The 72,089-nt window shown below is 38.6% G+C and overlaps 3 protein-coding genes across 3 annotated transcripts; 2 read left to right on the top strand and 1 right to left on the bottom strand.

The window, feature by feature from the left end:
* The first annotated feature begins 704 nt into the window (after window positions 1-704).
* LOC108683097 lies at window positions 705-9,617 on the top strand. Its single transcript, XM_018172379.1, has 5 exons — window positions 705-807; window positions 3,848-3,961; window positions 8,496-8,593; window positions 9,286-9,448; window positions 9,598-9,617. Exons 1-5 carry the CDS (start codon window positions 705-707, stop codon window positions 9,615-9,617), a joined length of 498 nt encoding a protein of 165 aa, XP_018027868.1.
* Window positions 9,618-38,895: 29,278 nt separating this feature from the next.
* On the top strand, window positions 38,896-58,948 carry LOC108683100 (integrin beta-PS). Its single transcript, XM_018172381.2, has 18 exons — window positions 38,896-39,105; window positions 40,550-40,661; window positions 41,220-41,297; window positions 41,694-41,922; window positions 42,417-42,501; window positions 43,070-43,240; window positions 45,301-45,399; window positions 46,546-46,707; window positions 47,862-48,032; window positions 48,494-48,619; window positions 49,442-49,572; window positions 50,051-50,150; window positions 50,886-51,066; window positions 51,613-51,719; window positions 53,232-53,361; window positions 54,154-54,306; window positions 56,954-57,093; window positions 57,677-58,948. The coding sequence occupies exons 1-18, from the start codon at window positions 38,947-38,949 to the stop codon at window positions 57,752-57,754; spliced, it is 2,412 nt and encodes an 803-aa protein (XP_018027870.1). The 5' UTR covers window positions 38,896-38,946; the 3' UTR covers window positions 57,755-58,948.
* An 8,366-nt stretch (window positions 58,949-67,314) lies between these two features.
* On the bottom strand, window positions 67,315-70,799 carry LOC108683098 (pre-rRNA-processing protein ESF2). The gene is made up of 3 exons (XM_018172380.1): window positions 70,445-70,799; window positions 69,160-69,376; window positions 67,315-67,690 (listed from the first exon to the last, which is right to left on the bottom strand). Exons 1-3 carry the CDS (start codon window positions 70,683-70,685, stop codon window positions 67,330-67,332), a joined length of 819 nt encoding a protein of 272 aa, XP_018027869.1. The 5' UTR covers window positions 70,686-70,799; the 3' UTR covers window positions 67,315-67,329.
* Between the last annotated feature and the right edge of the window lie 1,290 nt (window positions 70,800-72,089).

Below are 72,089 nucleotides of genomic sequence, written 5' to 3'. Positions count from 1 at the left end.
ACAGAACTTAAATTACTTCTACAACATGAACTCGAAGCGCACGAGAACCGATTAATGCATCTTTAAGTTATGCGTCATTAAAGTACACCTTCATATTTCATTCATTTGAAGTCTTATATACAATCTAATTGCAACACTTCCACGTATATAAGACCCCTGCCATGTTAGTCACTCGCCGACCACGTCTTAGTTTGGAGTCACGTTGATCTCCTCGACATTTATGGTTAATTTCTTATTATTGATTAATAACATATAATTTTTTTCGTTTATTTTGTCTCATGACAGTTTTCATATCATTAACGAGACTGTCTCTGTCGTAAACACTGTATGTCACTGTAAACACTGTATTAACGGGACACTCTGTCGTAAACACTCTATGTACCCTAATATCTACGCCAGACAAAGTAAACTGTCTACTTTTCAATTGGTCAGACTCATGTAGCACAGTATAAGTCAGGCCAAATTTGTAAACGTATGATACCATCAGCATGGTTGTCAGTGGTGGGAACGAGTTTTCATACTATATAGTGTCTACACTAATATTTTCTGCAGCGATTGATAAACTTGTCAATGTTATCTTTCAGATCATCAGGTAATTGAATACCATCATTCCTATGGTCAGGTTTAATTAACTAGTTGAGAAGTTCTTTAGATTGTTAGCAGCAGCAAATATTGTAGGACATCGCAGTATAAGTGCTACGGGAATGAAGCCTCGCCCATGGCTGTCAGGCGGGCTCTGCCTGGCGCTGTATCTCGCGCACTCGGCCGTCCTCGGCGACCACTCGCCGATCTCAGCGAGGTCTTTAGGTGAGTTAATTGCCTGCTTGTTGCTTCAATGTTCAGCTGCTATGCCATATCGTGTCTTACATTCAATTTTTAATGTAAACTGGGAGTATATTTTGCGCGATTTTAATTTTCTATGCATTGTTTTCCTTCATTCCAGAATGTGAAGTCCGAATTGTTAGATCACTTTTTATCACTGCTTATAAGCGTTTTTTTCTACAGCTGTAATTGCCTAGAAAATTAAGTTTATGTGAAATTAGATGATATTACAAATTAAAGTTTATGAAGGGAGATATTAAAACTTTTTATTCAAACTACCCTCATTGGAAGCTGATAGCGAACTGGATCCCTAACATGACTTGCGCGATTGTAAGCTAGTCAAAAAGAGATGAGTGAAGAGTTTATTTGTTCCACTTTATGAAACTAAAAGGGAGCATAATTAGCATTCAATTGATTAGCAATTAGGTAATTAAATCGAGACTGGGGCCGTTAAACTAGGGCAGTCGATTTCCTTCACAAAAGCCAAAGTTCTGGATAACACTCTGAATAACTTTATTATTATGAATAAGACCCTGAATTTCCTTCAGGTATAGCCAAAGTTATGAATAACACTCAAATGACCCAGTTTCTTTCCACCGTATTTTTCTTCAGTTTCTCCCCACCATAATTTGAACTTACTACTTACTTCACTTGTAATAACTGCATTTCATTTTGCAGCTTAGTGTTTTTGGCGCATCACAGCGAAGTTTTTAAAGAAATTAATTTAAAATCACAAACTCTGGTTACAATTTAAAATCTTTTCTGAACAACTAGGTTGGATATTGTGTCAAATTTCGCATTTCCAGTGTTGAAAATTGCTAAAATAAAATCGAGTTAAGTAAATAAGGTGCAGAGCTTGGATTACGACAGAGCAAGGCTATAGGTGCAGAGCTTGGATTACGACAGAGCAAGGCTATAGGTGCAGAGCTTGGATTACGACAGAGCAAGGCTATAGGTGCAGAGCTTGGATTACGACAGAGCACGACATAACTTGGCGTCTCTTGGTTGAAGTCATTTCGTTATTTCGTCCTTTCTCTGATTTGCTGGTCACGTTTGTATATAAGTGTTAAATTTTTATTGATTGATTATTTTTAATTATGTTCAGTGTAATCTCTATATTTTCAAGTCTATCTTTTTCTAAAATTATTACGAAACATTAGGGATAATCATCGGAATTACTTGCTTTTGTATTGAAATAATTTATGGCTGATGCATCTGGGAATAGGGAAATAATTTTCTTCACTATTAGGGGCCACCATGCAAGATCTGTCTCGGCTCGTTAGCAATTTTCGAATCATAGTTTAAAAAATTTGTTCTTATTTTTCGATATCGCCCAAATTTAGAGCGGTACTTTCCGTTATCAGAAAATATCGCGCAAGACGTTCATAATGAAAAATGAGCAACAAAGCCATGTTGTGTTTGAAACCAATAGTAACGCGTCTAACTCGAGTGCAGCAAGTCTTCTAACCAATCGACTGTGGTCTATGACGAAAGCTCCTGTAACTTCATTGATTAGGGTTAAGCAAATAATGAAACATTCAGCATATCACCATTAGCAGCTGCTGACATTTGCTGAAGTTTTGATGCCAGCTAATGCGAGTATAATTGAAGCCTCTGACATGTGCCATTTAAGGCGTGGTCATGAAACATGAATCGCAACGCATGCTTTTTGAGACCAAGCAAAGCTGTTCTGAATTTACATGATTAGTTTTCTAAAATTATGAATACGGGAAGTCAAGTCATTTCTAAAATCGGTAATAGAATTATTTCATTGCTTCTTTATTTTCGTTCTAAGAACTGTTGTGAACTACGTCTTTTCGGGTGTCAAATCTGTTTCCATGCCGAGGAATAACATCATAATCACGGGAATGCATCGACTTCACCAATTACGCTGGTCGTGCTCACCTCTGGCACCACTTTAATCACTTTAAAACGCTTGGGTATCAGTCAGAATGACACGCTGCTTATTTTATACATCATTCGGCTGGTTGTATCGCGCAATAAAGACTTTCATAATGGGTAATGAGCAACAAAGTCATGTTGTCTTTGAAACCAATAGTAACGCGCACAACTCGAGTGCAGCAAGTCTCTTAACCAATGGACTGTGGTCAATGATTAAAGTTTATATGGTCATCGGCCCAGCCTCCAGGGCAACAAAGCCACGTTGGGTTTGCAACCAATAGTAACGCGTCCAACATGTAGCTTTCAGGGAGTTAATGAATACCACAAATGAACTTATTTGCCGCTGAATATTGTAATCGTACGACACACAGCTGAGTGTAACTCGATGATGACTCGCGCTTCACTGAAAAGCCATTAATGTGTAACCAAATTATGTTTAAATCGACGATGTTACAGAGCGTTTCGCATAATCTTCCCTATGTTGCATCTGTCCAACGTGAGATTTTGTAAGGTTTATTCAAGGTAATAATGTTACTACAATTTGTGACGTGCATTTTCTACAATTTCTACCAGTAGTTTTCTACTTCTAGCAATTTCTCTCGTATACGCTTCAACGAATCCGCGCATATGAATAAATTATCCAGCAGCAACAATTGCTATTTTTTATTTAAATTATATTCGAACTTTCAGCAAGCGTGGACGTGTAGTATTTTTCTTATCGTGGATAACAGCCTTTCACGTAACAAATTTACGCGTTATAGTATTTCTTCACTAGACTCTTATAATAATATTGGTAGTTATAAGAAAGTATTTTATTTTGTGATAGTAAATTCCATAAAATTCTGTAATCAAAATCTCAATTTAAAATCCATCATTTGAACGTACCTTCATTGAAATAGGCTGATTGCCGCATGATGCAAACACTGGTGTGGTAAATTCAACTTAATACGTTGTAGGCTAATCATTTCACATGGGATCTGTCTCCATATTTTATCGGGCTCAGCTTAGTATGCGTTAAAATTTTTTGATTTGGGAATGCTCGTCAATCTTGATGATTAAATATATGTCTTTCAATGCTCGGCTAGGATTGCAGCCTTAATTTGTAATTTCCAAACCATTGCAGGAAAAATGGCGTTCACAGGAGGGTCTGCCCTACTGACCAAGAAGGTCCCTGGTGTGTTGGCTTGCCTGGACTTGTGCCGTAGCAACGAGCGCTGCGTCGGCTTCAGCTACAATGGTGACCTACAATGATAAACTGGCGCATGATAAGCAATCTTTTTTTTTTAATTATGTGTGAGAAATTTTAAACTTGAATTCAAACACCGGCTTTCTAACAAATTTTCAATTTATTGACAATAGCAGTGAGAAATTTTAAACTTGAATTCATAACGGTTTTTCAATCATCTTCCAATTTATTGACAATAAAAAGCCATTTTTAAAAATAATAATGACGTAATCATCACAGTTGCCAACATCCTCTATAATAGCTGCCAAAAGGTCGTTCCGAGTAATTTAGTCTCAGTAAGCATAAAAGGAAATAGGTCTCTTGGTATGAACATTCAAGTTTAACGGGTATACAGTTTAAATAGTAAATTTGCGCAGAGGTTTGATGTTAAGTGAAATTTTTGCGAAACTCCAAGTAAATTGAGAGAATAGCAGCAAGTGATAGTAAATTGTGAACGACCAAAACAATATTGTATGAGCCGTGAGTGTCATTGTAGCGTGGACTTCCCACACCACGACGTGTGTAGCAAATAGCAATTGTTCTTAGGATTGCCTTTAGTTTACAATTCAAATCTGAATTGAACGACCAAGCTGGTAGTCATTGAGTTTCCCATGAAACGGAAAATATTACTGTCTGAAAATCAATTTGCATATACATAAAAAAAATAATAATTCCAGTAGCCTTGGTTCCAGTACCATTAGAATAGTGTAAATAACTATTAAATTTTCAATTATCATCATTTTTTTCATGAAAAATAGCAAACATTATCTCCTCGTCATAATAAAATATTATATAACTAATTAGATTTTTGAGACGACATTGAAGAAAGAAGCGGAATTTATCACCGTTTGAATAATTGGTAAATTTGAGGCGTCACATGTCAGCCTAGTTCTTTATTGAAGTCCCACTATTCTATTATTAAACTATTCTAGTAGTTTAATACTAGAATAGTATTAGAGAGTTACTACAGTTTACTAGAGAGTTTAATATACTACATGTATATTATAGTACATATTACATGTAGTATATTAGTATATTAGTAATATGTACTAGAGTTTACTATGTAATATAATATTAGAGTTTAATACTAGAATAGTATTAAACCATGTAATCTATGAAATTGATAATCACACATATTAATTTAATTGCTACTAATTTAATTTCCATTAGGCTTTTATCATTCACTGGGATGCATACACTTAGGACTTAAGAATTTTTAACCTTACTACAGTAAATTTGTTACACCGCTTGGCTATGATAATTAATCAAAAGCAATGCTTGTTCGATCCAGTTGAAAATTTTCCCAACATAAATAGATCAAATTTGTTTCAAATGAAATCAAGTCAACAATTTCACATTCACAGAATTAAAAATAAATAAATTTGCGGTAGAAATTTTACTCGAAAAAAGCACTGTCGTCAGTTAATTCTTACTTCAGCATCGAACGATTATGATGTATAAACTGGTTCATAATAACGGTCTCACTCCACACTTGGAAAAGTTAGTAAGACTATTTAAATTGAAATGCAATTTTTACCCATGTGTAATCCCGGTGTCATTCCACGTGTCATCATAATCCACTTAATCCATGCAACATGGCGTATCAAAGCGGCAATCAGGGATTGCGTTTCTGTTTGGATAATAGATCCATTTGATTTTGTGAGAGCATTAATATTGTGGCCAACAGACGTATATGATTGAACATGACGAGCGTCGCCAGCCTCGCATGCGTGGCCATATTAGACTTTCCAATTGAATATTTAATCAACATTGATATAACTGTCGTTACACTCTGGGGTTTTAAATTGAACGTTCATAAACTTTAGCACTTTAATGAAAGTCCGTGAATGGTAAAAGTGTTCGAGGGCAAACGGGAACTTAATAAAGAGCGGTCAAGTACATGCTGCATTAAAATGCACTATTTCTATATACTTTACTAGTATTCATATGAACAGGAAGTAATATAAGTGCAATTTTCGTTATTTCATTAGATATTTACGAGGCCGAATGATAATTAATGTATCATTGATCAGTAAGAACCGCTGTTGGCAAAACCATAACCACATCTGCATACTGAGGACGAAGTTTTCGATAATCCATATAACAACCTTCGTTCGGTATTACTTTAGATTGAGTGCATCCAAAAAAAGGGTGTTTTTTAATTATATGTTTTTTGGGGTGTACATTAAGAATCTGAAATCCGTTTTTGGCGGTCGGCATCGGAAAACCGATTTTTTTCTTATTTTTCATATATTTTCTATAGAAAACGACAATGGGGCAGCCGTGGGGAACCGGGGGTTTTAGGGGGGGACAAACCCGAGGTTCTAATTCATAAAAAAAAAATCGGGCAAAAAACGGCAAAATCTGCGAAAAATTGGAAAAAATCGGATAATTTTTTTGACTGGAAATGATCTACAGTATATCGATCTGGGAATGCCTTAACGCGCCTAAGCTGCAACCTCCTGGGTGGTGCGGAATAGCAGTCTACATCCTAACCTAACCTAACCTAACCTAACCTAACCTAGCACGATTTTGGGGTTTTACATAGGTTTACAGTCATTCCCAGATCGATATAGATCATTTCCAGTCAAAAAAATTTCCGATTTTTTCCAATTTGTCGCCGATTTTGCCGTTTTTTGCCCGATTTTTTTTTGACGAATTAGAGCCTCGGGTGTGCCCCCCCCCCTAAAACCCCCGGTTCCCCACGGGTCCCCCATTGTCGCTTTCTATAGAAAATATATAAAAAATCGGAAAAATCGGTTTTCCGATGCCGACCGCCAAAAACGGATTTCAGATTTTTAATCTACACCCCAAAAAACATATAAGTAAAAAATCACCTTTTTTTGGATGCACTTAATCTAAAGTAATACCCAACCATCCCTTGGATAACTCATTTTGCTGCTGTTATTACGATTTTCAATCCAAGGATAGTCTGGAGACTGAAGAGGGGATAGACTATGTATCCCACATGAAGAGGGGATAGTCATGGATAGCGATCCTCTGACTATCCCCTCTTCATGTGACATCTCCACTGACAAAAATGTTGGATATTCAAAGTTCGAGGCATACGGATGCCTTTCCGGGTTAATTACACCGCAAATTTCAGAACGTCAATAAAAGAAACGCTGCTGCAGCCCCGGGACCGTACTTTCAAAACTCGCTAAGTGAACGTAAGTACTTACGCTCTATTTTCTTGTCTATGATTGGTGGATTTTACTTGAAAGGCCGTCAATGATTGGCTGATGAACTTACGATCTCTTAACTTTTTTTGAAAGTTTGGGCCCTGGCCGCTAATGATTTGTGTAGTAAATAATGAAGACTTAGGGGATCCAAACTGTATTCAGATCAACGACAAGAGACCTGATATAAAAGAAACGGACATATAACTTATATATATAATAACATCATACAGTTAAAGTTAGCATATGTCAGAAACAACATTTTAGAGATGTGAAATATAACCTCCGGTAATACTCCTAATATGAAATTTATTCATTCAGAATAACTTCTTTGATACAACTTGTTTGAGATGGCAGGGTATTACCTTCCTTTTGAAACCTCTGGACGTTCTTACACGACCCCACCACATCATTCGTAATCTTAGGCATGGCTTAAGCATGGCTAAATAATGGCTAAAGCATGGCTAAATAATGGCTGAGGCATGCTAATGAATGGCTAAAGCAAGGCTATAACACTGCTAAAACATGACTAAAGCATCACTAAAACATGGCTAAAGTATCACTACAGCATGACTAAAGTATCACTAGAGCATGGCTAAAGTATCACTAAAACATGGATAATGCATAACTAAAGCATGGCTAAAGTATCACTAATACATGGTCAAAGCTGTATTAAAACATGGCTAAGGCATAACTATAGCATGGCTAAAGTATCACTAAAGCATGGCTAGAGTGTCACTAAAGCATGGCTAAAGTGTCACTAAAGCATGGCTAAAGTAACACTAAAGCATGACTAAAGTAACACTAAAGCATGGCTAAAGTGTCANTAAAGCATGGCTGAAGTATCGTTAAAGCATGGCTAAAGTATCACTAAAGCAGGTCTAAAGTATCACTAGAGCATGGCTAAAGTATCACTAAAGCGTGGCTAAAGTGTCATTAAAGCAGGGCTAAAGTATCACTAAAGCATGACTAAAGTATTACTAAAGCATGACTAAAGTATCACTAAAGCATGGCTAGAGTGTCACTTAATTAGCATGGCTAAAGTATCACTAAAGCATGGCTAAAGTATTACTAAAGCATGACTAAAGTATCACTAAAGCATGGCTAGAGTGTCACTTAATTAGCATGGCTAAAGTATCACTAAAGCATGGCTAAAGTAACACTAAAGCATGGCTAAAGGATCACTAAAGCATAAGCTAAAGTAACACTAAAGCATGGCTAAAGTAACACTAAAGCATGGCTAAAGTATCACTAAAGCATGTCTAAAAAACTAAAGCATGGCTAAAGTATCACTAAAGCATGTCTAAAAAACTAAAACATGGCTAAAGTATCACTGAAGAATGTATCCCCTGGCCGCTTGTGTGCAGGAGTGTCGTGCCAGCTCAGAGACACGGTGTCGTTCGTCGCCGCCTCGACAGTTTGGGTCTCATACGTCATCACTCAACAGCCTGACCTCAACGTATTGGTGAGAATCCACACTCTAATGCTCTCTTTGTATTTTTGTCCAAATAAATACATCAATATGTCTGTTAAAGATCAGTTGACATAATATTAATTCTGGTATAATTTCTATAATATAATATTAATTCTGGTATCTTTGGCACTACTGATATGCCGTCGCTGTTGAAACCTAGTCGGCTTTATATAGGTTCATGAATCAACTGGTCTACCTTGTCTATCATTAACGAAATTTATGCAGGACATAAATAATCAGCTCTTTTGAAATAAGTTAATTCCAGGGTTTGGCCGTATTTGCTTCGAGTTAATTTATTACTACAAGATGAATTTATTATTATTGTAATAACAGGGCGTGAAGCGGCTAGACTTACCATGAGATAAGGGTTATGAGAAAAGAGTTACGAAGAAAGGGTAATAAAAAGGGTCAAGGAGGAATGGTCATGGGTTAAAATGGGGAAGTTTGCCGCTATGACGAATCTTCGGTGGAGGAGAACCGTCTTCCACCTTGAGTGACGCCCGGTGAAGCCTTCCTAGGACACACGTCATATATAGGATACAACCATGACCTCACAATGAGAGAAAGAGAAACCCAATGTCTCAAAAGTCTCGATAATATCTCACCTGATATAATAACCGACAAAACTATGCGTACAAGTTGTTTTGAACAATGTTTACTACGTAATCATTCATTTGCAACAGGATCCGTGTGCCAGCAACCCATGTCCTGACGCCAAAGTTTGCGTTCGTTACTCGATCCCTGCCATGCTACCTTACCACCCCGAGTATGCCCTCAACTTCTCGCTGCCTGGCTACGTCTGCACCAGTGCTGCATCCTTGCTTGCCCAGCGTGATCAAGGCAAAAGTGAGTTCGTTCATATGCTGTGTTATGTCAATTAAACATGACTTTTTATTTTCCTTACCTCTTGACAAGGCACCTTTGAGCAAAATTACAATTCGTGCCTAACCTTTTATGAGAGAATTGATCAGCTTACGACCTCATTTAATGTACAGGTGACGCGTCCTCACAGTAATTCCCTGAAAGCTTCTTCTTAGTCAGCAATAGAATAATTTGTATTAGAATCAAACAACGGAATATAGAAACCAAACTACGTCATTTCATTGTCACCGCAAAACTGAGTGAGGGGACGATTCTACACTTTCATTTCTCCAAATAATAGGTACTGCAAATCGCCACTGTCTTTCGTTTGTAGATTCAGTGTTGTAACGGTCTAAACCCAGCTCACGTTCCCTAGACAGGATGAACAATCCAACCCTATGGGCCAATTGCAACTCAACGGTAGGAAGAGCCGACATCGAAGGATCAAAAAGCGACGTCGCTAAGGACGCTTGGCCGCCACAAGCCAGTTATCCCTGTGGTAACTTTTCTGATACCTCTTGCTAGAAACTCACTTCAGCAACGAGCGTAGCCTGGAACCAACGCTCGATCGAGCGGGTCCGGGACCATTGGCTCGGTCGTGACGTTCCTCTCGTACTGGCCACGACTTCCATAGCAACACAGAGGGGTTGGGCCGTCGTTCCACAGCAAAAGGAACGATCGGCCATCCCCAGAGACCACAGGAGGGTAAAACTAACCTGTCTCGCGACGAACTGGAACAATTCAAACAACACCAGGTGCTCGTGGCATTTTTGCGTCAATGGCCGCAAAAATACGAATGGATATCTTCGTGATTTCCGTTAAGATTTTTTGTAATATGTGACCAACCTATATCATTCACATGTATTGGAAAAGAGTGCGGTTGGTATTTTTTTACTTCCACAGCATTTTACCAGTATATGTAAAAATGTTGCTAGAAATGCATATGTAAAATGCTAGAACTCGCAATGAATTAGTATTCCACCTGATTCAATCACGTCTCTATCACGATCATCACGGCGCTTGATCCAGACGTATTAGAAAAAATAGTCTAATAAATCATTGCCAGCCACTACAAATTAGAGACTCTAAAAATCTTTGAAGCAAATGCGGAGCCTTAAGAATTTTTTTGTGGTCTACGTTCGTTTAAATCGCTTGCCACATTGCTGATTGGTAAGATCATTGCTCTGCTTCGTGTTTGGTTATACATAGTGAGCCAACCACCCCATAATACAGATGCAGCTTATAGTTGTTAACCACACGCATCCTTAAAAGTTAATACAGTTAAAGATGCGTCAAAGTGCGATAGCAAATTATATTGATAGTTTAGTTGATTGGGTTGATGCGTGGAACGTGCGTTTTAATGCTGGCAAATGTAAAGTACTTCACCTCGGTATGATAAAAGAAATGAACAGTAAGATTACAGTATGAGAAGAGATGGTTGCAACGAGTGACTATTGCGAAGTCGACAATGGAAATGGATTTATTAGTTTATGTCGACAAGGAGTTTAAATTTTAGAAACATACTGACAAGCGTGGTAATTAATCGAATAAACTGCTTAGACTGATCAGACGCTCTTACGATTTCTTAGATGCATAAGCAATAAAGCTGGTTTTTTTTGTCGCTGTAGTGGAGTTGGGACATATATTGTGGTAAGGGAAACATGAAAAAAAAATTTTAGTGTTCAAATACGTGTATTAAGGATAATGAATCTTCCTAGTCTATGTTATCGACGTCTGCGTGGTGATCTCACAAGTATACCCATGGTTGATACAAGGTCCCAGAAGCATTACAAGAATATGAAACAAGAACCAACACCAGGGGCCACGGCTATATACTAAAAAACTGCGTTGCCACTCCTCCACGCAACAACACTTCTCGCTTCGAGTCACCGACATATGGAACCCTGATTACATCGTTGACGCTCCGATTGTAAACGCGTTCATGAACAGACTAGATAAGCTATGGAGAAATATAATTTTTGACTTGAAATATGCCTAACACCATACGAACCTGTAAGAAATCTATTAGCTATTTCAAACTAACGTCACTTTTGAAGTGATCTATTCAAATGACCAGTTTTTAGATCTCCTGTGAACATGCCACGAAGAGTACAAGAATTGGTGGCAGGCCACAACAAGCCTATTCTTCAGCGCCGACATCACCATGATGATGATAAGATGACAAACAAATAATGGACGGTTGCAGATTAGTGAGGAATTTCCAGCATTTAATTGAGACTTGTGATGATTGCAATGTCCTCCTTCAGTTTTGTGACGACGTGAAAATTCAACGACACAAAAATCTCATTATCGTGAGGAAATTGGGGATTGAGCGTTCATCATCATTGAGCAGTGTTTATATTTAAGTAATTCATAACATATTTGTCAAAGTTTATGGGCTATTGTGTTTGAAGCCTCGCACCGCTTGTTCCTCTCAAAACAATGTTTGCAAGGAATGCGGTTTGTTCTCTCATATTTTGGATTAAACCAGATCAACACTGTTGGGGGACTATCTCTTGTCAAACTAACGTCTCCCCGACACATAGCACGTGATCGTTCTTAAAAACTTTAATAAACTTTTCAAGGGCAAGGATTTTCTTCAATGAATAAACAGTTTCAAGTAAATATAATTAAAAATAAATAAATAGAAACAAAACACAACAAACCTAACACCCTAATCCTAACCTGACTTTAACTTGACTTTAACCGTGCGTTTCAATCACTTTCACTTTTGCCAGGCACCAAATATTGTTGCCAGGCACCAAATGGTGTTGCCAGGCACCAAATATTGTTGCCAGGCACCAAATGTTGTTGCCAGGCACCAAATGTTGTTGCCAGGTACCAAATACTATGATAAAATCCTTCATGCCTGTGAAATCCTCCTCCTTTCATAGAACTGCCGAACTCTATACTCCTAACACAGGTCTCCAACTTCGAATTTCTACGATATATCTTTTCGTAGAGAAGTAATTTATAGCCGGGCGCAATATCTCCAACTTCATATCACTGCTGTGGAGTATCTACAGTATGTTAGCCAGTGAATTAAAAATAGACTCGTTTGTATAACTTAAAGAGGTGTTTATGAAGAATTTAGAATCAGTAATTTCTTTAAACTTTTGTGTAAAATAAGACCAATTAACTTACTCAAAAATTAAAGAAGAAAAAAAAATACGCAAGTTTAGTGCCCTGTAAATCAACGTAAAATATGTAAATCTCCTTGATACTGGTACAGTGCCTTGCTAATTAATGTAAGTATTAAGTAAAATTAAATGCACAAAATATTGGCACCTAATTCACCTTCTTTATCACCAAAAAATATCCAAACTTGCTCAAAGAGCAGCAGAACCATTTGTCAATAATATTAGAGCACAAAACTAAAAAACTTTAAACTTTAAACTTTACTTTGTTAAATAAGTATTCATAAGAAAGTTAAAACGCCAAACTATAACATATATTAAAACTATAATGGGATCTTATGTAAAGGAAGAAACCTTGGTTTGAAATATATGGAGCTTTGCTCATTTTTTCATTATCTAAAGCGGATCGTCTTTTCAATTTTTGGAGTTCGGTTTTGCATTAGAGCGGAAAAGCGATGGATGTGAATAAAACTATGTGTGCAAGACCCCTAGATTTATTCTTTACTGATTTGATTGTCGTTTGAAATCATCAAATATACGAAAAAATAGTATATAGATATATATGAAATTTTCGCATATTGAAGTTATTTTATGAAATTATTTTTTCATTTCATATATTATTTACGTCTCGAAGGTGTCATCATGCTGCCAGTTGTTATTATATAGGTCAAGTAGTTCGTAATTCAATATCTAGGTTGAAACTAGTTTGGAAAGAGAGTTCTGATGCCTTATGTCTAAACAAATACTCAAGTTACAATTAAAGGAGTATTAGTCATTTGTATAATGACCTTCCAAAATACGTACATTACTGCTATAATACTACAAAGACATGAAGGTGATAATATACATACATCTCTATACATCGGAACATGCATAATAGAGATGATATAATGATGGTTTTTACCTATTGCGTCTCTCAAGTAACAAAAATTATTTCGGGCAAAATTTTAAAATATCGACATAAGCTCTACCCTCATATTTTTTAAATTTTTTTTACGCTTCTCTTATAATGAAGATTATGAGGTAAAGCTTTGAAACTTGAAACATATGTTCTAAAGACGTTTTTGTGATGAATTCTGCCCACTGTGACCTCTAAAAATCATAGCTAGATTTTTAGGATTTTTTTTCATATATATGCTATTTGTCATGTTTTTGACAATTTCAAACGGCCTTCGAATCATGAAAGAATTAACCTAGGGGTCTAATTACTTCCCCGACTCGCTAAAACAAGAGATCATAATTTTCATCTTTAAACTCAACACCTAACAACACCAAGTCCATAAATACAGGCAGATTTCATTTCCAGACATACACGGAAAGCTTTTAGACAAAATATTCTACAATAGATTATACAAACACTTCATTATTCAAAAAACTCACAGTGCAAGACAACATGGTTTTAAGAAACAATGATGGTCACGTACCGCACTAGCTCCATCCGCGAAACACTCGCCACACTCTTAGCACTATGACATGTCACTGACATATTGGCCTCGAAGTACCCACGTCCTTCGACAAAGTTTGGCTCACCGAACTACAATGCAAAATCATGCAACTCAACCTCTACCCGTCCTTTACCAAAACACTTTCAGATTACCCTATATAGACAAAACAACATCCATCAGAATAGGCAATCAAGTCCTCCATTAAAACTCCACACTAATGACCCCCAAGGGGCTTGTCTCTTCCACACTCTATACAGCTTCTCCCACCACCACTACACGACACGAAATACATAGCTTTCGCAGAAGACATAACACAAATAAACGCTGGACATAACCCACACTACCATACAACACTATAAACACAACATGTCGTACAACAGATCAACACACTCGAAAACAAATTATTTAATTAATGCATTTAAAATCATCTCCATCTTTCTGGAAAACATTTACGATATTTTCATAGACAACACCCATTATCTAAACTCAAACAAAGGAACAGTTTTAGGATTACATTTCACCACAGCTTATACATAAATACAGCTCATAAAAAAGCAATGGCCTAACAAATGTGGACAAGGTACACAGACTAATATACACGGACGCCACCTGACTAATAATATATGTTCAACCTGAAGACAGGAATTCGTCTACTAAGTGAGTGAGGAATAAGTAAAGGCACTTATCTCTATAGAACTTATCTAGATACGGACTGATTATAAGTAACATTATCAAATAAAAGTCCCAATCGAAACTTTTATTCCTGTCAGCCGCTTGCACAAGGACACCCCAAGTTTTTATTGCGGTGTAAATTAGAAGCTCTCTATATCGAGGTACGGCTACACCCCCTCAGGTCGGTGTAATTCTAACGAAGTGCTACAACGCAGCGGTCGTGCTAACTACTCGGGGGGGAGGGGGTTAGGTGCTCATCCTTTTTATACACTTACTACTTCCGCCCACAGTGCGGTCATACTCACGTGACCTTGTCTGGTACACTTTCCCGCGCATAGTGAGTATTGCGTCTGTTATACAGATGATCGAATCTTAGAATATAATTATAATTACTGGTAATAGAATGAGTCGCCTGATGGTAACCGGACACATCAGAACGACACAATATGACAGCCAGAATCCACCGAAAGTAACCCAGAGCAAAGACGAGACCGAAGACCTACCGACAATCCAGTAATACTGAACTAAACTTATGCCCTGAGCCTCGACCAACTCACCACCTACATCACCATCATCATTATTATTATCAACAGCATCATCACCCGCATCATCGCCCTCACCGTCACCATGTAATCTTTAAAAAAAATAAAATAAAAATAATGAAACACAAAACGGAAAAAACAAAACCCATTTAAATAAAGAGTTCATATCCTTTGTATTTTTCCTTAACAGTACTCATTTATGAATAATGTACTATAGTGATCCAACACCCTCCCATCACTCGGTTAAACATCCCAAAGCGCTGACACCTTCCCTTCTCCCCTATCCAACCCCAGCCATACCCCGAACACCTATAACAAATCTAATTATGCGCTATTTTCCTTTCTCTCTCTTCTACTGTCTTTTCCATTTCTCCTCCCTCTTTCTGGCCACTCTGTGTCATCTCTTGCTCTTCTCCATAATTTCCTAGTGGCACCGTGGCAATAGTTGCAAGATCGTCAGTTTGCAGGTTTGTCTTTACGAAGCCGCAACTAGTAATTAAACCCAGTTAATCGAGGTAAAGTTGTTGGTAATACGTCTGACTTCATTTTCTATTCCAGTTCCAGATACAGCGCCAAGGCTATACTTCAAGAGCACATCCCCGCTCTTGGGAACTGCGACTAGAGTGGTGTCCGACTACCTCTGTTGGTTCCCGGAGTGTGCCTGAGCCATGTAGCATCGATATTGTCTGTGGTACCTCGGAGGTACCTGAACTCTGTACCCTCGGTACTGGCTGGGTACCTCGCGTATGCCTGAGCCACGTACCCTCGTTACTGGCTGGGTACCTCGCTTATGCCTGAGCCACGTACCCTCGGTACTGGCTGCGGTACCTCGCGTGTGCCTGAATCATGTTCCCTCGTTTTTTGCCGTGGTTCCTTCAGGTGTACCTGAGCTATGTACCCTCCATTCTACTCATGGCACCCATCGCTTGTACCTGAGGCAAATACTGTCGGTGTAACTGGTGGCTCTTTACCCGCAAAGCTGTGTTCGTTCACAGCTTTTCTGTTGTTATCGTCGCTCCATGGGTAACATCTTTATCAGTTTAAACTAATAAGCAAGTCCTGAACAAGTCTCGTATATCTACAAAGGCGAAAAATTCTTTTAATAAATGTTGCCCGTTTAAAAAGTAAATTCCCAAGAGGACAAATTGAATATCAATAACGTTGCTCTGCCAGAGAAAAACGCTCTTAAGTAACATGTTTCTCGCAAAACGCAAACGGCGCTGTCTGTTAATAGGAGGCTCTTTCTGGCAACGCTACTTCCCACAAAGTTTGAACATTGCACGTGACAAAATTGGTATTAGACTAACTTGACAAGTTCAGTCTTTACTTGATTTCGTAAAGAGTTCATTCCTTCCACCAAGTCCATTCTACCGACCACTTCGCATATTCTTATCCCTTAAGGGGACCTTATCGGTCAAAAATCGATGGGTTTGGCTTTTCCGGTTTTTAGTCTCATCTTAAAGCTGACATTCTGAGCTATCTACCTTTGGTATCTAACGGTACCAAAACCATCTCTGTACGTTGATTTATGCGTTCAGGACAGATCCCGCAAGGGACGGGGGTTGAGAGAGTTGTTTCACACTTGGGGAATAATTCCCGTAGTGCACTATAAATAGCAAGTCTACAGACACACAGATCCAGTAAACCTTGCTGCAGTCGTACGGGGTGGGTTTCGCGCCATCGCTTGCACCATCCTTGACAGAACTTGAGCTCCAGTAACGTCAATTCTCGCATCCCTGCCATATTGAATGCCGATTTCCAGGCGCCCGGGACTTGGTTGCGATGTCCTGAACATTCACACTATTTGTTACGGCAAGCTTTATAACTCCTAGAGTTTTGAAGCTACAGCGATAAGACATATACCATTCGATTCGTAATAAAGAGATCTAGCGATTGTCGAGCTTTTTTTTCGATTTTGTTTTAGTTTGGATTATATAATTGGGGGAAAATTCGAACATTCTAAATTTTTCAGAAAAATCATCATAACAAGAGAACCAAGAAAAAATTGAAAAAGTGGCCCGACGATCGTTAGATATGGTCTTAACGCATCGAATGATAGGTGTCTCGATGTTGTAGCATGTGATTTGCAACAGTTAAAACTTTTTTTGAGTAGCCCCTTTTTGGCCGTTTTCTATGAATTTCACGTTTTCTTCAATTTTTTTAGAAAAACTCACACGAACAAAAAAGTCTTAGAATTCTGTTTTACATATGTGTACCAAGTTTGGAGACGATCCTTCCCTAAATACAGAAAATACGTTTTGACCGGTAATGTCCAATTAAAAGAGAACTGAATCACCGTAGTTTAATATTTCAAGTTTCACCAACTCTCTATATAATAATCTTCATATTATAACTGACAACCGTTCTGTAACCTGTTCAAGGCAAATGCCTCTTCATATTTTAACCTCGCCTATACCACTGCACAACTGTATTATTACCAATTTAAGGAAAGCGCACCATCATATAATAGTGATGCGAACCTTTTTTGAATTAATTAAAAGCATAAGCGCATAATGACTTTTTTATTTAAAGTAAAACTCTATATTTAACCACCACCGTCTTAAGAAACCGCATCACGGTTTTATTGCCTCTTGCGTGTAGAAATCGCATCACAATATTATACCATTTATTAGATAATCACATCACCGCATTATAGTATTTATTAGATAATCAAATCACCGTATTTAAACTTTTATTAGATAAATAATCTACCTCTATATTATTAGCTGTATTAGTCAACCACATCATATTATTAAGAGTCAATTAGAAAATCGCGGAACCATATTATAACCTTTAAACGGTAATTGCATCATCGCATTAACCCGCGTTTCGTCTACACGGCATAGATCACTTTAAAGCGCACCTTTAAAGTGGTCTAAAGTGGTCTATGCCGTACTTCTATGTACCAATATAAAACGCACCCTGTACCTCACCTTTGTCAAATCGTCTCTAATCTACCCACCAATCCCTCTTCACACTACATCCAAGTCATCAATATCCCAACTGCAGAAAATCCAAAACAAGGCCCTAAAATTCAGCTCCAACACGCACTGGTCCGATTACGTACCCTAAAAAACACTAAACGAGCAATTCGACATCCCCACCATGAACACAGTTATCCATCAACACGCACGCAAAACATGGTCAACCGTTAAATCCTGCGGCCCCCAGCTCTCCAACCATCTAATAATTCCTTTAGGCGCAATTGCAAGACAACACCCGTCATTTAAGAGCTCCAGAGACCACTTAGAATTGGGTTCCTCACCCCTACTCCTGTACACGTAACCACAAACCCCCGCACCCCTAACAATCTACAATAAAGACAGGCCATCTGCGCGACAGTTGTCAATGCACGTGCCCAGGAACAGCGACCCGGGCTACGGCTACAATTACGGACTGATAAAATTCACCGAGAGTGACTAACAGCAAAGACGTGACTTGTTATGACCCAACCAAAATGCCATGACTATCGAGCGACTTGCAATTTTCATCATCATCGTAACCGTCATCACCCTCCCCCCGAAGAAAGAAAAAAAACTTTATTGAAAAGGGGAGCGCCGATCATCCGCGTATATCATCCAAAAGCTCTGACGGGTTACCCCCTCCCGCAACCCTAACCAAACCCAAAGCACAAAAACTCAACCTATAAACGTCGGCAAACTAAATACCCACAATAGGAGAAATTCATTTTATAAAAAATGAATTTTATGTTATAAAAATTTTATTTTCCTGATTAACTTCTCTAAAACAAGACTTTAGAGAATGCTATTTATAATTAATGATACAAAGCTGAATTTATCCAAAGAAAAATATTTAGTCGCAAACACAGTTTACATACTTAGCGTTTCGGAACTAAATTTTAGTCATTCATACAAATATTAACGCAGCAATGATTCAGAAAAAGAAGATGAATATATATTTATTACTGCATCTAATCAATTAAAAAAGTGCAAATTAAACATCTTACACCAACATTAAATGATTGAAATTAGATGGCACACATTTTAAATATTACGCCAACATAAAGTAAAGGGAGAATACGAAATAAATGCAGTCGAAATGCATTTACACGCCAGTGCAATTTATTTTTATTTATTTTTTCATCGGCCGAAGCCAAGGGTGAATTCATTAGCGCCGTTTTTAGCTGCGACCGCTCATTTCGCCGCCACCTCGAGTTCAGCAACGATTCCTAAAAAACTATTTCGAAATTGTATTTTATCAAATATATCGAGCGAGCTTTTCGATTTGGTGACGGTTAAAAATGTCCAAAAGGACCGATTGATTTTTCTTTTGAGTCCGGAAGCGCGCGAAGGATCTAAAGTGCCAGGCTCCTTTTAGGTTCTTGGAGCGATGGCAGCGCGGGTCGCTGGAGGCACTTAATGGCCGCGGCAGTTCTGACCGACACTTCGGCCTGGAAAAGAACTGTCTTCAGGATGTCACACTCAGACGAATGAATGAGTCATATTGTCCAAATAGTGACATCTCGAGCATAGAGAGAACGTAGCAAACTTTTGTCGCGCCAAACTGGGTCAGGATGACTTGCGCTAGGGAAAAAAGTGCATCTCTTTATACAATGTATCACACTCATATGCCTCACTCATTTGTCCCACTCATGTGTCACATTCATTTTTCTGAGTGTAAACCATTGAACTATAAAATAAGAGTGTCTCTCGCGATGTACTTGCGCAACGAACTGCCGCAAGATACCAAGTCATTTAACTGTAAATTTGTCACAGAAATCTGGCATTCTTTAATTAATCCAAAATTAGAAAATTAATTCTTTGGTTACCCAGAAAAGAGTTCTTAACGAGATATTCCTAAGATTCTGATCACTCAATATCAAAACTTGACGGCAAATGAGTTGAGGGATAAAAAAAATTCATAATTTCCTGCCACAGAATTCAGTATTCCCAGAAAATAATGAATACCAATTCGAATAACCTTAGCTTAATATATCAAGCGAATTACACAGCGTAAAGCCCTCAAGTTTGCCTGTGTTATGCCTTGACGGTTTCATCAAAGTTAAGGTAAGAAAAACGATGGCACAGACAATGCTAACGCAACATCGCAGATAAACCATCGACATTCCGGGCCCACGGGGACATTATTTTTACAAGCCTTCGACGGTCTGAGACCTCCAGGGAACCTTGCGAGCTTCTCTCTGCAATTCTTCGTATTTTGGCGAAGATTTTACGACGCGAATACTTGGCAAACAAACTAAAGATATTCCATAGGACTTCATGCGGGTTGTGTATCGCAGAGTTTACTTTTCTGTAGTATCTAGTAATAGTTCCACCTCTGTAGTACGTATATAACACTGTTGCACGTCAGAGGTACGTATAACACTGTTGCACGTCAGAGGTACGTATAACACTCGTCAGAGGTACGTATAACACTAGTTGCACGTCAGAGGTACGTATAACACTGTTGCACGTCAGAGGTACGTATAACACTAGTTGCACGTCAGAGGTACGTATAACACTGTTGCACGTCAGAGGTACGTATAACACTGTTGCACGTTGTAGGTACATTCACTATAATACTGTTGCACGTCAGAGGTACGTATAACACTGTTGCACGTTGGAGGTACATTCACTATAATACTGTTACACGTCAGAGGTACATATAACACTATAGTTGTACGTCTGTGGTGCGTATAACACTAGTGGTAATAAATAAAAATTTGTAGAATTATAACCTAGTGAATAAATACTATAGCAGCGAAACTGGCATCTCGCTGCCCAGGAAATATGAGAAGTATCGGAACTATAACGATGATGGTAATGTGTATAAATTAGGATTTTCGTAATGCATAAAACACACAAAAAATTCATTAAGTTACGAAGGTATGCGCAAACAAAATTTATTTCACAACACTTCTCTTTAGCTCACTTCTTGTTCTTTATTTTTTTGTTTGTGTACTGCATATCTTATAATCGATATTTGACACACTTCTACCTGTTCAATCGATCTGAAATTCTGCACACTTGCATAAAGTCAGAGACAATGCATGAATTAATTGACAGAATAAATAATTTTTAAAATTTACTTACATATCATCGCGTGATTTAAGCCTAAATGTCATTTAAAGCCTACATATAATTAATTTAAAGCCTACATATCATTTAAATACTACATATCATTTAAATCCTACATATCATCGCGTGAATTAGGCCTATATATAATTTTAAGCCTACACATCATCGCATGATTTAAGCCTTTATATCATTGAAAGTCTACACATCATCGCGTGATTTAAGCCTACATATCATTTAAAGTCTACATATCATCGCGTGATTTAAGCCTACATATATCATCATTTTAAGACTACATATCATCGCGTGATTTAAGCCTACATATCATTTTAAGCCTACATATCATTTTAAGCCTACATATCATCGCGTGATTTAAGCCTACATATCATTTTAAGCCTACATATCATCGCGTGATTTAAGCCTACATATCATTTTAAGCCTACACATCATCGCGGGATTTAAGCCTACATATCATTTAAAGCCTACATATCATCGCGGGATTTAAGCCTACATATCATTTAAAGTCTACATATCATCGCGGGATTTAAGCCTACATATCATTTAAAGCCTACATATCATCGCGTGATTTAAGCCTACATATCATCGCGTGATTTAAGCCTACATATCATCGCGGGATTCAAGCCTACATATCATTTAAAGCCTACATATCATCGCGTGATTTAAGCCTGAATATCATTTAAATCCTACATATCATTTAAATCCTACATATCATTTAAAGCCTACATATCATTTAAAGCCTACATATCATCGCGTGATTCAAGCCTACATATCATTTAAAGTCTACATATCATAGCGTGATCCGCTCCAACATTTCTGTCGCACTAAAAACAAGGACGCCACTTTTTACACTATTTACGCGCCTCACAAGCAATAACTCACGGGAGTGGAGATCGTCGCAGTGTTTATTTCGTCGCCACCGTCGCGTGTGAGGCCGTCCGTCTTGTTGCCGGCAAGCCTCTGAGAAATCAGCACGAGGGCTAACTGAAAAAAAACTAAACTGAGAGATAATATTCTAGTGATTCCAGTCTTGGTATCCCTGGTAAGAGTTTCGTACGTAGAAGTCCCAGGCCACACTGAAGCTTAAAATAAAATTTTTAATTAATTAAATAACGTTAATTTTCAAATTAACGTTTCGTTAATATGGTGCCTTTACCTCAGCAGACTTGTTTGACTGGACTGATCCTCATATATAGCTATGAACTTTGGGCATCGTAAGTCTATCCTATTAATTACTTTTGTAGGCCTTTATCTCAGATTTCTACAAATTAATTTACAGTCACGAAATTAAACCAAAAAGTTTCTGCCTTAATTAGATAAATTATCCATTACAGATGCTCTTCTTATATTTTGTTTGGTGACGTCAGACAACAATCCACATTTGTTACTTCCAAAATTTAAAGACTTTTAAAATATGTGTCTAATTCTGAAAACGAAATAAATATATTATGAGTTACTCTAACAGCTGAAACTGTATTTTATCATATGAAAAAAAGCTATGTTAAAAATATGAAAATATGAATATGAAAAAGCTATACGTTAAAATTCATTCCCTAGACTAGCGAGAATTTGAAAGCAAGTTAAATATAATTTTGGAGGTCAGGCATCCCAGGAAAGTGTAAATTCAATAAATTCCGGTGGCTCGTCCATACAACATTTGTGCCATTGCAAATTAAACTTTATTGAACGCAAACAATTTTTCATGTTATGTGTTAAGCGCGAGTTAATTAAATTGCCACAGTAGTGGATGGGGAACCTAATTCGCTGCCACGCTCCCCAACACGGATATCTTCAAGCAACTTACCCATTTACAATTTAAATTATTTACAACCGAGGTAGAACTGACTAAATCATACAATTTACGATTCTCTTTAAGCTACAATGATCGTTTATGGATCGAGGTCGGTCGTTAGGAGTTTTTTTTAGCTAAAACATGAATTTAGATTCAATTTTTGACTAATGAAAGGAATTATTCAAATGATTCTTTTGACGTCAGAAATAGGCCGGGATTTAGCCTACAGCGTATTTAGCCTACAGCGTTTTATATTTAGCCTACATTGTGCAGATTACCGATGCACAATGTGAAGTTCCCGAGCTAGTGTTTAATATATATATATACTGATTACGAAAAATATATCCGCATCCATTGTGAAAAAAGTGAAAAATTGAAAATTTTTAGCTCTACAGCTGATAGATACAAATTATGAGGAAAGAGTATTTTAGTTTTTCAGTCATTCTGGTTTCATATATGTATGATGCAAGTCAAAAAAAATAAATCTAGTGGAAACTAAATAAAAAATTCGTCACTGCACAACACAATGATTATCAAAATACATATGTTTTTATTAACAATTTACCTGAGGGTTTTTGGGGCTGACATTTTTTTATTCAGACCTGATATACAAATATTAAAAAATAAATAATGGAAACTAACTAAATATAAACTTGAGGGATAGTTACATGACCACATGCAAGTAAGAAATAAAATCACCGCTAGTATACTAGTATGCGATGTAAAAACTTTTCCAATCGAACGAGAAACGCGCGCTCGTTTTTCAGCTCAAAAACCAAATAACTTTTAAATTTCAGCGAAGATTGCACGTTATTCTAACCAAACCACTTGACATGCGAACCTCAGGTAAAAACGCAAACGTTATCGGTTAAGCGCAATTGCGTGGTGTCACTCACAGGTCGGAGGCAAACGTTGATTTTTACGTAACTTCTTGCAAGGCGGAAAATCGATGCCAGGAAGCTCGCTACCCCGTTGATCTTGGCACAGCGTAAAATTGGGGCTTGAAATCTGAAGGTTGATTTAGAATTTTTTACGATGGGTGTTTTGTTAATTTGTTTTACACTTGAATGCGGCACGAATGGAACGAGTTACGCTAGAATGCTACAGTTTTTGACAACTAGAAAATTATTATTCTTGTGCCAGAGTTCGAAATTGCAATGAACTGAGATTCTAACGAGAGACTTGTTTGATTAATTTGGTAGATTTTCACAGGTCAATCTTTAGGGCTCAAAAATAAGGAATTAATTGAAGATTTATATATGATTAGCAGAGGTGGGCAGTAGCGCGCTACATGTAGCGGCCGCTACATTTTCAGTAGCGGTAGCGGTAGCGGCTCTACATTTAAGGCAATGTAGCGGTAGCGGTAGCGCCCGCTACATATTTAAGTAGCGATACGAGGTTTTGCCGCTACAGCGCTACCGCTACATTTATAGATAAAGCCTTTAGATTTTACTAAATAGTATTAAATATTATTTAAAAACCAGCATGATACATACATATACATACATAATATAAATTACAGAATAAAACTGTACGAAAGATTTCGGTGTAACGTTGTCAACCTCAGCCTGTTACTAGTGTCAACATGTTAGTTGTTACTTGTTAAGTTGTTACCAGTTACCACTTGTTCTTGTTCCGTGCCAGCTGCCACCACATATCCACGACCACATCACGGACATCAGCCACCTAATTTCAGTTTGCTTACAGTTATTTTTACGCAGTTATTTCTATGTTTCACCTTCCCTACATGGATGTCTACTTTAATCTACCAATTTCAAAAATTTTCCACACATATATATACAAATAAAAGGATGATTTCTATATGTATATGTGGATAATTTTTGAGGTCGGTAGATTAAAGTTGTTGCCATGTAGGGACTGTAAAACATAAGAATAAGCAACTTTTATTTACTGTATCTAACCCGTACTATTTCAGTTAGGTTAATTGCAATAAAGTTGCATTGATATGTTTTGAACATATTTTATCATCATTAAATGCTTGTGAGTAAATCCCAATAGCAGAACAATAAATATTTAGGTTTCCAATAATTTTGGCCATTGTAGCGGCGCTACATTTTACTGTAGCGGTAGTGGTAGCGCCCGCTACAATCTAGTGGGTTTAGCGGTAGCGGTAGCGCCCGCTACATTTAGAGCATGTAGCGGTAGCAGCCGCTACAGTTCAAAATAGCGCTGCCCAGCTCTGATGATTAGACATCAATAAATCTTTCGATGCTTGTCAAATCGAATGATCGGCGTACTGCGGATGCAGCGCTGAGTTTGAAGCTCTCTCTCTGTCAGTTCCGTTGTTTCGAGGGCAAGTGTCAACTAGGCGTCGCACGAGATTATATATTAGCTATCCTATCAGAAATAACCCGTCAAGTTCATCGTACTCCATGCGATTCAACTCCAACAGGGGAATAATGAAGACTGCAAATTTCGACCTTTTATTCAACAACGCAAGGAACAGCAGTGAGTGTGTGTGTAGAAGTCATGTCTAAAATTCTGACGCATCTCTGCATGAAAGAAAACAACCAAGTACAGACAGATTCCTCGAATAATTCGTTCCTAAAATTACAATAAAACTTGATAAGATTTCCTGTCATCCAAAATATCTAAATTAGGTCGAATTAAACTTTACTCAATTAACATTCAAGGTCAGGTCCTAAAGGACAAAGGTATTAGTCCTATTTCAAATATCAGGTTATCATGTACCTAGCACACACCTGTTCACTGTGGTGGTGCAGAACGAACGACGAATGACAATGGGTAACTTTTCCGCACTTTCGGAACAATCCGGCAACATCGCGCGGTCGTCTGTTTCATTTTGGTTAACTTTACAATATATCAATATATGAAGCATCTATAAATTCTATATTTCCTTCCTTTGCAGGAAATGGGAAAGAAATATACACTTTTAACACTATGCGAGAGGAGCTTTTTACCTGGAAACTTGATTTGCATTAATTGTCATCTCAAACTTCTTTTCCTGACGTTGATTGTACAAATTGAAAAGCTTTTATAATTTTTATCGCAAAGTGCTTGCCCTGTCGCTGGTGATCAAGAGAAATTTTCCTTTTTCCATTTCCAAAATGACATATATTTATTATTTACAGTTTCTTATGTTCGGATGATACTTGAAGTTCTGTGACGGGGCGAGAGATAAGTCATGCGGTCAGTGAGGGAAAAGAATGATATACGATTAATTCCGGATTTTTTGCCCGTATAAAAGGAATACGAAATAATAAATATTCCACTGTCAGATGGAACAAATAATTTTTCACCACTCTGAAATTCAGAAATAACGAAATAATAAAATTTTCATTTTTAGGTAAATATTCATGTAAAATTACCTCATTTTATAATTATTTTCGTTTGTAAAGCAGTTCAATAATGTAAGTAATATTAGAACATGGCTCTGTTTAATTTTTTTCATTCAGCTGTGGCTGCTCTGGGTGGCGTGGCATGTTGTGTTTGTGAAGTGGCGTGGCACGTTGTGTTTGTGAGGTGGCGTGGCATGTTGTGTTTGTGAGGTGGCGAGGCATGTTGTGTTTGTGAGGTGGCGTTGCATGTTGTGTTTGTGAGGTGGCGAGGCATGTTGTGTTTGTGAGGTGGCGAGGCATGTTGTGTTTGTGAGGTGGCGAGGCATGTTGTGTTTGTGAGGTGGCGAGGCATGTTGTGTTTGTGAGGTGGCGAGGCATGTGAGGCAGCACGCAAAATGCACACTGTGTGCACGTTCAACTTTCGTAAGTTACATGACTACTGCAAAGTACACTTGATTAGATGTTTATGAGTTGGTAATTGTTTGTCACTCAAGTCACACATACGATGGGTAAGTGTTTATTCATCTGCCTTGTGCGTTGAATTAAGTAGCCGTATTAAATGCGACAGCTGAACTTCAACAGCTGAAACTCGTTGACCGTGCCTCTCCCACCCGGTGCTAGCTTAGATCATGTTTCACACCGGTTCAATATTCCATTAAACAATAAATTTAGCGATATTTTAGTTTCTAAAGATGTCAATATTATTATATTATATGTTAATAGTAATGAATTGAAATGAAATCGAGAGTAATAACTGTATCTAGTGATTAAGCGGATTATGTGCGGTTTTTATAGTAATTTAAGTAAAAAAAAATTTTTTCTGTTTATTTTGATGTTCAACCTGTTAACATCCATGTATCAAAGTGAATTTTCATTTATAGTTGCCTAATAAAATATGAATATGTTAAAGTCTCAACCTAAATAAAAAGTTGATTTTTTTTGTAGGAATAAGTTGATAATATTTATAATTAATTAAAATATTTCAATATCTTAGAATTCAGATCGATGGTACAACCTCCAAAACTTTTCCTATCGACCAGAAATTTTGTACACCTTGTTTTCATAAGGCGTAGCAAATTTTGAAATTGAAAATTTTTTGTTTGAGATTGAATATTTGAGTTGGATTTTTTTTGAAATTTGAAAATTTGGCTTTCGAGCCACCTCACTGTACACATCGCAGTCCCTTGTTTAAACGTGTTGGAAAGGCAATCTAATCAGTTGCGTCAATGTCTGATCGAACATAGGGTCGAGATTGACCTTACTTTGATCGTTATTTCAATTTGTAGTTTAAAGATTATAAGTAAAAGAATTCTACTGCAAAAAAATCTGGCCACTGCTATCACATTAACCATAATTAAATAAATGTCTGTCCATTTATCTGATTTTGTAGATACCAAAGACCGATTGGCTCTCTAACGTCAGTATGATGAACGTGATGGACAGGAATTTATGAGTTTAAGGTAATGAAAAGGATAATAAATAAAAGTCATGTTTAGTGTAGCACTCTTCTTCAATAATAAGGTAATGCAGTTCCAAAATGAAGATACTATTATGCTTAATAAAAATCCAAACCGTTTCGTTGTTGCTAAAGATCGTAGAAGGCGGTCATATTGAACTATAACATTTAGCCAGAGAGATAAATTACTGGACATATTTAAAGCAGGCTATATGTATGCTTCTGTTGCCGATTGTCGAATGTACGTCTTAAAACACGACGGCCTACAGCTATAACGAAATACCTGCTATGCATAGTACAAAATACCAATAAATCGCTCTGAAAGTAAAAACAACTCAATAAACGCCCTGACAGCACAGAAAAAAATTGGATGTCTAATTTTTACCCAGTTTAATTCGCTTAAATGCATCGGACTATTAAAATTCTCACGGCAGCCAAACTTCCATAGAAGATAGTTTAAAAAGTTATTATCTATCATAGTTAGATTTAGTTTAGTTTGCCGATGAAACCGGTCGACAAATTCCTCTCCTGTTTTAAAAAGATTGCAATTTCTATTAATTAGAAATAAAAAGATAATGAAGCAGCATGAAGAATTATCTGGTATTATTGTCATCACAATAATTAAGCATACAAAAGAAAAAGAGGTGCCAATTACGACGAACTATACATGGAAGCTAAAAAGTAATCGTCTGAGAAAGGGAATTTTATTTATTTCCTTTTGGGCGTGAAAGTAAGTGACATCGTCTGTACCAATCAGCAGGCAAGGATCCCATCTGTGCACAATAAGTAAACTTGAAAAGTAGATTGTATTATGATTGACGAGTGAGTGCATCTTGCGACATTATTGAACAGTTAACCAGGAATGTGAGTCTGTAGAGTAGATAAATCTTTTGAGTAATGTAAGTCTGAGGATTAACGCGAGTCTGTAGAGTAGATAAATCTTTTGAGTAATGTAAGTCCGAGGAGTAACGCGAGTCTGCAGAGCAAGGCGAGTCTACACAGCAACGCGAGTGTGTAGATTAATACGCGTCTGCACAGCAACGCGAGTCTGCAGAATAATGCAAAGACTATTCTGTAATCAGAGCCTGCAGACTAATGTGAGTCTGCAGTGTATTGCCATTCGGTAGAGTGACGCCAGTCTGCAGTGTATTGCCATTCGGTATAGTGACGCCAGTCTGCAGTGTATTGCCATTCGCCAGTCTGCAGTGTATTGCCATTCGGTAGAGTAACGCCAGTCTGCAGTGTATTGCCATTCGGTAGAGTAACGCCAGTCTGCAGTGTATTGCCATTCGGTAGAGTAACGCCAGTCTGCAGTGTATTGCCATTCGGTAGAGTAACGCCAGTCTGCAGTGTATTGCCATTCGGTAGAGTAACGCCAGTCTGCACTGTAATGCTAGTCGGCAGAGTAACTCGAGTCTGCAGTGTATTGCCAGTCAGCAGAGTAACGCCAGTCGGCAGAGTAACGCGAGTCTGCACTGTAATGCTGGTCGGCAGAGTAAGATGAGTCTGTAGAGTCTGCAGACTACGGTGAGTCTGCAGAGTAATGCAAATCTGCAGAAGACGCTCACCCATCACCAACTCATCCAAACTACCCCCGCTCGTCCCACTAAAATCTTCGCTGTCAGCAGCTCCGACATTGCGACCGACTTCGGCCAAAACATTTCTTCAGCTAAGTTTTCTGCTCTAAACACGACCAATCTTAGAGCCCTAATTCCGTTCGAGTTATTTTCGCTACGAGAGTTGGGATGCAATGCAATCTAAAATGGATCGTTGCAGGGCAATCCACTGTGGAGAGCCAAGCCACGAATATTCAAAAGGAAAGTTTTTTTGTTGCCACTGCACATAAAGAGCCGTACTTGACTTAAAAGGCCTTATTTGCCTGAGAGGCCTTATTTGACCTAAAAGACCTAGAAAGACCTAGACCTAGATTTGACCTAGGAGACCTATTTGACCTAGAAGGTCGTCTGTACCGGGCCTGAAAGGCCGCACTGGACTTGCACACTAAAGGCACTTAAAAGGCCGACATTTACCTATAATTAAAGGACCGTAGTGGACTTGAAAACCCGTACAGGACTTAAAAGGCCGGGCTTTACCTATAAAGAGCCGTGTACAAATATAAATACGATGTTTAACATATATACTATTTTCCCTGCAAGCCTACTTCAAGTTGTTATTGCGCTAAAAATATCTTATAGTCGCGATAAATAAATCCGAGTTTTTCGATTCAGTTTCATTTTGGTTGATTTGATGAAACGCAAACGCTTCAAAACTTTCCGAGTGTTGCTAAACATTTAGGTTAAACCTAAGTTTATGGGTACTCTGCTATATTAGAAGTTTATTTAAATGCATATTTCTCTTTTAAAATATTATTTCTGATTATTTTTTCGTGTTACAAGTCTGTTCACTTAGAATTGGTTTTGTTATTATTTTATCTCAATTATCATGGCAGCTAATATCCGGGTTGTTGCAAATTAAATTTTGTTTCAGATATCAGCACAAAAATCGAAGTATTAAATAAATCGTATTCTTGACAACAAACAAGTTCCCAAAAACAGAATTTAATTGACAAGATTTACAGAAAATTTTTAAATTTGAAACCCAAAATTATCTCCAGATTCTTTTTAGCGCATTTTCTAATTTATGGAAAAAGGCGATATTGTGCTCGTCATGTCCGTCCGTCCGCGAAGACCGTCCGTCCGTACGTCCGTGACGGACGAAGGGACGTGAAAAAATGCGCTCTCTGTCACTTACTGTAGTGAGTACTGATCTAATTTTATTAATATAAAATTGATTAAAACCCCGAATATTAATAGGAATGTAATCCGACGAAGATACGTATTTTCACATACAAATATATCTCAGTTTCTGGAAATAAGACCATGTTAGAGCTCTGTTATGTGCAGGGGTGCCTTCCATGATAGAAATCGCAATCGGAAAATTTTTTGGGTAATATTGTCCAAATATTGACACACTTCCTCACTACAACATGAGCAGAGAGCACCGACACGCCCCACAGAGTCGGAAAATACATCGCTATTAGGACAAAGCTTCGCTCATTTCTCTGAATGCTAATGGCCGAGTTTTTCGGTCTCATCACATTGGGGCGGTGAACTCATCACCTTGGGGCGGTGAACTCATCACATTGAGGCGGTGAACTCATCACCTTGGGGCGGTGAACTCATCATATTGTGGCGGTGAACTCATCACATTGGGGCGGTGAACTCATCACATTGTAATTAATTATAAACACGTAGACTCTTTATATGCATCAGTACAATAGTGAGAGTTAATTATAAACACGTGGATTTTTTATATGCAAGCAGAGTTCGCTGTATTAAAGATAATTTAGAGGCAAGCAATGGGATAATGATAGTCCGATAGCGATAGAATAAAGTTTATGGGACGATAGAGGCAAGCAATTGGAAAAATCAAGTTCACAATAATAAAATTGACCCTAAAAAAACTAGAAATGCGAAGGGAAAGATGTATCAATTGAAGATATATTTGTCCAATGGAGCAAAACACTATCTCATGTCTGTATCGATATTTACTTGTAATATATATTTCACCCTGAATTAAGCTTCCACACTTATCATCAGTCCAACAAGAATTACTCCGCACTGCTTTTTGTTGATGAGCGCGTGAGCTACTTACCCGGTTTTTAACTTTTTGACTTGTTAAACTTGTTCTCACAAATTATTTAATTAGGTTATTAACCACGTTAATGTGATTTGCAATCAATCAATAATCAAGAGAATAACATATGTACTAACTAATTCACACCAGCCTCTATCTTCTTCTTGTATGAACGATTGAAAAGTTTTATAATCTGTCTCCACAGACAATATCATCAATATGTTACAGGATTTCAAATGATAGGGCCTTGAAAACTTCCTATTCTCAAACAAGAAAATACGGTAGATTATAGTCGGACACGATCACTTATAACTTCCATTAAACGAAATGTTTATTGATAGCCCAACACAGAAGATTTCACGCAAAATGGATTTGAAAACCGAATTGATTGTACAAAAAAGTTGTTGTGTCAAGCTTGCGAAAAACGTACAAAACAATTAAGATACTAAATGGTCTATACTCAATGAACAATTGAATAAATATATTGACACTTCAATGTCGGTAATTATATTAATATGGTGACCTCGCAATCCTGTCCTTACCATTGAACAGCGGAGTTCCTGAAACTAACTAAACTAACTGAGTTCCTGAAACTAATCAAAAGTTCCTGAAACTAACCTAAATTTCCTGAAACTAACTAAACTAAATAACTAAGTTCCCGAAACTAATCTAAAACTAAGATTCCGTACAACGACTTCAACATTCGGTACTGAATTTATAGATGACGACATGAAACGATCTTCGCTAAACCCTGCAGAAATGCTGACAGACGACGAAATCCTTCAGAACGTCCCTCTCTCCCCGACAACAAAGATCCACTACGAAGAACGCGACCCGAGAAAGCTATGAATAACTGACGAACGATTCGAGGAATCGCCAATCTCAGTGTCAGTGTAGCTGCGCTATACTTCCGTCTTTTGTTGTCTAGGTTCACGCTGGTGATGCGTAGAATGCGCAGCATTCGCTCCCATTCTTCAAATGCTCAGCGTTTGGAGTGGTTGCATAAGCGCTTACCGTGATCTTACTTGGAGTTGCTATTGCGTATCTGAGAACCTGTAATTCACTTAATTCATTGTACGTTCGATGAGTTGAACATTCATTGTACGTTCAACTCATTGTACATGTTTCTCAGCGTTTATTGATAAAACTCTATACGATACCCTGGAATTATCGATTTTTGTTGAGTTTGACAACTTTTCTAATTAATAACTATTCCGTATATATATGATGGAAAAGGTTCGACAGAACAAAGGCTGGTAGACTATTTAGCAGCGACAAATACCCCAACCCAATCCCTGCCGTCTCTCAGCATCTGGTACCTTGTCGAACTGAAACAGAACGAAGACGGGCGGAAGCTCTCAGTGAAAGACCAAAATCCCTCCAATGTAATTGAATATTTGAGACGCGACAAATTAAAATTCAGCAGGCTACAATCAATATCATACCTCACGACGAAGCTAGCTTGTAGTTGGCAGTTGCGTCATCAGCTGCGACAAAAAATACTGTGGCAGTGTTTTTTAGTCGAATTACCTCAGTTCCTTGAAGGTTGTTTACAAAATTGTGAGTCGATCAGTCGGTACCCGGAGGTCAAATTTCGTGATTTGGATTCAATTAGTCGTCGGTTTCGAGCGATTAATTGAAGAGGGCATGTAATTGGGACAGATGAGGATGACGGTGGGTGACGAGATGATAACGATTGTAAATGGGGTCGTGAAAAGAAGGCATGACGGTAGAGGAGTTAGGTGTTGGGAGGAAATGAAGCGAAAACGCAGGAATATGGTTTTAATGCAGTCTTATATACAAATAAAGGTTGGGAACCGTGGCACGAAAGAATTAATTCACACTTTCCTAATGACACGCACTTACTTCACTGAGTCGTCTGGTCCGGGAGGCCTAGGTAGAGCACCAAGGAGCTGAGCGCAGAACCGCATAATGTAGCCACGATGGGCCGTACTAGCTGTCGTAGATGGAGGCTCGAGATCAAGTGAGGCGAGGGTGAAAGATGGGAAAGATGGGCCATGGCGTAAGAAGAAGGAACGGTACTCGGAGCATGCTCTTTCTCATTCACTCAGCCGACATAGATATACATATATGTGAACCACGCCTCTGCATCGTCATTCGTGGACACCAGGATGCTGATGACTTATAGTATTATATAGCGATTTCAGCATTTATTGGGCCGTAGGCCCGTCGCCGATTCTTAACATCGCAGAACATTCACAGCATTTTGCGGTCTCGAACTCGCAACTCATTGCTACAATTCTGCTGTGCTTAGCCGCCCGGCCTCCGTGCCGATTCTGACCAGAAACTGGCGCGTAGAGCTGGGATCGAACCCGCGCCTCTCGATCTGCTCCAATCTTGGTACTCTAAACTTTAACCACTGGGCCACCCTGCCTGAGGCTGAGGGACAGGCCACCCAGGAGCCAGGGCAGACGGCCTAAGGTTTGCAATTGCAAGAAGACCTCTCTGCAATAAATGACTGAGTCCAAATGAACAACATGTAATTTAACGGCACCAAGTTTGGAGTTTTGAGATACAAAGGTCAAGGTAGCGGAAGAATGGTTTTGAGTCGACCCATGAATAACGCAGCCGCTAACGGCCACGGATTCAGTCCCTCCTCAATTTCAGTAATTTTCTTCGTCCAGTTTCCGCCGAGAAAATATTTATAGGGTAAACTTTCTTAATTGTATTTTGCGAACAGATAATGGTCAAACTGATTAAATTTAAATAATATAATCATGTGGATTGTTTTGGTACGATTTTGCAGCTAATGCGTGAAACTAAAAGAATAATGGGTGATCCATTGATTGATAACTTGAAAGGCTGCCTCAACTAAGAAATTTTAAGGCAGGAATTCACGATGAATGGAATCATCTGCAAATTTTGCAAGTCGTTCCTTCTCCAGGATTGCTAACCTAAATGCAATTATTACGCATGAAATTACTATATCAACTCAACCCTGCAACGTTCAAACGTTCAACTCAGCCCGTATGTGCAGGTTACATTGAGTCGCTCGTAGCTTATAATTACGCTTGTGAAGTACCAGAGACAAGTCAAATTTAATCTACAATCATATTTTGTTCCTTATAAAGAGCATTTTGTTTAGTCTATCATATGTTTCCCGAAAATATGGTTCTCCAAATGAAGAATAGAGACAAAATTTATTCGGTTATCGGTCTCAATAATATGTTGAAATTGGTACCAGATGAACTGCAATAACTGCCCTCATAAATAAGATACAAGTCTGAAATTTGGAATGCTGTCCTGGCTAATTATTTTCAATATGCAGGCATTAAGATAAATTATGTAAACTTTTTATTTCAACTGTTATCAGGGAGGATAAAATTATGCACCCCGATGTTCGTATAGCGTGTGACTTTTCTAGCATTTTCTCGATATCCGTTGGTTTAACTATTTATTCTTCATTGATCGCTACCCCAAAGATTTCTGAATTATTATTCTAGTATTAGATATATGCATTAGAAGCCCAAAGGTAGGTGAAACTTCCGTAGATTGAAGCACGACCAGACCTTTGGTTGATACACATTCCTGCAGGCGCAGGCAATAAGTCTTCCCTTCAATGTAAACATGCACTCTTCGCAGTCTGGTCTATGAGCGTCATGGTCGTTTATGAGCGTAATTATATTTTTAAATATGAAGAGAATGAATGCAAAAACATCACAGTTTAGTATAAAGTTTTCCATTTGCTACCACATGAACAATTATCTTAATGCACATCTTTGAATTAAATTAGCTAGAGTATAGCATATTACATTCGATACTTTCAGGATTCTATGTAATCACTGGAGTTTTCCATTCGATGTGAAAATTTTCCATGTGAGAAATTTATTAAATACGAAATTAAATTATTATTACCATTACCAATTATTATTACCATGATTGTAAAAATGCTGATTTCTATGATAATAAATGTATAATAAATAAAAATAAAAAACGGTAAGGAAATATATTTAAATTCAAATCATTCTACTTCTGTAGAAATTTTTTCATGGTTAAAAGGAGCCCTCAACAATACTTTGCACATCGCTTAATAATTTATAATATTCATGTCAGACTCGGCCCACTGAATTACTGTCATACTGAATTACTGATTTAAATAATTATTACTGTGATTGTAATAGGATGATTCATATGATAATGAAAGAGGAAAATCTAGATACATAATTTTTAAAGTTATGATGCGTCTTCCCACGAACAGAGTTCCGAATTAATAAAGGCTTTCTTCAGGGCAGTTTCCTTTCCACCTCGATTTTTGTTGTAATGGAGTCTTCCTTCCAAATAAAAGTTAGGTTGCGCTAAAATTTGTGTACAGATTACGAAGAGATAATCGTAATTATGTTTTAAAGTGTGAAGAGAATGAATGCATAATCAGCACACTTTAATATTTAATTGTCATTTACTACAACTTGAAACATATAACGTGAAGACGACGATGGAGAGGATGAGTGGGGTAAGGGAGGTTTGAGGACTAATGTATTGGTGGGAGCCGATGGCAGTGTGCAGGTTGCGGTGTGTAACTATTATGTATAACTGTATAGTTATTAGGTGCACTGTATAGTTACAAGCTCCTTTGTATTCATGAATAAATTTGTTCGATGACTGACTGACGGGTATCATTCATTAATAGATATTGCAACATAGCAATGTTAACTAATTTATAATTTGAAACATTGAGTTCTCTGAAGTCCGAGTTCCCTGAGACCAGCAGATCTTTGTAAAATCTGCACTCGCGTGTAAGTTCGGCCGTCACCAGCCCCAGCTGTCTGGTTAATAAATTAATCATTGAATTAAATGAGCTGGAATATAGCAATTTAAATTCTATACGTACAAGATCTGTGCAGTAATGAGAATATTCATGTAAATGTGTAAATTTTTATCAGAAATTCATAAAAAACGGTTAAGACATGCATTTAAATTGATATTCTATTTCTGTAGACATTTTTTAAAGTCTAAAAATTACAACAACACATTGCACATTGCTTTAATAATCTGTAATATTAATATCAAACTGAATATTAATATCAGCCCACTGAATTATTATCATACTGAATTACTGATTTAAATTATCATTACTGTGATTGTAAAAATTATAATTTATATGATAATAAAAAGGCAAAAATAAATACCGGTACTTGATTTTAAAGCAAATATAACAGGAGCGAAAACCATAATGATGCGAAGTACCATGGTACGGATTATTATTGTAAAAATTTGTTTATTCGATTATTTGTTGAATAAAATCTAAACACGGCTTACTTTTCAATATCATCTTTCTTTAATGTTTCTAGTATTGTTAGCAATAACTGACCATATATTAGGTAAAATCTTGCACTTTAACTTGAGATATAAAGAAAACTGGAATGTATCCAATTACTAGAATTTAAAACAAGAACCAACACCAGGGGCCACGGCTATAAACTAAAAAAACAGCGTTGGAACACATCCATGCGACAACATTTCTTTTCGCTTCGAGTCACCGACATGTGGAACAGCCTCCCTGATAGCATCGTTGACGCTCCGAGTATGAACATCTTCAAAAAAAGACTAAACGAAGCTATGCAGGAGCATATGTTCGGTCTTAAAATGCCTAGCAAATTACGGACCAGGCAATAAGTCCAGCAGCTATCTTCATCAATCGTCAGCTATGGAAAGATCGGGTTCCAAAGGCCGGATCCCTTTGTAAATCAAGTCTAAAAAAGGTCAAGAATCGGCAACAGGCCATGGGCCTAATTCTTCAATGCCGACACTTCTATTCTATTCTAGATATTTGATGGCCCCCTCCCATGAATAAAAATTACACTGAATTTTGCGGTTTACTGATTTAGGCCGACGTATCTTCAAGCATTTTTTCAACGCTGAACTTATGAAACATTTCGTCAGTAAGATCAGAAACTGTGTTTGGATCGTGGCGTTCATTACCTTTGCCTGTATTTGGCTCTGTGGGCGCGCAGACGAGAGTTGGTCTGTATACGAGTTCTAAAAATCGTCGCGGAAAAATGCATCAATAATCCAATTGACATGAAAATATAAAAATTCATGCTGACAGACTCATAATACTATACTTTTTGTTATCAATTTTTTACATTATGCAAATTTCTTACACATTTTAAGTAAAATTTCTGTTCCTTCACGCGTCATGTCACTCGAGCACTTAAGTCCCTGGTTCGTTGACATTCACCGCAATAGTACAGCTGCAGCTACAATATAGTAGTAGTAGCTGTATAGGTACAATAATAGTAGTAGTAGCTGTACAGGCTACAATAGTACGGCTACAGGCTACAGGTATTCGAGTTTGTTTTAACCAAGGACTAAAACCCGTTGAAACCCCTAAAAAAACTAAAACCCGTTAAACACAACACTTATCTAGCAAATGGTAATCTATAGAGCATTTTATTTCACAGTGAAAGTTAAGTATTTGTTCAGCACTTCGAAAAATTCAAACATGAATAGTGATGAAATGCAATTTCCGCCCAAACGTCTGATTCCTCGTTTGATAGCTTCGATTGTCTCTAAAGTGCAACATCAACAATGAACTTCATCGACCCATCATCATCACTAAAGGCAGCAGCATCAACAGAAACATCATTAAAACAACATCATCAGCATGCAGGCTCTCGACATCACCAGTATCAGCAGCAGCACAAGACTCGCGCTTATCAAGGTTCCAATATCCTAAGAAGCTCAGGCAAAGGAAATCCTGTAACATAAGTACGATGTGGGCTGGTAATGTACAGCGCTTTTGTCCTTCAACGTAACTCATCTCACGTCACATGTGTCATAAATGGTTTAAGTTAACAACCACTAACCTGAAGATTCTTATTATTGTATCTGGCTGTGTAAACCTGTGTGATGACAGTGTGAGCTGTGTGATGACAGTGTGAGCTGTGTGATGGCAGTGTGAGCTGTGTGATGGCAGTGTGAGCTGTGTGATGACTGTGTGAGCTGTGTGATGGCAGTGTGAGCTGTGTGATGGCAGTGTGAGCTGTGTGATGACTGTGTGAAGAGTTTAAACCTTAACGTCAGTGTTCAGTGTGCGGCCACAGTGTGTATGCTGATCACAGTGTAGGTTGGTATGCTGTCAGTGTGCACTGTTCTACACTGCAGTAGCTTAGAGCACTTATTGCTGTCAGTGTATAATGGGTGCTCCAAGATTTCGATTCCCCCCTGAAACAGTCTATTTACAATTTCCCTGCTGTGAACTTCGCAAATTCTTTCGTTCCGAATTCGTGAAATATATTCAGCATAGTTTTTATCAGTACAACATTCATTATCTCACTGTTCTAATGTTCTAAATTCGCACTCCAAATAGCCTATATCATAAATTATTCATCAGCAAATCGATGTATTCCTAATTTTCAGATATTAACATAGATCATATATAGTTTGGCCATAACACAATCGAGAATACAATGGTTGGCGATATGTGGCGATGGTTGTTGGTGGTCGTGGTGGTTGCCCACCATACCACCGATGGTCAGATGTTGGGGGACCGGCGCTGCCAGACGTACGATGACTCGTGCAGCAGCTGCATCCAGGCTCCAGGCTGCCAGTGGTGCAGCGCGTTTGCTGTGAGTTTTGTTTAATCTCAAATAATAATAATAAAATTGTTGTGTCAGCTTTATTAATATGTAATAATAATAATAATATTGCAGTGTAAGTTTTAATATTAAGTAATGGTATATTATAGTGTTAGCGTTAAATAAGCACTGTTGATCTGTCACCGATTCTTAACCGGCGGGCTACCTAGCCGATTACGACCAGAATATTTACATCTAGTTGCGGGTTTCGAATCAAGAACTTGCTGCTCGTCTACTCGGTAGAACTTGCTGCTCGTCTACTCGGTAGAACTTGCTGCTCGTCTACTCGGTAGAACTTGCCTCGTCTACTCGGTAGAACTTGCTACTCGTCTACTCGGTAGAACTTGCTGCTCGTCTACTCGGTAGAACTTGCTGCTCGTCTACTCGGTAGAACTTGCAGCTCGTCTACTCGGTAGAACTTAATACAATAATACTGGCCATTCATAAATGTACTGTAAAATGTCAGACTTTAGAAACACGTTCGTAATGAAAACTTAAAGAAGTGATAAATACCGATATCAAAATGTAAAGTGGGTTCGTTTATTTAAAAAATTGCAATACATTAAACCTTTTACTGCTTCATACTGATTACCAAATAATCACTTCAATTACCACTCTCAATTACACTTAGGCATGTGATCTTTTAGAATGGATATGGAATAATGGGATTAAATATTGAAGCAAAGATAGTATCGTCATCCCTGCTAGAAGTGATATGGAAATATTGCCTCTTGACTTGACTTCACGTAGCCACATATTTTATTGCCATTGTCATTGAATTATTATTATTATTATTATTATTGAATTATTATTATTATTATTGCCATTGAATGAACTGACAAGCTCTGAAACTCGCTGAAACTAACGAACGTTTTCGTTAATGTTTTATTTCATCTCATAATTGCGAGTCCAACTCTGCTACAAAAATAAAGATCTTTACGGTAGCTCGATCGTGTTCGATTATTTATATTTGGTACCTTCTTCGTGTAACTCTGGCGTGAACTACACGAATATTACAGAGACATGCGCAAATAGTAAAATGCTAGAAATAATATATTGCATTCTGATCTGATTTTGGTCACTCTCATATATATATATATATTAATTTGATTTGAGTCGATGCGAATTTATTCAAGTTGCAGGAAACTTTGACTTATGTATACTTAATGTTCATGAACTTACGATTATTACGTGTGACCAGTAGGAAAATGTAAACAAACAATAATTAATCTGACGACAATTTATTTGTAATACACGAATTCTCGTGTATTTTACGATAATAAATTCACTTTTGTTTACAACTTTTCTACTACTTTCACCAACGCCTACAGTTCTGTTACCAGGTCTCTGTTAGCTACTGTACATCTCTGTTGAGGATGACAGAGTTTAGTCTGTATTGAAGCAAACACATTCAACGTGTCTGTTACCATGTCAGGGCAACAGCAGCAACAGGAACCGTTGCAGCAGCAGTCTCAACAGCAACACCTGCAGCAGCATCGTCAACCCACAGAACAAACACCAAGTCCTGACCAACCGCCCGTTAACAGGTGCATAAAGTCCTGACCAACCGCCCGTTAACAGGTGCATTTTCCTCACCGCCCCCCCCCCCCAGATCTTTCCACTGCCCCCAGGGGGGCGCTATCGCACACTTTGGGAACCACTTCTTTGATTTCAACTTAAACTTAGAGATTTATGCTTCACTTGGGACATTGTGAACATTCTTTCCATTGTAAAAAAATCTGTTGAACATATGTAATAACATACGGTGTAATTAAATTAACCCATATATAGGCTTACTTAGAAGTCACATCTATACATTACTTAGATATTAAATAGATGATCTGTACATGGATTTTTGCTTTTCTTCCGTTGCATCATGTTAAGAATTTTTCAGTACATGAAAAGCAAGCTATTATCTCCTTAAACATTAAAATCAATTCTACAGTATACTTGAACAGGCTGGGTGTATCGTCTGCTCTGTTCAACCAATCATGAAATTCATTATAATTATTATTACTGTATCCAAAAAGTGTTGAATGTCACCGCGTAATGATCATCAGAGGAAACTTGTTGGAAGCAATTTAATGTAAAGTTTGTCCGAGCAGAGGTGCTGAAAAGCGAGCAAACGAGCCGTGACATCGTACAGCTAGCGCCACAAGCCATCTACCTCCAGCTCAGGAAAGGTACGAGACAAATGAGTGATATTATAATATGCTGAGCAGTAAGCGATATTCTATAATGACTTCATTATAACGTTATTACGCTTCCTCATGTTTTCCATGCAGCTCGCATCATCATTACAGAAATATATTTGTTTAGGTTCAGTTGTTTAAACGCATACCATAGAAGAATTCTGAAATCTGATATACCATAGAAGAATTTCATTACGTATGCTGCCTCTGTGATGAACCTCGAAATAAATTTTTATTTGACTTAATTAAGGCATTTGGTGAATGCAGCACCTCCCAGCCCGACCTCACTAACTTATCTTGCTATATTTCTCATCTAAATAATCGTATCACTCAATTCATTACTACAAGTATTATTATACAATATTATTATACAATATCCCGGCGCAGGCGAGCCGTACAACATCTCGGTGCGGTTCCGTCTGGCGATGGACTATCCCGTTGACCTGTACTACCTCATGGACCTCAGCAACTCCATGAGGGACGACAAGGAAAACCTCGCCAACCTCGGCAAGTCCCTGGCCGAGACGATGCGCAACCTCACCTCGCAGTTCAAGCTCGGCTTCGGCTCCTACGTCGACAAAGTCGTCATGCCTTACGCCAACATCCACCCACTCAGGTGAGATCACATCCAGCGTTCACCAGACAGGTGAGATCACAGCCAGCCACCACCCAGACTGGTAAAATCATAGCCAGCCACCACCCAGACAGGTGAGATCAGTGCCAACGTTATGCATCACTTCTAAATAACCATTTCTAAGACATCACTCCAATAAGTTCTTTTGGTTTCCCAAATTCCTGACCCTCGATCATGAAACCAGGTATTGATTTCACACTTAAAATCTGTGTATACGTTCGCCTGAAAGCAATCATTCCACCCTCACTACCACCCTCTCTACGACCATCTCTACGACCCTCTCTACGACCCTCTCTACGACCCTCTCTACAACTTTCTCTCCCACGCTCTCTACCAGCCTCTCTGCCACCCTCTTTACCAACCCTCTATACCACCCTCTCTGCCACCCTCTCTGCCACCCTCTCTGCCACCCTCTCTACCACCCTTTCTACCACCTTATCTACCACCCTCTCTACCACCCTCTCTACTTCCCGCAGGATACAGAGCCCGTGCACCGACTGCGCTACCCCGTACTCCTTCCGGAACAACCTCCCACTCGACGCCGACTACCGCAAGTTCACCGTAAGGGCCTAGGAATAATTGCGACATTTGCCGATTGAGAAATATCTCATTGATCATCGTTCCATACTAATTTTCGACAATCTTTGTGCTTTTTCTCCAGCACTGTCCATTGCACTTATCCACTTTGTCTCCACATTCTGATATTATGAACTTAACCTTTATTCTACCTACCCTACACTCTTGTCACTTCTGGTACCTACCTACTTCCCTTATACTTACTCTACATCACCCTGTCACCTACTGCTACTTTACACCCTTATCCCCCCGTACACCGACATTGCCTGCAGTTATAATGGCTGTCAGGAGTGACAGGGAGTGTAAAGCAGGTAATGTAGGTGGCATGGGTGACAGGGGGTGTAGAGCAGCTTAATTTTGCTGCTTATTATCCCCGTCTCATCCTTCCCCTACATTGCCCGTTCTACACCCTGCACACTTGACTTTTTTATACCGCTACACTTCATGTCACCCCTGCCTCTACATTGCCTGCTCTACACCTGACAAGCATATATCTACTATCCCCGCTTCACGTCATGTTACTCCTCACCCACACTTCACCCGCCCCTATCAGGAGTACGTGCGCAAGACCCCAATCTCAGGCAACGTGGACGCCCCTGAAGGAGGCCTGGACGCGCTGCTGCAGGCGATGGTCTGCTGGGAGCAGATCGGGTGGAGGAAGCAGGCGAGGCGCCTTCTCATCCTCTCCACAGACGCTACCTTCCACCACGCCGGAGACGGAAGGGTAATTACTTATCTTGATACTATTTACGTCTTATTCTATCACTTGAATATTTAGAATCCTCCACTGCGACGAATGTTGAAAGGTAATTCCTATGTTGACCCTACATAAGGTGTTCTAAAGCAAATAAAAAGCCACAAAAATTCTCTCGTCTTAATGGAAAACGTTTCAGATTCCTGCCTAATTGCCAGTTAGAAATTTTTAGGATACAAGTACAATCTGTGTGGACAGACGAAATTCGAAAATCAATTTTAAAACTTATATTGACAAATAAAAGGCATGGCAACGAGCAGGAAAACATATCTATCTACAATTTCAAGTGGCTGTGAACGAAATGTGGCATTAAAACTAAGCTTCTGTTTAAAAATTTTCAAATATTCTAGAATTATCAGGTGAGAAAGAATTGAGAGTGGAGAGAAAAATTTCATATCCTGTCTCAGTTGGATACAGGAAAGTTACGCCGCTCAGCGTGAATGCGCACAGGCGAATGAGAGGGATTCTCTAGTAAATGTCTTTTTCTACAACTCCTTTGTTAATGCTCCATCAACCTTGAATGAAGGTTGCGTGACGTTATATTCCGACAAACAAATTCGCATTAGTCACAACAGTAGAGTGAGAATATCTTTATGCCTGAAGGTAGAAAATTTTTAAAAATTATTCATCAACAGAACACGATGATAAACACTCGGACAGCATTTCACGAACAGAGTTTTTCATTCTTTTGTCATGGTCCCGGGTCCCATTATCAAAGTATGGGAAATAGCAACGTTTCAATTAACGCGCTCTAGAACAACTTCATTCCACTGCACGTAAGATGGATAAAACTCGTGGTTCATCGTATTTATTCCCAGAGTGCCGAGCTAGAATCACGACTCTGTTGGCTTGTGTACAGCTCTGTATAAGACACTATACACGTTATACCATAAACAAGTTTTGTTAAAGACCAGAGAATTAGTTTTATTTATTAGCTTCTTGTTAGTTTTTTCAATAAGTCGTACTAAATTCTTCGTAGGTGTTGGAAGATTGAAAATTAAATTACCGATAGACATTTTTATATTGAACGATGTTTCGAATGTACAACATTCATTTTCAAGTTAAAGACGCATTGAGTAACGAAATTTGGGTTGACATATTTACGAAATCAAGTAAATTGGATACCATTCAAATAATGCTAAAATTTCGTTAATGTGATACTACAGGAATATTTTACAAGCGCAAAAAACTACTCAGAAAACAATCTCAAAGTTTTGACGAAGCCGGTGGTTTGAAGGTTGATAGCTGGAGTCCTCTCCTTAATGATGAGGGCCTCAGCTATCGCCAGTCGTAGAAGATCGGGGCATTGCATAACGATACTTTTTTGTTATACCATAAGTGTATGAAAGGTAGATACCTAAGGACACGTATGAATAGTATCTGTATGGGAAGATGTGTATGAGTGGTATAGCAGGAAAACAATATTTAGATGACATTCAAGCAGTCATGTTTGAAAACTTTTGATACGGAAGTTTCAGACGCGTTTTCAATTCACCCTAACATCTTGTATTGACGTTCATATGAATCGCTTTGAATGTTATGCAAAATGTACAGGAAACTAGTTTGGAGTCAATTGAAAATTTGATACGGATTTCTACTTGAAATTAATATGTTAAATCGAGATTTCCTTATAGCGTAATGCGCATTAATGAAAATTTTTTCGTTGCATTCTCTTTCATATCACTTTTTTTTAACTTTAATCCTGCACCAAAGTTAACATTCCGATCCTGCTTTTAAATTCCTATTAATGAAGTTTTCCTAACCACCTAATAAGTATTCATACTTTTATTCCGCCAAAAATTTCAAATTAATGCATTATGATTTTTTCGAATTTTATTCATATTTTCATATCGTGTATAAGTGTAGGTTCACCATTAAAGGCATTAATAGTTTCCAAGCACAGACATTACTAATAGAATAGGAAATTCTACACGAAACATTTCGAATGCAATTTATATTTTCATATCATGTACAAGTGTAGGCTTCCATTCATCATCAAAAGTATTAATGTTTTTATGATGTCGTGGCAGCTGGCGGGCATCGTGACACCACACGACGGCCGCTGCTACCTCAACGCCACCGGCGAGTACACGCACTACGATCGCCTCGACTACCCGTCCATTGCGCAGGTGGTTCTCAGGTGGTGGTAGGCTGGTGCTCAGGTGGTGGTGGGCTGGTGCTAGGTGGTGGTAGGCTGGTGCTCAGGTGGTGGTAGGCTGGTGCTCGGTTGGTGGTAGGCTAGTGCTCAGGTGCTGGTAGGCTGGTGCTCAGGTGGTGATAGTCTGGTGCTCATGTGGTGGTAGGCTGGTGCTCAGGTGGTGGTAGTTGTAACCTAGAGCTTCTGTGGAAGTTTCGCATAAGATTGTTTTAAATTTATTCGCCTATTTCCATTTGAAAAAAAAATGCGATATTGTTCATCACAATTTCTTGCAGCGTTCTCACAAAAATCAATTGCTTTCTTGTGCACATAAGGTAAGTTTAATTTATTTACACACAGTTACAATAGCGAAAGAGAGATACGTAATAAATTACCAACAGTTAAATCATTATTAACTATAAAAAAACCTGCAACTAATTTGAGACATTATCATGGAACGGCACGTGAGCCACACATAGAAAAATCAATAGTAAATATTGTCCAAATTATTGCCGATTTTCTCTACCACAACACGAGCACGTCGCGCTGACATGCCATTTGCCGGACCAAACTGGGTTAAGATATCACACGCAAGGTCAATAAGTGCATTACTATTTGAACAATAGCCTCACTTATTTATCTGAGTGTACAGATCAACGCGGCGGCGCGGGACAACCAAGTCAACATCATCTTCACTTGTACTATATTCCCACTCATTTATCTGAGTGTACAGATCAACGCAGCGGCCCGGGACAACCAAGTCAACATCATCTTCACTTGTACTGTAGTCCCATCTATTTATCTGAGTGTACAGATCAACGCAGCGGCCCGGGACAATCAAGTCAACATCATCTTCACTTGTACTATAGTCCCACTCATTTATCTGAGTGTACAGATCAACGCAGCTGCCCGGGACAATCAAGTCAACATCATCTTCACTTGTACTATAGTCCCTCTTATTTATCTGAGTGTACAGATCAACGCAGCGGCCCGGGACAACCAAGTCAACATCATCTTCACTTGTACTATAGTCCCACTTATTTATCTGAGTGTACAGATCAACGCAGCGGCCCGGGACAACCAAGTCAACATCATCTTCACTTGTACTATAGTCCCATCTATTTATCTGAGTGTACAGATCAACGCAGCTGCCCGGGACAACCAAGTCAACATCATCTTCGCGGTGTCGCGGCACGGCGAGCTCTACAAGGCGCTCAGCGACCAGATCGCCTACTCCTCCCACGGCATGCTCGACAGCAGCTCTTCTAACGTCGTGGCCCTCGTCAGGGACCAGTACAATGTGAGGGACCAGTACAATGTGAGGGACAAGTGAGGGACCAGTACAAGGTGAGGGACAAGGAGGGTAATGTGAGGGCTATGCTGGACAGCAGCTCATCTAACGTCGTGGCCCTCGTCAGGGACCAGTACAATGTGAGGGACCAGTACAATGTGAGGGATCAGTACAATGTGAGGGACAAATGAGGGACCAGTGCAATGTGAGGGTAAAGGAGGGTAATGTCAAGGGTATGCTGGACAGCAGCTCGTCTAATGTCGTGGCCCTCGTGAGGGACCAGTACAATGTGAGGGACAAGTGAGGGACCAGTACAATGTGAGGGGCGAGTGTAATGTGAGGGATAGGGAGGGTAATGTGAGGGCTATGCTGGACAGCAGCAGACTATCACGACTGTCGTATCGTTACTTACTCTGTCGACCGTCCTGATGCCCATGTTGTTCAAAGTACCTGTGTCGTGATTGTCGTTCCGCAGCAGTTATTGGTGATCGTTCTTTGGTATATAAGTGCCGTGTTTGCAATCATATATTGTTATTTCCATCTTGGGCCGTCCCGCAACTGCTTTGACCCGAGACGTTAATTGCTGCTCAGTGCATTGCTTCTTTTATGTTATTGCCGACTCCAGAATTTGCGTACATTTTTGTGTTGCCGCACGATTGAGTCACGGCCGTAATCCTAATATCGGTCGGTCATGAATATGACGTAGTCGTGGCCGTTACTTGTAGGTTATCTACGCTGCTTTAAAGGGGCCGTAGTTGTATCAATGAATAAAAGTTTTTCGTGACCGTTAATGTTCAAAAACGGGCGAAGCGGCCGATGCCGACGGTGGCAGATGACCGCCATGACCGATGGCCGATGGCCGTGGTCGCTTGCGCAACCATGACTTTAGAAGAAATTCCCTAGCGTATATTTATACTCCTTATATACGTCTACCCTCATGAAATTTACCTGGCGATAAGCTCGCCAACGTACAATATAGACAAACTCGGTCTCATGGTCTCGAAAGAATCTCTTCTTATACACACTGCTTCGCTTGATCCCACATCCCCAACCTTCTCAACACCTGCACCCTAACTTTCAGATGAATTCATAACTTAAGTAATTAATCAATTTACCCTCAAACTATGTTGCATGCAAGCTCATCATGTTGCCACCATGTTCAGCTGATCAGCTCGGAAGTGAAACTGACGGACACTTCGTCCACCATCCCTGGCACGCCGCTGTCCATCCGGTATTTCAGCAGCTGTCTGGACAAGGGCGCCGCCCCCCGACTCACGGCGTCGTGCAGGGGCATCAAGGAGGGCGACGAGGTCGAGTTCATCGCCCAGATTACCGTGAGGAGGGAAGGGAGGTGATGATGTGTGGGGAGGGTAGGATTAGGGTTGTAGGGGTGTGATAGAGGAGCTACATTGTTATGTTTTTAACAGCAAAAAAAAATGACTATACGAGAAAAATATTTTATATTTATGGGGGAGAGCAGTGATGTGATGGTAGGGATGGGAGTGTGATGCGGGTAAAGGTGACAATAGAAGGGTGAATCATTTGGTCATAGAAGTAACAAATATTCTTGTATTAAAATAAATACATTGACATGCAAGAGTGATAGAGGAGGGGTTCATTTTTTATCTTTAAAGCAAAGAAAATACCAAATATTAATATTGCATTTTCTTAAATAATCAATTAGCATTAATGGCTAATAATTTTGATATGATAACACAAAAAATTAAAAATATATTCATTTATTGCAATAAATTTGGTCCTGTTTTTGGTTGCAATTCCCGGAAGATTATTGCAGGCTGAGGACATACCCGAGGATGAGGCGCGTCGCAGCTTCACGGTGAACATCACCACCTTCCAGGACACCCTGACTCTACAGGTGCAGCTACTGGCGAACTGTGACTGCGAGCTGCCTACTGCACCGGTGAGTGTTAACTGCCCACTGCACCGGTGAGTGTTGACTGCCCACTGCACCGGTGAGTGTTAACTGCCCACTGCACCGGTGAGTGTTACTGCCTACTGCACCGGTGAGTGTTAACTGCCCACTGCACCGGTGAGTGTTAACTGCCCACTGCACCGGTGAGTGTTAACTGTCCACTGCACCGGCGAGTGTTAACTGTCCACTGCACCGGTGAGTCGGACGCAGTACTCTCAATCACTCAGTACAAATGTGCTTCATACACTTCCCACTGATGTAGCATCACTGTAGTTATAATGAATTCATAAATAGTAAAAACCATGTCATTCCCTTAATTTAATAATAAATAATAACAGACATGTAATTACCTCGTCTTATAAAAATATAATAAGGTGCTAAATAATATTCAGTTCTCACTGTTGAGGAAACACATTTTTTACGTTTAGAGTGAAGTTGGCAGAGGACATGAAATATTACAAGTCACGTTTTCAATATCAATGATTCCAAATGACCAAACGATATCAATTTTAAAATCGTTCCAATTTCCTTGACCTTTAATTAATTAAATCAAATCTCGAATCCCCGACGTCAAATGATGCTTGCAGAGAACTTACACCACGAAGCAGAATTTATTGAACGAGTTAAAAAAAAAACATTGCAATTGGAGGCAAATAAGATGAGTTATTACCCGAGCAATATTATTATATTATATTTATCGTTTTCACTTCACTTATCATATTTTACGTATTGTTGATTCGTTCAGATTATCGCAGTTAATTTATCTTTGCTTCGTTCTGATTATCATAATTAAAATTTCTTTCTTTTCAGGGTCGCGAGCCCAATTCTGCTCAGTGTTCAGGGGTCGGCACACTGCAGTGTGGAGTGTGTCAGTGTCCTGACCTCTACTACGGCAACAAGTGTCAGTGTAGCAGGGATAGATCTAGGGACACCGACAACAGGTCAGTGTTGCTGTGATAGAAGTTTTTATATTGAGAACAAGATCAGTATAGCAGTAATATAATCAAAGATACTAGCACTAGATCAGTGTAGCTGTAATATAACCAAAAGTACCAATACTAGGTCAGTGTAGACACAGAACATAAAAATTCTTCTTGGAGCCTATTTCCAAGCGACAAATAGATGAAAAAAATTAGATCACTAATCAATGCAGTGAGTGACAAAAAGCGCATTTCTCGTCCGTCCGTGACGTGAAGTCACGGACAGACGAACATGACGAGCACAATAGCGCATTTTTTTCCCCTAAATGAGAAAATGGAAAATGCAATAAAAATGATTTTTAAAATGATTGTTGGTATTATTAATGACTGTTGCAATTAATATTGATTGCGTTTATAATGATGATGGTTGTTTTCAATAATGATTGTTTTTATTAAAAATTATTGTATTTTTACTAATGATTGCTGTCATCGTGAGCAGCGCCGAGAACGCGGCTCAATGCCTGGCTGACCCCAAGGAGGGGGAGGTGTGCTCCGGCCAGGGGGTCTGCGAGTGTGGGGAGTGCATCTGCAACAGCCCCGTGGGTGCTGACACCATACCACGCCATACCACACTACACCACAACATAATGCATCACACCACGACACACCACAACACATCACACCACAACACATCACACCACAACACATCACACCACAACACATCACACCACAACACATCAAACCACAACACATCACAGTTACGTGTATTATTTAATGTCACAGTACAACATAGTTCCATCATAGTTACATTGTGCCACAGCGTCATCATATTAATGTAACTATGGCAGTATTCAGCATCATTACAACAAAAGTACAGTATTATGTCATTATTGTCACAGCCCAGAGCTGAACTATGGCTTAATTACCTCAATGAATGTCCACAGCTGTCATACTATATAGCACATATAATACAATAAAGACTTAAATAGTACATCTTTACTACAAACCACACTATAGAATTAGAGGAATCATATCCATCTTCTCGAAATTCTGTATTCTTCATGTGATAATTACTTGAATTAATTTAGTAATCACACATAATTCGCGTCGATGTCGTATTAATTTTCTCACGGGAAGCTTCGATCGCTTCTTATAAAATATGCCTTCTTCTATAAGAACGCTCATAGATACTAAGATAGCTCGAACTCATAGATACTATAGGATATAAAAAGGTAAATAAATGCAAATATATCCTCATTTCATGTTTGCATATTTATCATGAACTAAATTTCTAATCAGAAATAACTCACGTTTCCTATGTTTTGGTGTCGCAGTCGCTGAGCGGCAAATACTGCGAGTGTAACTCCAACTTGTGTCTGGCCTCAACCGGCATGACGGGCCAGTCAGAGCCCTGCAGCGGGCGGGGCAGGTGTGATTGTGGAGTGTGTGCGTGCCATCAGGGATGGTCGGGCAAATTCTGTGAATGCCCCGACGCGCAGTCATGTATCATGCCAGGTAACTATCTCCATGTAATATAGATGAGTGTCATGGTAGGTGGACAATGTGTTAAATATAATACATCATTGGAGTAAAAAATTATTTATCGTTTGCAATGAATGATGTATTAAATTCTATAGGCATTTCGAGATATGTAGTCAACTCTAAATACCGGACATTATGCTGCTTATGTGTTGAATACATTACAAGTGTGACGAGAATTACTGCATCGCCTTCTATAGTAGAAGTAATATCCCTGACCTCCGCAGATTAGAATTATTCGGCCAATACATCATATTTTGTGTCGGATTATGCATAGACAAATCACGGTCAGGTTTTAGAGTATATTTATTTACCTCGCACAGCTTTAACAATTAACAGTATCACTCATGGGATTCGGCAGCACTCATAACATAATCTTGCTCTATATGTAAAGTTTGTATTTTCATATAATAAATGTAAGACTGAATTTAGATACAATAGATTATACGAACTCGTTGCATAGTATTATTTTCGATGTTGACCACGTACCAACATCTATAAACATCACTGTCGCCATCTCAGGAACATTCGACGAGTGTTCTGGACGCGGTGAGTGCGCTTGTGGAGTCTGTTCCTGCCACAGCATCGACGACGTTCTCTACACCGGACGATACTGCGAGGAATGTTCCGTGAGTTGTACTTGACAGGTCGACACTGACTGTTAAGACTCAACTGATCATTTTAGAGCGTCCTCTGTGACTCTACATCCTCAAAAAAATATAACTTAGTACTCACTGCAGTGAGTGACAGAGAGCGCATTTTCTCGTCCACGAGAACGTGAAGTCACGGACGGACAGACAAACGGACGGACATGGCGAGCACAAAAGTGCATTTTTCCATAAATGAGAAAATGCGCTAAAAAGGATAAACAACATAGTCTGATACATATGTCAACGCCACCGCTAAATTGTTTTGACGAGTTTCAAAGCAAGCGACGACTTAAGTTTCCTCCAGCAGATTTTGTTTCTTCGTTTTTCTCTCTGCCGTGTGACTTTTGAATTTGAACATTTTTCAAGTTTTGTTTTTTTACTTGGACAACATTGACTTATTGTGTACTTCTGCGATTCCGATTTCAGCTTTTGGGTCTTGACAGTCATACACCCTCTGATTTTAACAAGTAAAATATCTCTGCAAATGCCGTAGCTTTTTTGTAAAGGAATAGCCTTTCTCCCCACATAAAAGTAGTTCAATGTTCGCTGTACATTCCGTAGATTTAATAAATTCAAAGCACAATTTTCCATTTAACTCTTTAAGTAACTTTCTACTAAAGCACGCATGTTTTATCTATCAGTTGAGCCTGGCGCAAATGCGGAACTTTTTTTCGTAATTAGAAACAGGTTAACAATCATACAATGTGAGGAAAAAGAAGCATTTGTTTTGCTGACCCTGTTGAATTAAAATTGATTATTTAGATAATCAAAAGTGGATTCTTTACTATGAATTTCAACTGCTGAGAACAGATTCTTAATTATTATTCTAGAGTAATATAGATAGTCTTTTCTCTGAATTAAACTTTACAGGAGCAACGAACTTAATGCTCATGAATGGAATTTTTATCATTGATTCAACATTCGAAGCTCATTAAACACTGCTCGTATTTGATGATAATCAAGTTCTTATGATCACCTTGACACAAACTGGAGCAAATACAACTGCTGAATTTTCGTTATGAAGTTTTCCCATATTTATTACAACATGGAAATATCGTAGCAATAATTTTAAGTATTACCATCTTCCCCGATACTATGGCCACTTTAAAGCATCGCTTAATTAACTTATGTCCCCAGCCGTATTCTTGACGTGTGTCCCCAGACGTGTTCTTAACGTGAGTCCCTCAACAGACGTGTTCTTGACGTGTCCCCAGACGTATTCTTGACGTATGTCCACAGCCGTATACATGTGTCCCCAGACGTATTCTTGACGTTTTCCCAGCCTTATCCGTGTGTCCCCAGCCGTATCCATGTGTCCCCAGACGTATTCTTGACGTTTTCCCAGCCTTATCCGTGTGTCCCCAGACGTATTCTTGTGTCCCCAGACGTATTCTTTACGTTTCTTCAGCCGTATCCGTGTGTCCCCAGACGTATTCTTGTGTCCACAGACGTATTCTTTACGTTTCTTCAGCTGTATCCGTGTGTCCCCAGACGTGTTCGAGCGGCAAGTGTCTGGAATTCAGGGACTGCGTGCAGTGTCGCGTGTTCAGGACGGGGCCGCTGGCGGGCAGCGCCTGCAGCAATTGCACCTCCAGGCCGCGAGTTCTGTCCAACCTGGACGGTACTATTATTATTATTATTACTTTTTATAATTTATTGCCGTTAACTAAAAAAAAATCTGAGCTTTAAAGTCATTTCCAACCTCAAATGTATAACGCAGTTAGAATAATTATAATTATTAAGTTCCAGGGTGGCCCAGTGGTTAAAGTTCAGAGTATCAGAATTGGCGCAGAGAGGCGCGGGTTCGATCCCAGCTCTGTGCGCCAGTTTATGGTCAGAATCGGCGAGTAGGCCGGGCGGTTAAGCACAGCAGAATTGAATCAGTGAGTTGTGAGTTCGAGACCGCAACAAGTTGTGGATGTTCTGCGATGTTAAGAATCGGCGACAGGCCTATAGCCTAATGAACGCCGAAACCGCTATTATTATATTATATATTATTTGCCGTTGGTTTTCAATAAAGTTTAGATAATTAGGTCCAAGAGTCGTGCTCGCAGCTGAACTCGCTGAAGTGCACGCAGCTGCCAATTTCTCGTCTGTAATTGGTGGGTTTTTATGCATTAAAAAGTCAGTGATTGGCTGACAGAGTTAAACACTTAATTATTTTTAGCGCATTTTCTCATTTATGGAAAAAGGTTTTGCTCGCCATCTCCGTCTGTCCGTCCGTCTGTCTGTCTGTCCGTCAGTTACTTCACTTTTTCGTTGACCAGAAATGCTCTCTCTGTCACTGACTGCAATGAGTACTGAGTTATATTATTGATAATATGATAATAATAATGTATTATCGATAATGTGATATTAATAATAGTTCGGCTCCACGATAGCAACTAACGAGTCTGTGATTGGTCGTACACAGCCCAAGTGGAGGCAGGGGCGAGGCTGTGCACCTTCGTGGACGAGAGCACAGGCTGCGACTACAACTTCACTTACGAGTACCGCGCCTCGAGCCAAGACTACCTCCTCTTCGCGCAGGAGACCCAGCAGTGTCCTGAGGCTCTCGACGTACTAGGTACGTGCGCTCATACGTGAGCGTCCTGGGTACGCAGCTCATACGTGAGCGTCCTGGGTACGCAGCTCATACGTGAGCGTCCTGGGTACGTGGCACATACGTGACTCATACGTGAGCGTCCTGCATGGGTACGTGCGCTCATACGTGAGCGTCCTGGGTACACGATTCATACGTGAGCGTCCTGGTACGTTGCTCGTACGTGAGCGTCCTGGGTACGTTTGCTCATACGTGAGCGTTTTGGGTACGTTTGCTCATACATGAGCGTTTTGGGTACGCAGCTCATACGTGAGCGTCCTGGGCACGCAGCTCATACGTGAGCGTCCTGGGTACGTTTGCTCATACGTGAGCGTTTTGGGTACGCAACTCATACGTGAGCGACCTGGGTACGCAGCTCATACGTGAGCATCCTGGGTACGTTTGCTCATACGTGAGCGTTTTTGGTACGCAGCTCGTACGTGAGCGTCCTGGGTACGCAGCTCATACGTGAGCGTCCTGGGTACGTGGCACATACGTGAGCGTCCTGGGTACGCAGCTCATACGTGAGCATCCTGGGTACGCAGCTCACACGTGAGCGTCCTGGGTACGTTTGCTCATACGTGAGCGTCCTGGGTACGCAGCTCGTACGTGAGCGTCCTGGGTACGCTACTCATACGTGCGCCCCCTGGGTACAGTGCTCAAACTAACGCGACTCAGCAGGGGTGTGGAGTCTCTTAAGAAATGTATGAAATTATACGTTCTCCGTCTTTGTCATCTCATTTTGTGGGAGAACTATTACAAATCGAAAGCATTAAGCAAAAATCCCAATGCAAATGATTGGACAAGGATAAGTCTGAAGACGCGTGATGGTGCCCTCAATACGAGTAATTGGCAATGGGAAAGCTGGGGCTGCCGTATCAAGCATTTTTTTTAGCATATTCTTCTTTTTTTTTCTATTAATGTTATACATATTTGATTCCGTGGAACAAATGAAATTTCCAAAATCCACCACCTTAAGAATTTATCTCCAATGATTTTCAAGCTACAGAATTGATAGACGTATCATTCGATTTGTAAAGACCATATGTATCTAGCGACTCTAGAGGACTTTTTAGCGCATTTTCTCATTTATGAAAAAATGCACTATTGTGCTCGCCATGTCCGTCTGTCTGTCCGTCCGTGACTTCATGTTTTCGTCGACGAGAAAATGCGCTCTCTGCCACACACTGCAGTGAGTACTGAGTTATATTTTTTTCTAATTTGTATATGGTTTGGATTATGTGTTGAAAAAAATAGGGGGAGGGGAGGAAAATGGGGGAAACGGAAAAAGACGTATAAAATAAAAAATAAATAAAAAACAAATATAAAAATGGCTTCTACAGCCGATAGATATTTTTGTTATGAATCGATTGATATGTCTCTTGATGCTGTAGCACCGTAATTGAAAGAGGAGATAAGATTTATAAAGGGCCTCTAATTTGCAGTTTTCTCTACATTTCAAGTTTTCTTTCAATTTTTTCATAAATTCATAGGAAATAAATGTTTTCCGTTTAATGATTTACATATGCGTTCGAAGTTTCAGAAAGATCGGTCATTTAGTTCAGGAGATAAATTTGAGGCCGAGGGGAGACCCTTCCTGCGGTGCTGCGGTCCCTTACGAGGATAAGCGGTGCTTTCAAGTTTACAGCTAAATCATTAGCTTTGTCTGTATGACAACGATATACAGGGCGAAAAACGTTACAAGTGCACATTAAGTTCGGTACGTTTAGGATAGTGCATTATGTTCTGCTAACTTTAGGACTTTCGAATAAGAAGTGGCTACCATATTAATAGATTTCTTTGCACGAAAATTATTATGCATTACTGGTACCAATATTATATAATATTTGGCATTTGTAATAATATCTAATTTTATTTCCATTTAACTCTTTGACTTGTGAAATAAACTACCATGACATTTAATCTCAATTTCAGTCTTCGGATAGAATAGCGTAGAAGTGTCAGCGCTGATGAAATAAGCCCATGGCCTGTTACTGATTCTTGTACTCGAGAGATCTCAACCGGCCTCTCTCTCAAGAGATCTAAAAACTGGCCTTTTGACCAGATCTTTTCATAACTGACGCTGTTTGAACTAGCAAGTGAACTTCTTACCAGGTCCGTAAGTTGCTAGGCATTTCAAGACTGAACATATGCTATTTCATAGCTTTTTCTAGTACTCTAGTCTGTTCTAGAACGCGTTCATAATCGGAGCTACAATGTCACCAGGGAGGCTGTTCCACATGTCGGTGACTCGATCGAGAAGAAGTGTTGTCGCATGGATGTGTTACAACGCAGTTTTTTTAGTTTATAGCCGTGGCCCCTGGTGTAGGTTCTTGTTTTAAATTCTAGTAAACCTTCTGGGACCTTGTATAAACCATGAGTATACATGTATTTCAATGAGGTCCCCACGCAGATGCCGATAACAGAGGCTTGAAAGCTTTATAATCTTTAATCTTTCTTCATAGGACTTGCCCTTCAAGCCTGGAATTATCTTGGTTGCACGTCTTTGAACACTATTAAATTTGTGTCCTTTTGAAGTTTTGGTGACCACCAAAACCCAGGCTTGCAGTCGTGGTGCAGGTGACTGCTCATACAATCATACAACACAACTATTCACGACCCTGACCCTCAGGCGTGGTGCTGGGCGTGATCGGAGGAGTGGTCGCCATAGGTCTGCTGACGCTGCTGCTCTGGAAGGTTCTCACCACCATCCACGACCGAAGGGAGTTCGCCAAGTTCGAAAACGAGCGTAAAAATGTCCAGTTCGGCACGGTGGGTAGAATATATTTTCGATTTCCATACCATGAATTTCAAACTGGCCTGACTTGTGTTTGGTGTCTGCGTAGATAGTTCTTGAACGGTATTAATAATATTTAAGAGGTCATCTCTCCTTTAATTGAACTTCGTTTCATTCCTCACTTTCAGATAGTGTGCACTTCTGAAAATGTTTCTCGCTATAATTGCATCAGTTATTCTCAGTTCAGTTCTCCCTCATTTAGTCCCGTTATTGCATTCACTTCATAAAGAAATGTCAACATTATATTTGAAACTTCCAAGTATTTTATTCGTCGGTCAAGGCTTATTAGTCATCTTGTAATTCGCCCTTAGCAAAAACTTTTAAAATTCCTTCTCAGTCAAGCACTCCAATTGTAAGAAATTTTTATTATCGCACATTTTTCATTGTACAAATGTAGGAGTTCACTTTGTAATTTTGTTATCCATTCTAAAGCTATATTGCTTTATTATTACGTCCCTCTTTTGCGAATTGTGTCAGTGCATCCTAATTGAATTTTTGTGCATACTAATTAATTACTGCATACTAATTGAATTTTAATTCAATTGCATACGATTCCAGGCGAAAAGTCCCATCTACAAGCCGGCCACGGGGACGTTTGTGAACCCAGCGTTCGCTGGCGCTGGAGGGTCGCAGTGACGTCACTGTTCACTGTCTCAGCGCTCAATGATGCGTCGTCAGTCGTGTTGTCAACACTCGCTCAATACTCATATCTTGGTCCAATGAATTAACTACACATTAGCAGGTTCAAGTGTCGAAATATGCATAAAATCGGACGTCAGCAATAAAGAGAAAAAACGACGTACGGTGCAGATTGTGTCGACAACACGACGGATTCAATCATCACTGATCGGGAGATGGAGAATTGAGACTCGTTCCCTTCAGAGAGCAATGCTACGGTGTTCACGCTGCGCTCGCTCTCGCCTCGTATCTCTCAAGTCAACATAATTCAACGTTTAAATTAGCACGATGAAAGCCTACGTATAACACTATCTATTGAATACTATGATAAGCTCAGGTAAAACAAGTTAATGTCAGGAACTGCCAAGAACGCGGTGATCATTCGTATTGTAATCACAGTGAACATTTTTAAAAGTTCTGCACCTAGCCGTATGATAACTGCAGGCATGTAATGCAGACATATATGTGATGAAAACCCACACCAAACAAGGGATTGGTAGAACGATTTCGTATTACTTTTAATATTTATTTCCGATATAAGAGGCAAGGCCCAACTTGATTAAGGTTTCTTACATTCTACATTCTACAGAACACTTGGCACAGGTATTTCTTCTAAAATGCGGTCAACATTAATTCAAAATATGACAGGCACGACTCAAATGCCGTTATAAAGGATATATCTTCATTTTCCCGTCTGTGTTCCAATTCTGGTGTATTCAACAGAGGAAATAAAAACCACATTCACAATGGGTTCCAAGCCAGAAATCGAACTGTATTATCACGAATTCTTCAGCGTAATAAAACACAAATGTTGATTAGAATTTGTTCATTATCGTTCAAGATGAAAGGTCAACATAATTCAGCAGCAAATTTGCTTCCCCTCAACACACGATAGTTTTCACTATTAAATTTCATAGCAAATGCCGATATGAAGTTTTATCCCGACAGCCTGTGGAGCTGCGTTCACAATAGTGCTGCGAGCGCAAGACTTGCATTGGCTTAGGCCTGGAATGGGCTTCTTTGTGAACACGCCATTAATTGTAACTGCCGAGTAGGAAATTTTGTCGTCAATAACCAATTTAAGCTAAGTACGTGCAATTTATTTAAGAAGAAGTTCAAAATATTTACAGCAATAAAATAGTATCCAGACAATTTTGGTTTCACTTGCATTTCTGAAGAATTCCGTTCAACTATTTTTCCTATATAATTACAGGCGTTGAAAGGCAGAATTATTCATATATTTTGTAGACAACTATGCAATCTTGATGTAAATCGAGTTGAATTGCTGCAATGATTTACCATTGTTTATAATTAACGATGCAGTCAGTAATCATCGCTTATCATTCTAATAAATTTACAATGTATAAAATGGATGGAAGTTCACAGCAGATGCGAGACAAGAAAAGAGCTTCATGTCACGACTGAACAAAACCTAATCTCTGACCGCATGGGATCTGCAGTGACTCCGAATTTATTTCATTAACGTATTTATGCTCGAGTTTTGATGCCGGAACTGAGCGAATATTGAATAATAGCTAATAGCAACCAATCCTATAAAAAAAAAGACGTACGTAGTGATAAACTTCGACTCTCGCTAATTATTACCAAAAATTAACAAAAACAAATAATAAGATAATTATTCTATTGCAAAGAATATAAGCCTGAATCCTAACCCACAAAGTCCGTAGTCATGGCTCTCTCTTGTGGCACTATTTTGCCGAAGGTACACACTAGCACACATAGAAATTCTAGATATTTTTATATTACAAAGCAACTTTAATGCCAGGCGAAGGTTAGGTATTAATATTATCCGAGCTGCTTCATCGCTTCATTTGACATCAAATGCATGACAATGAAAGATACCAGCATTACTAACTTAAATTGGACAGTCCCATTTTTTGAGGCGTTTCTTCCACGCTTATTTGCCTGCCCAAGTTTAACAATATTTACTTGTGATATCCTAATTTACTTTATAAATGCTACCGTGCATACGCGTTGAATTAAATTCCATGTATTTCCTAGGCAAAGCTTCACAAGGAATGAATAATCACTAATTTTAATGAATGATCACTCCGTGATAACGTGTTAACGACATATAGACGATGAGAGAAATGAGACCGGCACAACAAATATCATAAAATGTGAGTTAAACTGTACTGAATGTGATGCATGTGTAAAGTGTATTGAAAATTATACATACATTGCAGAGTAGGTAAGATTAGTGGAAAATGTTATAACTTGCACTAATTTATGCATAAGCTCCAATTGAATCGATACGATTTCTAATTGAATTGATACGATACCTGCAGATGTGAACAGCAAATGCGATACAAAAATGGCATACATGCGCCCAGTATAGGCCTCAAACAAAATTAATTGGGGGATGTATTTGCTACGATTGACTACACAGAAAAACTATACATGGGTTTATCTTTCAATTGCATCATGCTCCCAATAAACGCGCGGACGTAAATAGATTAGGGGGCCAAATGGACGCTCTCACCAGCCTCGTGAGCGTTTATGTATATATTCCTGACAAGCAATCTCCTATCAGCTAAAAGATCCATTTTTCTCTATTAATGACTGAGATACGCGAAATTATTGTACTTGTCACTGCAGGTACAGACAAAATAATCTGCGGACACGTGGTAATTCTGCCGAACAATTGAAATTACAAATCTCCTCATTGCCATGTTACTGAGCATCGGACCACAAAGGCTAATTTTTACTGTCCGGATTCCGGTAGCCACTTAATATGGTCCCAATTCTATTTGCAGGCATTGTCTATTTTTAGCGCATTTTCTCATTTATGGAAAAACGGCGTTATTGTGCTCACCATGTCCGTCCGTCCGTCCGTCTATCTGTCGTCAGTCTGTCTGTCCGTCCGTGACTTCACATATTCGTCGACGAGAAAATGCGCTCTCTGTCACTCACTGCAGTGAGTACTGAGTTATATTTTTTTTATTCATGTGGCTAACCAGGCTAAGAATCAGACGCTTGGGGCTACTCAACCCCATGGCTACTTATTCGGCTTTCGTAAATCGTAGTGTTAATCGTACGGCATTCCTTCCTTTTCACTTCAGAAATTATGTTTTCAACATTTATTTGTCACTGTAAGGAAACCAAAATTGAGTATTCTACGCTTTATGAGTGAGTCTGCTTTGATCAAGTTAGCAACAAGCGACAAATTATTTAAAACGTAAGCTAAAATCAACGCGTCCAATGAAGGTCATTACCTAAAACTAAAATGAGCAACAAAAGTTCATAAAAGAATACTACGTAAACAGCAAACGTCCAGCCGGCGACGGTATTTCCGGTCGAGTCCAACAAAAAGCTTAAAAATTAAATGCTACGACAAGTTACTTAACAACTTCAAGTTATTATCGAATTTAAATTCGATTCGTTCCACAAGTTTAATTACAATTAGGCCAGTTAATTGCAGACAATTTAAATGGGAGGAAATATATACAGTGACAACCAGAGCGCTTTGCTAGCTGCAGGGCGGCGTATTCTCGTTCACCTTCATTAAAGCCGTCAGAAATTGACAGATAATAACCAATAGGGGAAAAACATACTGGAAAATATCACTTCCATACACCATAATTCAAGAGTAACCTAGTAGCAACAGGTAAATTTAACTAACAAAACAAAATTTATCTTTCGCACTGCATGATAGGCGGTAGCAGATGCTGATCGTGATCGGAACGCAGTGCAGCGCAACTATACTACGTACCTACTTATTACTACAAGTTCGTTAATCCCTACTATATATGTACATGCGGGTCCGATAATACAGTAAAAATGAAAAATCCTGTTCAAACTTATGGCGAAAACCACAACTTCTGGCATTCACGCATTAAGGAGATTTTATAGGAGGACAATAATTTAATTCTGGAGGCAACGTGATACAGCACTTCTTCAACTCCTCTATGAACTCAGTTCTGGAAACTTCACTGCGATTCAAGTTGAAGATAGTTCTGAGGAGCGCCAGGTCCTTGGAGAGAAGCAGTGTGACCTGCAACTGCTGTGCGTGTAGACCTTCGAAGTTCCCGATTCGTTCGACGAGAATATCGAAAAACTCTTCGTCGAAAACCTCACAAGGAGCGTCAGCTATAGGCTTCAAGTGGTCGTTGAACTCATACAAATAGACTTGGCATGCAAACTTGCAGCCGTGTCGAGCATAATATGGATCTTTAACTACTTGGTCTCTCAATTCGTAGACATTTTCGCACCGCCACATCCGAAATTGTTCGACAAGTTTAAGGGTTCCCATCCTGTGTTTTACATGGACGTTAAGTAAGAGTTCCAACTTTAAAACTGCTTCCTCTAAAGTTGTCAAGTTCACTTCGTCAAGATCCAAGGCATTTAGCGAGGGTAGTTGCTGCAACGCCAACAGCGTTGGAACAACTAAAGACATTTTTAATAATATGACCTTGTTTTGTCAATTTTTAACTGATTGATCTGCTCCAAACAAAATAGTGTTTCTGCAAAAGATAAATTATTTATAATTTGCAATCATTTCAATTTGAAATCATCAGGTTTTGAATGCCGTTTCCACTTTAACCACCTGCTGGAGGCCAAATCCAGCATTCAGAAGTCAGAATTTTCAAATACACGCAAAACACTTTAACACATCAGATATGACTAGTAAGTAGTACCTAATCAATTCTTTATTTCTAGTTAAACCACATACCTAAATGCATCACTCAGAATTTTCAAATAGCTACACGCTATGCTGTAACATTCTCTAACACATCGTATTCAATTCTATTAAAAGTAAAACCACCTAGATCCAGCAAGTGGAATTCTTAAATAGCTACACACTATAAGCTTCTTATATGTCGTTTTTAATTAAGAAGAAAGTGGAATAACTTCACTCAATTCATCTTTCGATCACTACTTAGTTCACGAGTGATCACTGAGCACAACCCACGTGCTGTTGTTGACGGGTTGAGACTGGAAACGACCCACGTGACTTTTTTTTTACAGGTGCAAACAAACTGGAACATTACCGTAATAAATGTTGCCAGAAGGACGGAAGTGAAAAAATTCGAGCGGATATCCAGGTACAGTTTCGAATAAATTTATTATTTTAATATTAGAGCATTCACTGAAGAAAAACCATCATTAAACATGAAAGCCCATCAATAATTTTAGTGTAATTAATCGCTTAGGTTCAGGTATTTAATTCATGGTCGAAGTGCAGGTAATAGACATTAATGAACATAACACCTTAGCACTTTTACTACAAATAAACGTTCTAAAATTGTCGTGGACCTTTAGATGTTCTATAATGTATGCAACTGCGTAAATAATTTGCTGGCCGCAATCTCAATTCGTATTGGAACATTGAAACAATTTATTGGGTATTTAGGAGGTATAAACGGGATGAGTGATGTCATCAGAGAGCTAGTAGTAGTACATAAACAACAATATGAATAAACTTCAAAATTATTAATGAATATGAATGAATAGGATTGTTTTTCCTACTAAAATTTTCCACGCCTTATTAGCTTGCTCACCTCTTGGACACTTCTGCGGCCGGTCTCCAAAGAGCTAAAATATCTCCCAAACTGGTGGACGGAGCTCGATGAAATTTTTTCACATGTTTTCAATAGAACCTAACAGTGATGTTTAGGTCGCGATCATTTTCTCGATCTAGCGTTCGTTTGCGAGTTATGCTTTACTTTAATACGGGCCAAAATTCGCAGTGAACCTAATTTGTCTTAGAATAGAATAGAATATCATACTGTACAGATTTGGAAGAAAATTAACACATACCTTGGAAACAAAGGCAAAATCGAAAAAATTATCATGACCTAAACATCATCGATATAACCTGATGAATGCACGTGCAAAGATTTATCAAACTGCGTTTTTTATTTTGGGACACATTTAAGACTCACTGCCAATTTGACAATCGGCCACAAAACTACCGGTCGTTCCGTTTAACTGGCGAACGAAGACGAAATCGAAAATTTTTTCCATGACCTAAGCATCACTGATAGGTGGTTATGAATGTATATTCAAAGTTTCGTTCAGATCTGAACTGTAGGATGGAAGATATATTAGGCTCACTGCAATTTTTGGCCCGTATTGCCGTATAACTTGCAAACAAAAGCGACATCAAAAAATGATCTCGACCCAAAAATCACTGTTAAGTGCTATTGAATACGTGTGAAAAGTTTCATCGAGCTGTTATCAGTAATTTTAGAGATATTTTAGTCTAACTCAGTGTTTCCCAAACTTTTTCAGGCTGGCGCCCCCTTTGGCTCCCTAGTGAATTTCTAGCGCCCCCCACAGACATACGCCTCTTTCTTGAAATTTAGTACGCGGCAAATTTAAAAGATAAAGGTTAAACACAAATGTATATTTCACAAATAGAACCCCATTTAGTGAACCAATATGTTTTTCAGCTGTGTTAACTGTTTCAGCACTAGAAACCTAGGACGTCGCGGGCGAATTTACGGCCGGACTCGTGGCCGGTCTCGATCACGACCAATCTCCAAATTCAATTATCAAGTAATATCTCCCAAACTAATGAACGCAGCTCTATGAAACTTGGAACACGTATTCATCAAAACCTAACTTTGATGTTTAGTTCGTATTTTTTTTAATTTCACCTTCATTCGTGGGTTACGCGTATGTTGCGAAACAGGCCGAAATTCACAGTGATCAAAGAATTTCTTCCAAAATATTGAACAGATTTGAACAAAATTTTGAATATAAACTACCAAACGGTGATTTTTTAGCTTAAAATTTTTTTATTTTACCTTTGTTTGCAAGTTTTCTTTATTTCACCGTCATTCTTAATTTCACACTTCCTTATATTCGGCCAGTATCGCCGGGTAATTTGTCACTTAAATTTGCGGCGATCAAGAAATTTCTTCTAAACTACCGAACAGATTTCAACGAAACTTCGTATATAAATACCTAAACTCTCAATGGTGATGTTTAGTTCGTGACAATTTTTCTATTTTGCTTTCGTTCCCGAGACAATTTTTTGCTTTCGTTCTCCTATACAGATATAGGAGGAACGACTGGCTTTTCTACCGGCCGGTTTAACCAAAAGCCTTATACGTATAGCCGTATAACTCGCAAACGAAGGTAAAACGAAAAAATTGTAAACATCACCGTTGCTGAGGATAGGTATCTAAGTATACTAAGTATCGTTCAATACTAAGTATCGTTCAAATCTGTTCAGTAGTTTGGAAAAAATTTCTTGATTACTGCGAATTTAAGCACGTATTGCTGTTGTTGGAGAGCTGAAAAAAAAAAAAACTCGCGAACGAAGGCACAATCGGAAAAATTTTCACGAGCTAAACATTACCGTTCGGTAGTTGAGACTGTAAATTCAAAATTTCGATCGAATCTGTTCGGTAGTTTGGAAGAAATTACTTGATCACTGTGAATTTCATCCCGTGTTGCCAAATAACTATGGAAAAAACAAACGATGGCAAAATTCAAACAATTTTCACGAGCTAAACATTATCGTTAGGTCCTAATGAATACGTGTACTAAGTTTCATCGAGTTAAGTTCATTAGTTTGAGAGATATTCCTTGATCATTGAATTTGGAATTTGGGCGTGAGACCGGCCGCGAGTCCGGCCGTTAATTTGTCCGAGACGTAAACCCAGGAGAGGTTAAAAAAACAGATCTGGGTGAAAAAACCATCGCTGGGAGTCATGTGCTGCACGTGTTGTGTACAAATCGTCAAACAAACGTTAGAACTTCTGACATTGACTTCGGACTACCGCCCCCTATCGCCCCCTACCGCCCTCTTCTACCTTACCGCCCCCAAAATCATTCTATCGCTCCTAGGGGGCGATATCGCCCACTTTGGGAACCACTGGTCTAACTGAACTTTGGAGAACGGCCTCGAAACCGACTGAAAAAAGTGTCTGAGAAGCAGCCTGCCCAGATCCAGGCCTGGAACTGAATGAAACGAGAAGAAATAAATAATCATTAAGCAATTAAAGGTTTAGTTATATTTGTTGACTAGGGAAACTTGTCGCTAGGTTTTGGTAGCTGCTTGTGTAATATAGATATGACAATGACTGACGCGTGAAATTCGTTGGCATGTCCTATATATCACGACGATTTTTATGGATATTTAGAATGTTTTACTGAAAATTTGTATGGCAGCAGCAGATTTCAAGCTTTTCATCGGAAAATGTCAACTGATTTAATATGAACTCGAATGGTAAAAGGAACACCATTTAAGCACCTAGCGGTACAGGCAGTAAAGTAACTCCGATACAGTCGAGCTTCGCATTACGAAAAAACTGTTACATGAAAAATATTATGCTTCGCTATTCGACCGCGGTTCGCTGTACGACCCCGAGCACTAAAATAACAGTGAATCAGCATTAAAAGCGTCGATACATATCGATAAAAATTGGACGTAGTCAAGAAACAAACATGGCGATTGGATGAGGGTCGTCGAGTTAGCAAGGAATACGGCTCAAATAGAAGTACGGACACCACTGTAACAGACTTGATTTACTGCCTGTACGTTAGGTGCATAAATGGTGTTCCTTTTACCATCCGAGTAATTTTTCGGGCATATTGTAAATTATAAGTTTTTCGAGCAGATTGTAAAATATATACGTAGATGAGGTGACTTTTTTGGGAGGCCTGACACAGATCTGAGTTTTCTCTGAAAAATTTAATTGGAAAATAGGTTCGCTTTACGAACGAACTGCTAAAGACTACCAACTGAGTTCCTACACGTTTCAAGTTCATTAGGCTGGTTTCCACGGTATATTGCTTTTCTTCAATTTTTCATGTGTGATTCGACGAAATACTAATCAACTTTTAGAGTAAAATAACGTGACAATCACTAGCTGCAGTAACTGTGTTATAAGAAATGTCAGATGATTTAGGAGTGACATAACACTATTTAAAGTAACTTGTATCATCACCGGGAGGCGCTTTAACGAGTCTCAGCAGGGACAACAAACCGTAGATGACATTGAGCCACGATACCACAGCGGCCAGAAGCAATATAATTTACAAACGTTATGGCTCCCTCGCCAGGTGATCAAGCATGGAGCAGTGTTTCTGCGAGCAAACTGGTATATCGTCACTTGATTATAAATTTATAAGGTTATCAGTATCGTGGTCACCATAAACTATTCATCTTTCGCTTGTTTCAAGCTTCGTAGCATGTCGCTATCACTAGCTTAGCAACTTTCTATCATGGATATGCACACCTTCATTAAATTGACGCTTAAATGTCATCATTGAACTTATTTTGACCACACGCGGTTGAACTCAAGGGACGGTCTCGCAGGCATACAAATCAAACAGGAAATATCTACCTTATGACAAAAAATTAATCGGGTTCAAATAATTTGGAAAAAATTCAGCAGTAGAAGGAATGATCAAAATTCAGGTTTGTATGACATCGCAAAAAAATTCTTAGGGATATATGCGAAAATAATGAGTTTGTTTTGATATATCTTTGGATTTAAAAAAAAAGTTATAATGACAGGCTACCTGAAATGATAAAAACATAAGTTCAAAGTGTTTTATTTCTCAGCAAAAACATTAAACTTCTTGTCAGCTTCAGATGAAACTGAATTCTTGTTTTTAATTTTCCTTGCTTTGGCTTTCTGAATCTTTGTTTTATATTTCTGTTCTTTTAATTTCTTGAGCTCCTGCTTCTTAAGAATTTCTTCTTCAGTTAACCTCTGCTTAATACCGACGGCTGCCTTAGAGTTTGCCTTGCCCCCAGCGAGTGCTCCTTTCTTCTCGAGACGTTCAGCCACCTGCGCTGCCTTGATGTATTGCTCGGTCTCCTCAGCCACCTGCCTCACTTCATTGGCCAGCTGTCTCTGCCGCATCTCACGCTCGTATTTAATGCGCCGACTAAGCATGTCCCACTTCAACCTGGCAATTGAAAAAAAATTTAACTCAGTACTCACTGCAGTGAGTGACAGAGAGCGCATTTTCTCGTCCGTCCGTGAAGTCACGGACAGGCAGACGGAGGAACATGACGAGCACAATAGCGCCTTTGTTCTATAAATGAGAAAATGCGCTAAAAATGTAACTCAGTACTCACTGCAGTGAGTGACAGAGAGCGCATTTTCTTGTCCGTCCATGAAGTCACAGACAGACAGATGGACGGACATGACGAGCACAATAGCGCCTTTTTTACATAAATGAGAAAATGCGCTAAAAAGTTAATTTTACCATATATATCAATAGAAATATAAGTATCCCGAATACTTAGTTCATGAACGCTTTAGAAGAAGAAACCTTATCTGGGATATCTCCTGAACTTATTGCATCAAAATAGTGAAGGTTCTCGATCATCACACGTTTAATTTAATTCAAGTTTATCCCTGATAATCAAGTGCTGTGGCTATCGCAACAGGCAAACAGCAACAGAAACGAAGATCCTTAAAAAGAGGGCGCCTGTACAGTGCATCGGCACACGTTCCATAACAAGGAACTGAAATGCAGTAGATCCTGCCTGCATAACAACTGAATCCCACAAAGCAGGCGTGCAATCAAATGTCACAGGCTATGTGGTGGGGCGCTCTAAAACCGCATTAAAACTCAACGGGGACTACTGACAAATAACTACTCCAATTAAGCTAATTTGTTAGCAAAATCCATGGTGCTCCAGATTCTTAAATTATGAAAATATTTCTTAATGAACATTTCAAGCAATAATAAGGTATTATTTACAGACATTAATGATTGTAAAAGTAATGTGTTCACGCTAGCATAAAATTTATTAGTTAGTTAATCGTGATGAAAATCAAATAAATCCTTGAAACATGGTTTGATTTATAAAAGATTGCAGAAGAGCAAAATTACATTTTGAGTGGACCCTCCCACACACAATTTTCAAACATGATTTTCGTGTCGAAAATAAAATAATCCTTAACATCAGAATAGCTCAATAAGAAGCATGAACTTGGAAAATCTATTTCATGTGGCAGTCAACTCTTACTGTGGAAAAAATGATTTGCATTAACATCAGATGAGGCTAGTGGTTCCCCTTAAACTCATCTTGCAATAAGAACAAGAAGGTAAAATTTTTCTCCAGACTCTACAATACAGGATAATTTAAAGGCTACTTGACTTAGTCTTATGTCAATAAAAAAACATATAAGTAATCAAGCATTTTTCTGGCAGAAAGACAGAATTCACGTTCATAAATAAAGTAAGAACTTTTGTCAAGGTTGGGTTTTAATATGCTGGAAGCTAGTAAGTAAAGTAAAAAATAGTAAATAGTGAATATTAAATTTTGAATGATTAATTTACAAAATCTAAGCCATTTCATATTTAAGAGAACAAACCTTCTGACTAGAGGCTGATTACATGCCGATTAATCAAATAAGACTCACTTGGATATATATTTCATGTTCCAGAGGCAGTCATAATAGATAGCTTTCTTCTTGCCTCCCACCGGAGTGTTATTGAGCATCTCAGCAACCCACTTTGCTCGTCGCTTCGACAGGAACTCTATCCAAGCCTCACTGTAGCGGATGGTGCGTCTGTGTCGGGTGCTCTTGGCCTTGGCTACAGAGCGTCCATATGAGCCACCACTCTCTCCTCCAATGTCTGCAAAACCATGCATGTTATTGCACAAGATATTTTATGAGAAGTGATAAGATATTTTATGAGAAGAGATAAGATATTTTATGAGAAGAGATAAGATATTTTACACTAAGTGGTAAGATTTTTTTATAAGAAGTGAAAAGCTGTTTTTTATAGTATTTTGGCAGCTATTTGGAAACAATTTTTATGAATAGTAAAAAGTTTAAATTTGCTTCCATTCAGTATAAAAATATTCACTGTGAAATTATTAACTATTTCAAATTAAGATTCAATGAGGAACTTAACCCTTTTGTGACTCACAGGACTGTGACCTCGCAGCTCAATGTTTTGCCCCAAACGTTCAAATAGTGCAATATTCAAGGCACAGTTAATTGCAGGGTTTTATGAGAAACACTCCTGCACCTATCTTAACTCCAAAGGAATATTATTTTTAGCTGGTTATTGTGAAATATTAATTTTTTCATCTGTTTGTAGTGATATGTTATTATAAGCTAGTGCACATGTTTGCCAATGGAAGTTTGTAATATTATTCAACTACTAACATCTACATAGTGCATAAATATGTATTGTTTTTCAGAGAAATCATTATTTCTCACAATAAATATTTTTGAGCATTTCTATGGACCATGACTCCAAATTTGTCATTTGGGCCAAGCATTGAGTATAAAAGATATGATCAAACAAATAATAGCAACAGAAATGCACCTACAATGCAGCAGCCTAATGTTACAAAATCTGTCGCCTCAGTTACAGAAATACCTATACTACAGATATAGCCATATACTACAGGGACTTTCTAGTCCCATGTATATAATTTTACCATTAACATATTTTTAAAAATTTTTACAGAAATGCCTTATTCAGTCCTAATTTACCATAATTCTGTAAACATACAAGTAAACAGTTGTAAAACACATTGCAGTTACAAAAGAGTTAAATATTGCAAATAGTTCATCATCATTTCCCTCAAATTATGCACGAATTAGAATCAAGAAAAAATTAAGTACAAAAATTGAATACAAAAATTACAGTACGCTAAATGATTCAAATGTTATCCAATCTAATACTTACAATTTTCTTTCTCTGCATTCTGGAAGAAAACTCGTCCAATTTCCCCAAATTTGGAAAGAAGACTAACAATTCCTTGGATGGTCATACCAAAAGGTACTGTAGACATGTACACAATGCCTGGTATCCTTTTTTTAACTCGCACATTTTGGTTGGTTTTGGATTCATCTTGGGAGATATTCTCCAGCCTGTTATTAGTTTCCACAGCCTTGAAAGAATCTGAATTCTTAGTTTTAAGAGCCATTGTGTTTCTAGTTGAAGAAAAAACAAGCACAAGCAAATTTGTAGAAGAATTGTAAAAATCTTCTAGGAACAATTTTGCAATACAATGTATATACTGGAATCAAAAGTTTTTCTCTGTAAATAAAAATAAATCAAACTTAATACCATCTTGTCAAGTTAATTTGAATTCATCCAAAGTTTCCTTTAAATTGCCCCAAGATTAAAACTGACAACAAATTTATGTTCATGATTTTTTGCCACGTTTCACTACTCACGAGTCTAACTGTTTTGATTGAATGAGTTTGTACAGCAGTGAAAGGTTTATGAGCTCAACCCATTTCATCAGGGTTCCTACAAGTTTCTCATGCTGGATGACTTCTAATACCAACCTGCCAAAAGGCTATCAAAATTATCAAATTTGTGAAATGTGGACATCATGCTTTAAAATAGCAGATTAAATCTACACAAATTATCATTACAACCAGTCTGAGGCTAAAATTAGAAGCTACCAAATTTATCTAAGTTTTTATTGACTGGGATTAATTCATAAATTATTATTGCTCTGTTAAATTTCTATACCGTCCAATGGAGTAATAAGGGACAATTTTGAGTGTATTTTTTTTAATAACTTCTTACCATGAAACATTTCGTAAACAAGTTTGGGCTCATTTTAAAATTCTTTGCAAGGACTATTGTATGGCATCTTCTAAAAAATAATTCCGTTTGCCATTCATAAGGTGCCAGGCATAAAAGAAAAGCGTCCTGAATTTCCCCTGGGAGCAGGGTAATTAGGGAAACTTGAAATAAAACTCAATTTCTAAAAGTTTGATGCATGCAGAGTGCACGCATCCATTACTAACATTACTCCAAAGTCCTCCTATTCATTTGTAGATGATGTAGATGTGGAATAAATGACATTTTCTGTGATTTGTACTTATTTTTCCTTTATTGATATGATATTAGCACATCCATACATTACCGCATTATTGATGTGATGTTACCATATTTAAAAAAAAATGAAAAATCAATGATATTTTTTTTATTTTTTCATGATTTTTTTTATTTATTTGATTTTTTCAGCTTTTTTGTCTTTTTGAAAGGTTATTTTTTATGTTGCAATTAGCCTACTAACAATAACAGTACCTATATGGATCATAATGGAGGGCTAAAAGGGCACTTATTGCCTTCAATAATGGCTAACTGGCCAAGGTGGTGTTTACCACTTAGGGATTTTTAGGTAAACAATTATTGATAAGTCTATTCATTAGCTTTGTCAAGTTTGTATGGAGCAAGGTAATGAGCTAAATATTGACCATTTAACTACCTTCAATATACAAAAACACTTCAGGGATGCAGATCTTCTAAGCATTGAAGAGTCACACAACAGATAGGTAGCTGATAGCACAGTGCACAGCACTATCCATAG

This window comes from Hyalella azteca, unplaced genomic scaffold, assembly GCF_000764305.2.
Source record: "Hyalella azteca isolate HAZT.00-mixed unplaced genomic scaffold, Hazt_2.0.2 contig11466, whole genome shotgun sequence".
Lineage (NCBI taxonomy): Eukaryota > Metazoa > Arthropoda > Malacostraca > Amphipoda > Hyalellidae > Hyalella > Hyalella azteca.
This window is presented reverse-complemented; position numbering and strand designations above follow the sequence as displayed.

Coding starts and splice junctions, on each gene's coding strand:
- LOC108683097 (XM_018172379.1), top strand. CDS start 705: ATGAAGCCTCGCCCATGGCTGTCAGGCGGGCTCTGCCTGGCGCTGTAT. Junction 808..3,847: donor GATCTCAGCGAGGTCTTTAG/GTGAGTTAATTG, acceptor AAACCATTGCAG/GAAAAATGGCGTTCACAGGA. Junction 8,594..9,285: donor AGCCTGACCTCAACGTATTG/GTGAGAATCCAC, acceptor CATTTGCAACAG/GATCCGTGTGCCAGCAACCC.
- LOC108683100 (XM_018172381.2), top strand. CDS start 38,947: ATGGTTGGCGATATGTGGCGATGGTTGTTGGTGGTCGTGGTGGTTGCC. Junction 45,400..46,545: donor ACTACCCGTCCATTGCGCAG/GTGGTTCTCAGG, acceptor CTGAGTGTACAG/ATCAACGCAGCTGCCCGGGA. Junction 49,573..50,050: donor TCTAGGGACACCGACAACAG/GTCAGTGTTGCT, acceptor CATCGTGAGCAG/CGCCGAGAACGCGGCTCAAT.
- LOC108683098 (XM_018172380.1), bottom strand. CDS start 70,685: ATGGCTCTTAAAACTAAGAATTCAGATTCTTTCAAGGCTGTGGAAACT. Junction 69,377..70,444: donor GAATGCAGAGAAAGAAAATT/GTAAGTATTAGA, acceptor ATGGTTTTGCAG/ACATTGGAGGAGAGAGTGGT. Junction 67,691..69,159: donor AACATGAAATATATATCCAA/GTGAGTCTTATT, acceptor TTCAATTGCCAG/GTTGAAGTGGGACATGCTTA.